The sequence below is a fragment of the Mercurialis annua genome, linkage group LG7 (assembly GCF_937616625.2).
Source record: "Mercurialis annua linkage group LG7, ddMerAnnu1.2, whole genome shotgun sequence".
NCBI lineage: Eukaryota > Viridiplantae > Streptophyta > Magnoliopsida > Malpighiales > Euphorbiaceae > Mercurialis > Mercurialis annua.
The window spans coordinates 9045147-9109867 of record NC_065576.1 but is presented as its reverse complement, the minus strand read 5'-3'; the positions used below and the strand labels follow the sequence as shown (position 1 = coordinate 9109867).

Genomic DNA, 64721 nt, shown 5'->3' with positions numbered 1-64721 from the left:
CCATGAATCTGATAAGTTTGATGAACAACTACTTGGGGGACCTATGAGATCAGATTTTCAGTCTGATAACCAGTACTCACAACTACGAACAGGAGAGGTCCATGTTGAATCTTTGCAGGAACAATTGCACTGTGAACAGTACACCGGGGACAAGCAGAATGAGGAGGTTAACAGCTTTGTCGATTTACAGCAGGATATTGACAGCTTGGGGCAACAACAGCATGTCGATTTGCAACGGGGAGAAGTTGGCAGCTTGGGGTCAATACAGAACGCTGACTTGCAGCAGGAGGATGTTGGTGGCAAGAATCACCCGAAAAGCTTGACTCCTTTGTCTTCTCGTACTAAGTTATCATGCAGGACATTGAAGAAACTCAATATCTTAGGAGCAATTGAGAACTGTTCCAACCCACAAGTAGAAGATGAAAGAGAACTTTCGGATACAGATATCGTTAATATGTGTCGCTTGAATAAATTGTCAACAGTTAATGATAATCCAGCAACTCAGGAGGATGAAGCTACAAAGACATGGACAATGGGTCATGATTTGGGGATCTTTGACAGTAAATCAAAAACAGCAACTGTGTCAAAATTGGCACATAATTTGGCTCTCTCAGCTAATAGACAGTAACTTTTTTTCCTTTTCAAGGTTTTTTTCAGTTACTATGTCGTTGCCTTTATCGTTTGTATCTTAAAATTGTCGAGGCGGTCTTACTTTTACTAGAAAACAGAAATTCATTAGAAATCTGGTCTCTAGCAATAACCTTTCGTTTATTGGTTTACTGGAATCGAAGAAAGAGGTGGCGGATGACTTTATTGTGAGAAATCTTTGGCCGAATTTAGACTACAAGTTTGATTTTATCCCTTCAGTGGGTGCTTCAGGGGGCATTTTACTCATTTGGAGTTCCATTTTGTTGAGTGGTGTTTCTATTTCTAAAATTAATAGATGTATATCTATGGATTTTACGTATCATTCCTTACCGTGCAGGCACATCCTGATTTATGTAAGTAACATGGCTGTAGAGAGAATATTTTTTGGAGGGACATTACAGGGTTATTATTCTTTCCGGGTACAGTATTCATTAGTGGAGACTTCAATGAAACGCTATCGCCGGAAGACAGAATGCATAGTTCGGGCTACACCCCTTCAATGGTCGCTTTTTGAGATTTCGTTAATAATGCTGAGTTGCTTGATTTACCATTGCAAGGGAGGTCGTTCACTTGGCAAAACTCACATTCCAGATCACGAATAGATAGATGTTTGATCTCTGCGTCAGCTAGTTCTTTGTGGCCGAGTATGTCGTTAACGGCATTGCCTAGAGGGCAGTCTGATCATGTTCCAATCTGTTTTCGTTATGCAAATAAAATGGATTGGGGACCTAAACCTTTTAGATCCGTTGACGCGTGGTGGGATCATAATGATTTTGAGGATTTCGCGAAAGAAAATTGGATTGATGTCTGCACGAATTCCTTTAACATCATTCAGAGATTAAAAGAGTTTAGGGGCCGTATTAAGAGATGGAATTCTGATGTGTTTGGGGACCAAACTAAGAAAATAAAATCTATTTCGGATGAGATTACAGTAAAAGAGATTGCATGTGACTCGGGTTTGACTACGACAGCTGAAGATCAGGATTTGTGCATGCTCAGAGAGGAGTTGTGGGCTGCCAAAAAAACGTTTAGAATCTCTTTGGGTTCGCAAATCTAGAATAAATTGGAGTGTTGCAGGAGACAAAAACACGAAATTTTTTCATAGTATTGCTTCTATCCATTACAGGAATAATCACATTTCTTCAATTCAAATTGATGATTCTATTTTTTCTGAACCTACAGACATCAGATTTCATGTTCGAGAGTTCTATAGAAAATTATACAGTCAAGGAGAGGGTTGCGAGTTTGATATCTCAGGGCTGAATTTCGGTAGTTTATCCGAGGAGGGAGCTGACTCTCTTATTCGGCCTTTTGATGTAAATGAAATCTTTGCTGCTATATGCTCTTGTGGTGAAAGGAAAGCTCCAGGACCTGACGGGTTTAATTTCTACTTTATAAGAAAGCATGGCTTTTTATGAAAGATGCATTTGTGGGATTTTTTGCGGATTTCTTTCGTTTTAATATCCTTCCTAAGGGTATTAATACTTCATTTATGGTTTTGGCTCCAAAAGTTGCAGGTTCTTCTAACATTAATGATTATCGGCCTATCAGTCTTGTGAATGGGTTCTTCAAATTGCTTCCGAAGACGCTTTCAACAAGATTAGCTCCGCTTTTCTCTAATGTTATTTCGGAAAACCAACACGCTTTCCTTAAAGGTAGAAGTATACAGAAATGCTCTATGATTGCTAATGAATTTGCCCATTTAGCATCTAGAAAGAAGGAGAAGTTACTGGTCCTTAAGCTTGATTTCCACAAGGCGTTTGACAGTATAGAGTAGGATTACTTGCTTGCGGTTATGGGTCGCATGAAATTCCCTAAAAAATGGTTGGATTTGATGTCTTGTTGTTTCTCATCAGCAACTACGTCTATTCTTGTTAATGGCAGCCCAGTTGATCCTATTAACCTTTAGAGAGGAGTGAGGCAAGGAGCCCTATCTCTCCTTACCTTTGTGTTATAACAGCAGAGGGGCTTAAGAGCTTGATTGATCGTTCTGTGCGTTGGGCTTTACTCGGGGTTTCTCTTTCGCTGAAAACCATGATCCCATCTCACTGCTTCAGTTTGCAGACGACACCATTTTATACATTCCCTATGAGATGGTGCAGCTGAAAAACATGATCCGGATTCTAAGATGTTTCGAATTGATATCTGGTCTCAAGATTAATTTCCATAAGAGTGCTATTATAGGCATTAATGTAAATGAGATTGATCTTTTGGCAGCAGCACAAGTGGTGGGGTGCAGAGTTGATTCTTTTCCGATGAAGTATCTTGGTCTTTCGCTTACTAGTAGAAGGCTTGCTGTTGGTGCTTGGGATTTTATGGTAGAGCGTTTCAAATCCAGACTGGCGTTATGGAAAGGATCTCTTCTTTCTCCTGCAGGAAGGTTATTCTTTATTAAGTCCGTCCCGTTCAACATTTCGGTCTATTTTATGTCGATTTTCAGTATGGCGAGATCAGTTCAGTCTCTTCTCGAATCCTATATAAAGCGGTTTCTATGGAAAGGCGATGTTAATTCTCGAGTCCTTAGTAAGGTCTCCTGGAGGGTGATTTTTCAAGAGTTTAAAAGTGGTGGTTTGGGTATTTCTAATCTGCAGATTAGAAATCAGAGTTTGTTATTGAAGTGGGTGTGGGAACTTAGACACTCTAATGATAATTCTTTGTGGTTTAACGTCGTTTCTAGCTGTTCGAAAGTGAATAATTGGGATTCACTCTTATACGGAGACATAGCTAAAATGTCTTTTTTTATGGAAGGGCATTAGAAGGATGTGTTGCCAGGATAACATTGCTCGGAACTCTTTTATTGCTAACTTGAGTTTTAAGGTTGGAATGGGTAACTCGATTTCATTGTGGAACGACAATTGGATGGGTGTAGGTTTGAAGGCGGATTTGTTTCCTAGACTTTATCAGTTATCGAATCAAAAACGGGTTGCTATTAACATCGTTTGGAACGAAGGATGGCGTTGGAGACGTAGGCTCAGAAGTGGAGAATTGTTGTTATTAAAAGATCTTCAGGATGCTTTTAATTTTATCCTTCCTCGCTTGGATAGCCGGGATGTCGTTTCATGGAAAGACAAAACAGGTTGTTATTCAGCTGCTTCCTTTTGTAAACTATTAGGGGCAAACTTGAATCAGCAACATACAATTCTAGAGGAGATGACTAATTCTAGTACGGGTCGGGAGAACAGAAATGTGAGGCAGCAGCGTGGTAACCAAACGGCTATTGATCATCGCCGGGAGCCTGGGCCTTCTAAATATCGGACTGAGACGGCTTGTTGGCAAATAATCGCAAGTGTACGATATCGTGCAAGTAATATAACTTGGAAGACCAAGTATCGATCCCACAGAGACAATGGACTTAATCACTAATTTCAAATATTCTTTAATCGGCTAGCTAAAAAAATCAATAGGGTTTTGTAATTTAATTAAACTAATATAAACTGAAAACAAATAATAAAATAGGGTTTAAAACAATAAGATTAAAAAGTTCAAGGATTGATAATCCCAAATAAATAAGCAAAATTATGGAATAGGATTTCTTAGTGATTTTATCGCGAATCGAGCTATTCTAAAGCACCGAATCCCGCCCTCTCAAGCCTCAAAGATCCGAATAAAATCACAACCTAATTAACTAACCAATTATTAACTCGCTCTCACGATATTAAAACTGAATTAAATAATCAAATTATAATTATGAAGCAAACTCAATGACTACCTAAATTCCAACCCGCTCTCACGGCGTTTTCCTCTAAGTTCTTAATTATCTATGTCTATTTAATTAACAATCTCTCAATTAGTTAACTAAACACAAACTCATGAATTAAGTAGCTAATTTAATCCAAGCAATAAGATTAATAATTAAGACACGAATTAATACTAATCCATCCAATCCAAATAATTACCAATTTATAAGTTCATATCAACCCTCGAACAATGGTTTTAGTTACTCATATTAAAACTGAAACAAAACAAGAAGGATGATGAAGAAGAAAGCATAATTAAACAATAAATACCGGAGTTGTCAATTTCGGAAAGAATCGTCTTGATTAAACTTGAAATCTTCAACAATCGTCTTGCAGAAACTAATTATAAACTACTTATAAACTGCTGGAAAAAAAAACTAAACTAAAAGCTATTTAATGAAAACTAAATTATAACTAATGTAATCTAATGTCTAATTTATTGATTGATTTCTAACTAATGCTATTACAATGCCTTTATATAGTGGAGGTAGTCCTGGAGTCTTCAAATTCGTTTTACAAATCAAATTTGTAATAGGAGTTTCGGTTGGAGTCGAAGTAGGAAAAATATCCAAATTCAACTCGGATACAACTCTTTTTGCATGTCTCGTTCGAGAAAATGCATGTCTTGTTCGAGACATGCCTCAAACTGAAGTTTCGATGTTTTTTTCGTTCGAAAAACAACTCTCTGTGAGTAAATTTCGAAGGTCTCGTTCGAGACCTTAAATTCTCGTTCGAGACCCAATTCCAGCTGCACAACTGCTAACTTCAAAACTTCATAAATTGATGTAGAAAACTCCAAATGAGTCGGTTTTTGAACCGCTGGAAAGATTAGGATGTCTACTTTATTTCTTATGAAGAACATAAAGTCATTTGAAATCTTTAACTGCTCCAAAATTATCAATGAATGCTTCGGGGTCAGATTTTCATGTGTGCAAATGTGCTTTTTTCATTCCCAAGCTTCACGACTTCGGTCTAATCCACGATTTGTACTCTTTATTGCTCAAAACGCTCCATAATCACTAAATAATCCTTGAAACACTAACACACACCATAAAGCATAAAAATACTAAATAATGTATGAATAATACGATAAAAGCGATTAAAGATGCGTAGAAACGACTCGAAATATAGGAGTAATTTTACTCCTATCAAATGCTGAAGCTTCAGATGGGGCTATTGTTGCTCCGGCAACGAATGATTCTCACGTCAGGTGCAGGGAAGCTGGTTCGGTTGCAGGTGTAACAGTTCAGCTGCATGGTACTGTTCACATGGAGTCTTCGGTTGAGAATCTTCACGCTGATGAGAATGTAACGGTGGTTACCTCCAGTCATAGTCTGCCGTCGGTTAATGAAGGGAGAAACAGTAGCAGTTCAACGATTAATGGGTCAGGTGGCAGCAATATTTTTCTCAACGTATGGAAATCATTAGCTCCACCTCGGATCAAGTTTTTCATTTGGGTTGCGGTCCATAATAGAGTGTCATCGTTAGCTTTCCTTGCGCATCGTTCCATTATTTTATCGGAAAATTCTCTTTGTTCGTTGTGTGGTGAGTCAGAAACGCAAGATCATATTTTCATCCATTGTGTTTTTGCTAGGAAGATTTGGTTAAACGTCATTAAGAGAGTTGAGGTTGCGTGGTGTTGCCCCTGTTATTTCCGAGATTTCATGTCTCAATGGTTTCACATTGTCTCGTTGGGTCCTTACTCGAAGTTGTGGAGGCTTCTTTGGTTTATCATTATTTGGGAGATATGGAAGAGTAGAAATGGTAGAGTTTTCCAGAACATCGAGAGGAATGCTGAGTCTGTTATCTTTAGGAGTTTTTCTTATCCGGTCTTTTTATTTAAAATTAGTAATAGGGATTTTGCTTATACGGGATTAGATTTATTCAGAAATCCCGCTTGTATTTTTTTTCGGGATTGTGATGTTTTGCCTTCTCTCAGAGTTGTAGCCTCTAGTGTGCCACTTCTTGTGCGAAAGCTTTGAGTTGAAGGTTTTTGCCACCTTTTGTGGCTTTTAATATAATTATTATTCATTAAAAAAATATTTATTTTGTATAAACTTCATAATGTAGTATTTTTATTCAGACAAAAAAAGTGAACCTTAAAAAAACATTAAAATAAAACCTTTATCACTAATAGTGTTAAATAAACAAAAAAAAAAAACAATTTGATTCATGAATCTATAAAAGTGGATTAAATAGTTTATTTTTATAAACTAATTTAATATATTTATCAAAAAAATTAATAAATAAATATTTTTATTAAAAACATTATCATATTGTTTTGTTAAAATAAAATTATTTTATTTTCATATAATTAAATTTTATAAAATAAAACTATGTTTTTATATACTTTGATTGTACACATAATATTTTAGTTTTATAATTAAATCAAATACACAAGTTTGAGTCATTTGATTCTATGTATATAAAATAAATCAATAAATATACATTTTAATGATTATTATATAACATGAAACAATTTAATTTTAATTACTCTTGAATCTTTATTTTCTTTATAAATTCATATACAATAATTAAAAAAATCTAATATGATATACTATGAAAATATAAAATAGCTAAAAGTAAATAGATTGTGTTTATTATTGAGATTTATTTATATCTTGTTTTTGTAAAAATAGTATAAGAACTTTGTAATCTAAAAGCAATTTTATAAATAAAAAATAATATACGACTGCAGTTATTGAGCACACATTTACAAGGAAATAACAAAATGTTAGAGTATAAAAAATCAGATTCCGACACAACAAGTATATAAAATATAAAATGCAAAAATATATTAATTTTTGTTAAAATTATTTTTTTAATACAACCATTATTTAAAATTAATGTTAATTTGATTTCGCGCAAATGCGCGGTTTACGTCTAGTACTTATATAATTGAGAGGACCAACACTGCGCTCTCATTCATTCTCATCAAATAGAGTATTCTCGTAGTCTCCAATTTTTTAAAACTACTTCAATTTATATTAATAGAATGTTCTCATTATTTTTTAATTTTATAGATATTATTAGATAATTATCATTAATTTTCAATTTAATAAATAGTTAATCTAATAGAATAGAGATTATGTTCATCGTAAACACGTAAGTCTATTTTTATATAAACTCTCTCAAGATATTAATTTTCAATTTAATAAATAGTTAATCTAATAGAATAGAGATTATGTTCATCGTAAACACGTAAGTCTCCAATTTTTAAAACACGTAAGTCTATTCACGGACTTTGTATGAATGTGTTTCAAGTTTAGTAATTCATGGACTTATCATATTTACTAGAGGAAAGGAAGGGGATTAGAGATAAAGTGAAGCTATTGCTACAATGATAGCAAGCAAGCATATACTATTGGGTTCAAGCAGATTCAATAATCTATCAGAAGAAGCAAGATATTAATTCAGAAATAGGCATGAGGTAAACATGTCCTCTTATTAGCATTTAAGATTTATTCAACTTTTTCGTAACATAAATATTGTCGGATTTCTTCTTCCGATACAACGGAACCTGTTGTCAAAGAAAGTTTGAGAAAAAAAATGCATTAAGAATTTCCAAGACATGAAAAATATACAACTGAAGTGCAACAAAAAAACACATGACTAAATAAAAAGGAAATTTCAACAAATTCTATATCATTCAGAAATATAATTAAGATTTGAAATACTGAAGTTTATATTTATTAGATGCAGTATTAATTTATTAAACCATCAAACTATTGTAAACTTTTCTAATAATTCATCTCTTTTAATCAAAAATTGAAAGAACAAAAATTATTGTTATGGTATTAAGATGAATGTGTGCGGATATTCGTAATTGTTAGCATTTTTATGAATTTTAGTAAAGGTGGCAATTTTCACCCATACCCATTTAAGATAAGGGTAATAAAAGGGTTTGATATGAGTACCCACATTCTACCCATAATGATTCAATATGCAAAATTGGTTGAATAACACATGTCAATTTAAGAGTAATTTTTTTTTTCAGAAATTAATTTTTTTTTCCAGAAATTTTTTTTTCCCGGAAAATATTTTTTTTTCAGAAATATTTTTTTTTCCCAGAATATTTTTTTTCAAAAAAAATTTTTTTATCCAAAACTTTTTTTTTTCTCAGAAATTTTTTTTTTCAGAAATTTTTTTTTATTTTTTTCCCATAAATTATTTTTTCAGAAAATATGTTTTTTCAGAAAATATTTTTTTTCCAGAAATTATTTTTTTTCAGAAAATATTGTTTTTTTTCATAAAATATTTTTTTCCAGAAAATATTTATTAATTCTCACAAGATGTACAATTAAAATGTAACATAATTTAAATTTTAAAAAGTCAATTTTTAAAATTATACATATTAAGTGGGTTAATGGGTGGGTCAGGGTCATACCGGATTATAAAGGTATGGACACCCATATAAAATTAAAACGGGTCATAAATGGATAGATCACCCATTTATTACCCTACCCATTTAAACACAACCCATACCCACCCAAACCCATCCATTTGCCACCTCTAATTTTTAGTTTGTGTAGATTATTTATTTAAATTTGTTTATTTGTTTATTGTAATTAAGCTATAATTAATGAAACATTCTCACATGTTAATAATTTACGTAAGTTCTCAATTAATATGAGTTTGTAGGGTTATTGACATAAATGGTACCAAACCTTTGGACCTTGTATCAAAATGGTACCAAACCTTTAATTTGTATCTTTTTGATACCCAACTTTTCATTATTTGTTTCAAATTAGTTTTTTTAACAAATTGCGGCCATTTTTAATGATTGGGAGAGGCGAAAGAGAAAGGCGATCCACCAAATTATGGCATGTGTCATGTGATATGGCATCTGATGTGGTAAAAATAAATAAAAAATTATTTTTCTGATCGCCACGTCATTAAAAATGACGTGAATTTGTAAAGAAAAACCAATCTGAAACAAATGATAGAAAGTTGGGTACCAAAAAGATACAAATTAAAGATTTGGTACCATTTTGATACAAGGTCCAAAGGTTTGGTACCATTTATGTCAATAACCCTGAGTTTGTATGAGTTCCATCGCCCACATAAATTTTCAATTCTTATAAACTAATTTTCACAGATTAATAATTTCCAATTCATTTAAACTATTTATATAGTTTTAATTGTTTATTTAGTATTAAAAATTATTATTATTATTATTATTATTATTATTATTATTATTATTATATGATTTGTTTTCATTGCAAAAGTTATTTGTTCTAAAATGTAATTTCATTAAAGTTTAAATATATTTTAAATTAATGAGTTTAAAATTTTATAAACTTTGAATTTAAGTTTTATTTTTTCTAATATTATTATTAATTATTAATCAAATTAAATAAATGTATAAAAACATAAAAAATAAAACGTTTTAATAACTCCACGCAATTTCGTTGGTACAGGACTAGTAAGTAAAACTTTTTAATATTTTACCAAGCTAGCTAATGAGTCAACCTAATGAATACAACTATTAAAAACCGCGTGCTAACTTGCACCTTCTCAATGAAGGAGCTGCTCACCTCCTTCCTCCAATCTTGAGAAGGAACTCCGGCCTCTGGCAGTTCGCGGTGGAATCGGTTTTCATAAAATTTTAGTTTTTAATTTGTTTAATATTTAATAAAATTTAAAAAAATTATTAACTATTTATTTATGACTTATTTAAAAAATTTATTAGATTAAAGATTTATTTGTACTTTTTAAAATAAAAAAGAATGTGATAATATCCTTCTATTTAGTTGTTTTAAATTTTTCATCCTTAAACTAATTAAATTGACAGAATTTTTAAGTTCTGAGTACAATTGAAACAGAAAATAGCAAGACAGGGTACAACAAGTGGCCTAATGGCAGTTTTGTAATTATGCCGAAGTTGAAAAGTGCGCGATTTGGGCGGTACCGGAGTCTAATTTTATTGAAAATGGGCCAACGATCGACACCCGTCAGCTTTGCTCATGGCTTTTAGGGCCGATTTCAATCATCTGCGCCCTCAAAATGGTGTGTTTGTGATTATGGCAGTTTTTTAGGCTTTCTAGTTTATTTTGTTTTACACCTAGTTTAGGGTTTTTATTTTGTCTTAGTATTTAAACAACCTTATGAGTTGTTGAACGATAATTTTTGATGTTTTGAGGCAGTTTGATTATTTCCAAATATCGGTATTCAATTGAATTGACGATTTCTGATGCCTATTGTCTAGTATTCTCTTTATTGAATCAATAGGATTTTTGATGCCTATTGACGATTTTTAATGCTTATTGGCTATTTTAGATTAGCAGGCAAGGGAAAAGAAACTGGCTTAGCACCAGTGAGCCCTGAATCAGCAAGAATGTCTAAGATGTATCTCTTCTGATTTAATGAAATATCTCTGGGTGTGCGATGAATCTCAAGACCAAGGAAATAAGTCAATGGCCCTAAATCCTTTATAGTGAATTTATAATCAAGAATTTGTTTGACCAGATTCAACTCTTGCATATTATCTCCTGCAAGTAAGACATCATCCACATATACAACCAAGGCTATGAAATGATTATTTTTATGACGAGTAAACAGGCAATGATCATGAACAGATTGGACAAATCCAATATCAAGTAAGGAAGCTGTAAAGGTAATGTTCCATTGCCTAGAAGCCTGTTTTAAACCATAGAGAGACTTGACTAACTTACAAACTTCATGAGACTTAGCTTTAGTATATCCTTGTGGAGGCAGCATATAAACTTCTTCTTCTAATGTGCCATGCAGGAATGCATTATTCACATCAAGTTGTTCCAAGAACCAGCCTTTAGAGGCAGCTAAAGCAATCAAAAGTCTTACAGTAACTAGTTTAGCAACAGGAGAAAACCTTTCTTTATAATCTAAACCTTCAATTTGATTATACCCCTTTGCAACTAATCTTGCTTTGAGTCTCTCCACAGTCCTATCTGGTTTATGCTTAATTTTATACACTCACTTAGATCCTATTGCAAGTTTATTAGCAGGTAAGGATGTTAACACCCAATTTTCATTTTTCTCTAGAGCATCCAATTCAATATTCATAGCATCAACCCATCTAGAATCTTTGTGGGCCTGATTATAAGAAAAAGGTTTTTTAATAATAAGCAAAGAGCATTTAGGATTACTGGAAATGGTTTTTGTTAGAAAAGAAAATTCATTTAAGGGATAAGGTTTACCACTTTCAAATAAGCTATTGCATTAGAAACAGGTTTAACAGACTTATTTGTATGATAGTCTGCTAACCATTTTGGTTGATTGCTTTGCCTAGCTGATCTTCTAGGACAAGCAGGAATAGGTAAAGTATCAGAAGGAGATTCTTGATTGTCATCATGATGATCAAAAGTAGAAAGTGGCAGAGATATAGATGGAATGGCAGTAGAGGAAGGTGAAAGAATAGGTTCTGAAGTATGTATGGGTTTAGTGGATAAAGGAGTGAAATCTGAAACAGACACAGAAAGAAGAACTGTATTATCCAGTGGATCAATAGAGACATTTGTAAATGGGAAAGTGGTTTCAAAAAATTTAGAATCTCTACTGACAAAATATTTATGAGTAGATAATTTCATGACTTTGTAAGCTTTTTGGGTTGAACATTATCCAAGAAAAATGGATTTGATACTTCTTATTTCAAATTTATCTTTTGAAGGAGATAGATTAACTGCATAACACAAGAGATGGTTGTAATCTGGAGGTTTTGAATAGAATTTTTCATAAGGAGTTTTCCAGTCAAGAATTTTCATGGGCATTCTATTTATGAGATATGTTGCTGCCAGAATGCAGTCACCCCAAAAATGTTTAGGTAAATGAGCTTCAAATCTTAAAGCCCGTGCTACTTCAAGCAAGTGTTTGTGTTTTCTTTCCACTACACCATTTTGTTGTGGTGTATATGGACAAGTTTGTTGGTGGATAATTCCTTGATCTTGAAGATAAGAAGAAATAGAAGCATTGATAAATTCAAGACCATTATCAGTTCGAATGATCTTAACTTGAATTTGGTGTTAGTTGTGGATCATTTTAAGAAAGGATATCAAGGTTTGTGTTGCATGAAGTTTATGTTTCAGTAGAAAGGTCCAAGTTACTCTAGAATGGTCATCAACTATTGTTAGGAAATAGTGATGACCTTGGACAGAAGGTATTTTGTAAGGACCCCACAGGTCTATATGCAGAAGATCAAGAATTTGTTTAGTTTTGATTTCTGAGGTAGGAAAAGATGACCTATGTTGTTTAGCTTCTGAACATATCTCACAATTAGAAGATTGGGGCAGTTTATGGATTAAAGAAGGAAGATGTGTAAGAGTTATACTGGCATGGCCAAGTCTTGAATGCTAAATAGAATAAATAGAATCAATAATTGCATTCATAAGAAAAATGTTCTCTTTATTCATATGTGAAGGACCAACAACAGAAGACAAATTATTATCAGAAAAACAAATGTCATAAGGAATTGGTTTCTGCAAAAAACTGGCAGAGTCAAGCTTGTATAACCCTGCAGTTTCTTGAGCCTGAGCCAGTATAGCATCAGTCTTCAGGTCCTGTATGAGGCAACATTTGGAGAAGAATGTTACCTTGAGAGGATTTGTTTGAACAAGTTTGCTAACAGATAACAAGTTATATTTGAATTCTGGTACAAACAAAGTATTTTTAAGATTTATATCTTCACTAAGAATAATATCTCCTATGTTATGAACTGAATTGATAGAACCATTAGGTAGACAAACTTGTATAGGTTTTGAAAGAGCATTTTAGGTTTTAAGTAAGGAAGGATTGAAATTCATGTGATCAGATGCTCCAGTGTCTATTATCCAAGAACATTTATCATATAATCTAAGACCACTAAAAGCATAAGATGGAGTAATACCTGAAAATGTCAAAGGATCTCCATAGATTCGTTCCACTGTTCCAGCAAACTTCCCAGAAGATGCATCTGCTAGTGATTTTCCTTTAATAAATCTCAGCATCCCTACAAGAGTATTTCCCAATTGTTCATAATTGGTGAAGTTTTCTGGTAAATCCCAGCTTTCCCTTTTGTGCTCAGTATGTTCATCATTACAACTAGAGTTGTTATTTCCATAAGCATTATGAGCTTGTCCCATCATTCTTGTGTTCCGCTGCTGTCCTTTAGGTTTATTCCCTTTAAACCACTCAGGATATCCAATTAGTTTGAAACAGCCTGCTTTGACATGACCATCTCTATTACAATAATCACAATGCCCTTTATCCTTGTTGTCCTTCTTGTAATTCTGTCCATAATTTTTCTGGTTTTCCCAAGTAGATCTCCCATATCCTTGAGGGTTTGCCAAAAGAGCTCTACTGTCCACTGTTGGTGAGTTGTTTCTACTGATCTGTCCCTGTTTTTCCACTGTTAAAAGCATGGAGTATACTCTGTTTTCATTTGGTAAAGGGTCCATAAGAAGGATTTGGTTCTTAGTGTAATCATATTCTTCATTTAGTCCCATTAGAAATTGAACTAAACGATCTTGGGAATTGTAATCTGCCACAGCTTTTCCTAATCCACAGGTGCAGTTTCTAAGAGCTCCACAAGTACAAGATGGTAAAACAAGCATACAGCTAAGCTCATTCCACAACCTTTTCAGTTTAGTAAAATACACTGATATTTCGTCATTTCCTTGAGAGATTAGGGCTATTTCTCTTTTCAATTGATAAAGCATAGGTCCATTACTCTGACCAAATCGTTGCTTCAAATCATCCCATAATTCCTTAGCAGAAGATGCACACGAAAATGCTCCAGAAAAATCTCTTGAAATTGAATTAAGCAACCAAGAAATAACCATGCAATCTACTTTAATCCATTTCTCATAAGCATCTGATTCTTCACAAGGCATTGTGCATTTCCCATTAATAAACCCTAATTTTGTCTTAGCACCTAAAGCAATCTTAACAGCTTTACTCCAACTGAAGTAATTATTCACAGTTAAAAGTGTACTCACCAAAGTAATATTAGGATTATCCGATGATTGCAGCAAAAGAGGATCTCTATTGTAGATATTAGCGTTTCTCGTAACATTTGAGGTCGATTCTTGACCTAAATCTCCACTTTGAACAGTTCTTTCCATGTCGATTGGATTTGTAGATGATGAAGTTGTTTAAGATCAATTTTCTTCTTTGATTGAAGGAGTTTTGAAACCCTAGGATCAGATTCCTAGTGCTCCGATACCATGTTAAATCAGAATTTTTATTAATTGATCTTAAAGAAATGAAGAACAATACAAGCTACTGTATATACAGTGTTAACAGAATAACAGCTACTCACACACATAAAGTGTGTTAACTAACTACCACTAACAAGCTGCCACATCAGCTATCCACACTAACTAATAAGCTACCATTAACAATGAGCCACATCAGCTGAAACTAAATATATCAGTTACCAATACACATTTGGAACTTAGTGAAAAATCGATGGACAAAGTTCAATACATAATCTTTTATTTGGTTGCCCATCCGGTTTTCAAGGCTTCGCCAGACTATTCCGGATCCGACCTGCGTCGCGCATTTGGTATGGTGGGTGAGTCTACCAGTGGGGATTTTCTGCATTCATAAGACTCGAACCTGAGACCTTACTTAAGCGATATCAAGCCACTTACCACTTGAAACAACCCCCATTGGTTAATACACAATTTTAACATATATATAATACAAGAAAAATTCTTCGAAATTGCGAGTTCACTTATTCCACTATGAATTCGTCCAGAGAAGAATTTTGTCTAACTCCAAATGAATTAAAAGTAAAACAAACATAAATGGATATTGTTTCGCAAATGAATTATATATAAGTTTATAAAACTCATTAAAATAAGGCACATTATCAGGAGAGCAAAAATAGGAATAGAATATATAAATTTGTCCACATATTTGAAGCCACAGCTTACGAATTATAAGAACTGATATAGGATGACATCAATAAAATTAAACTAAAAAACTGAAGCCAAAACACATTAATTCTTAGTTGAATTTAGTTTGACAATTCTGTGATATAACATTATATTTACCTGTAGAACCCAAAGATTTCACCTTGAAATTACAAACAACGTCAACTACCTTGCTCCACAACTTCATTTTCACTGGAACATTCATTTTTAGAGACAAAGCGACATGTCGTTTTCCGGATTTATCTCCAATACTTTTCTCAATGTCATGAGGCAATGGACTATTTGAGCTAGTTAGATCCAATGAAATTTTCTTTGAACTATCAGCAGCTTGATAAAATTCTGGAAATTTACCTGTTCCAATCTTGACACCTTTATATAATAATGTTGAATGGCCATTGCGGTCATAAATATTTTCCAATCTTTTATTTTTATTATTTGTCTGCAGCTTCAGCTCGTAGAGAATATTTGATTTCTTCTTACTATGATGGGGGGAGTTTGCTTCTTTGTTCTTGGCATGAACATTAACAATGGAGAAAGACGGAACTTCGGGATTAAAAAGAATGCGAAAAGCTCCTATACCTATCCCAATTATGCCAGCGAACACAATCAAAGCTATGATAGCACACAGCAACCGCTTGCTACGATGGTTGTCTTTCGTTTCTGGGTTCCGATAACGTTCCGCGATGATGGCATTTTCGGGCGGAGGAACGCTAAATATTTGTTCTTTAGGTATTTGTATAACATAAGTCTCGGATTCAATGGAAGCAGTTCTTGATCTATCTTGAATTGAGCTTTTACGAGAAGGAAATGGTCGTGGCTGGAAAACCGGCTCGTAGTTGGCCGAAGAGGGTCTTTGGTGAAGAGGTGGTTCGTCGCCGGTGGACTCAACACTGAAAGTTGAGTGCCGCTCCTCCATGAGGAGATGGGGAGAAGTTTGGGAAAGGTAAATAGTAATAAAAGATAAAAAAGAGGGAAATTAGGGTTTGCATGGTAAGAAGTGGTTGCATGCAGATCGACGGATGGAGAGGGTAATTGGAAATTTGACAACCTATGTATGTTTTTTGGTTAGTTAGTAAGGAATTAGTGTTGCTTTGACATGACAACTCATTATTTTTATGATTGTGTAGTTAGTAGGTTAAAAAGTATAGTTAATTTTCAATCTATTTTAGGTTATTTACTTGGTCAATGCACAAGCAAATGGTTTTGCTCACTTATGCTTGTTAAATGCATTCATACTGTTACTACTTTGTTATAATAACTAGAACGTTTTAAACAACCCAGCTAACTAACACAATGCTCATTGCTAACTATAATTAAAATAAAAAAACAAAATCAAGCATTTCTCTTTGCATTTTAGAACATATTTTTATATTATTACACTCATACAAAGATATAAGACTCTAAGGTCACCAAACTTTTTCAAATTACAGAAAGATCTCTCAACAAACTGTTCTTACAAAATGATAACTGAATTATACATTTTATTACAAAAGGGTACACGCAAAAATGCAACATTTTGCTTACGTTGCAAGCTGAAATTATAAAAAGGAACATGATTTAGTGATCTTTTTGTAATAAAACGTATAAATTAATGACCTTTTTGTAATTTATAAAAAGTTTAGTGAACTTTTCGTAACAACAGAAACATTTTTATAATAAAAAGTATATTTCAGTGACTATTTTGTAGGGAAAATCGGTTTAGTGACCTTTCTGTTATTTAAGAAAAGATCAGTGATCTACAGATAGAGTTTAATATCCCTCATACAACGAAATGTGTAGGTATAATTCACAATTTAATCCTTCCTGTTTGAAAATTAAACGATATGGCCTCTTATTTTTGTTTCTGTAAACAGCTTAGTCCCTCCATCCATTTTTGGTGTTAGTCAACGAAGTCAAAGGACTTACGAGTAAATTAATTTTCAAATATGAGGAGCAAAATCGATGATAAAAACAAAAGTGGGACCAAATCGTTAAAAAAAAGTGCAGAACCATGTAGTTTCGTTGACTTCGTTGACTAACACCGAAAATGGATGGAATAAATAAATCGTTGTGAAAAATAAAATGGAATCATATTGTTTGATTTTCAAATAAGCTGTGAATTATGTCAAATGGGAGGGGTGCCACATTTTTTTATATTATCATACTTATGCAACGTATGTCTAGGTAATAAAATTTAGATCAAATTATTCCAACACTTCTGACATATAGCATAATTTACACTTGCCAATTATTCTAATAATCCCCATGTTTTTTTTTGGGGTTAATGTCAAAAAAATCACGAAATTTACACGTTTTTTATTTTAATCACGCAGTTTAAAATTTTTCATTTTCATGCACGAACTAGCACTTTTTCTCAAATTCATGAACGGTGCTAAGATGGCATTTTATTCATTGGTGTAAAATGACCTCCACCTCAGCGATACCTCAGCACCGTGCATGAATTTGAGAACAGAATGTGCGTGGACTACAAAGACCCGGAGGAGACATTCAAAATACTAAACAAATTCGGGATGAAATTGAACCCTGACAAATGCACATTCGGAGTACAAGGAGAAAAGTTCCTGGGATTCATGATATCCCAAAGAGGAATAGAAGCGAACCCAGAAAAGATCAAAGAGATTATGGACATGAAGGCACCCCGGAGCATAAATGAAGTTCAGAAACTCAATGAGCGAATCACAGCACTCGGAAGATTTTTGTCCTGCTCAGCAAAAAGATGTTTGCCGTTCTTCAAAGCCCTTAAAGGAGCACGACAATTCGAATGGAACAAAGACTGCGAGAAAGCATTTGAAGAACTGAAGAAGGTCCTGGTCACTTGTTGAGAATAAACCCAACTCGTAGTAAATCCGGAAGTCGGATGTCGATCCCACGAGGACTAAAGGTTTAAAGTGAATGAAATCGATTATGAAATTCAATTCGGAAAGCACAAATAAAGATTGGTTTTAGGTGACAAATCTAACAACTAAGAATCAACTAAACGCTAAAATGCAATAACTCAAATAGCACTAATTATCAACGATTTAAAATCAATAAAGGAAAACGTCAAGGGATTGGCAATCACACCTAGGTCATGCATTCATGGTTGGTCAAATCGGAAGTGTTTCAAGGGCCGAGTGAAGTCTAATGCGTTATTCCCGCTCTCTCGAGCCTCAAGGAACAACAAAACCGCTACCTAATCACCTAATCAATACCAAGCTCACTCTCGTGTTACAAGGCATAGCTAAACGATTAACTAGCGAGCGATTAATCAATCAACTCTAGGGCCACCTAAGTTCAAACCCACTCTCATGGCGCTCTAAAACCTAGGTTTTCAATCCTATTAGTCAATCTAATCAACCACCTCTCGGTGCATTAATCAAACTCTAAACATGATTAGGGTAGCTAATCCTAAACAAGCAATAAGCAATAGGAGTAAAACATGAGTAAACAACATTAAGAAACAACCAATCATACAACCCTAGGCTATCATACCAACCCCCTAACAAGGGGCTTAGCCACTCATGGCTAAATTCTCAATACAAGCACTAATCAAACAACTAAACATTAAAAAGTAGAGAAAGGTTACCTTAAGTAAAATGGAAGAACAATAACTCATACAAGATAATGAAGATTCCACGATAAATAAACTTGCATTAATTAATAAGAGATCTTGTTCAATCAAACATTAAAAGCTTCAACTTCACCAACAATGGTGGAAAAGATGGAGCACACAACTCTAAAGAGATTCTAAGCTATTTTTAGGAGGCAACACAAAAGGAATAAAAGTAATGAATGTTGCATGCTATCCTAATTTGAAACATAAAGTAGTACTTATAGTGTTCACAAAAAGGGAAATAAAAATATCCTACAAAAGAGTGTTGGGCCAAAAGAGAAAGTGTGCATAAGCCTTGTCCTTTTCTTCAGATTTTCGATTCTAACTTTAAGCCTTTGCACGAATCGTGCAAACCAACTTAACATGGATGCACGGATCGTGCAATATCTCTGGGAACAATCTGCTTCTGCTCTACTTATGCACGATTCGTGCAAGGTGTTGCACGATTCGTGCAACCCTCAGACTCCACAACCTTGAACTTCAAAACTTCATAACTCGGTGTAGAAATGTCCAAATGAGTTGGTTCTTGAACCATTGGAAAGCTTAGGATGTCTACTTTAACTCTTATGAAGAACACAAATTCATTAGAGACCTCTAACCGATCCAAATTGGTCAAATAGTGCAGAGGGGTCAGCTTTTCAGAATTGCAAATGAGCTTTCGCCTCTCTTTCGTCGACTTTTCCATCTTTTGCACCAAAATGCTTCCGCAATGCTCCCAAGTATCTGAAATACTAAAACATGCAATAAGGCATTCGGAATACCATAAAAACATGACAAAACATAATAAAAGCATGCGGAAACGACACTCTAAATAGGAGTAAAATACTCCTATCAAACCTCCTCACACTAAATCTTTGCTTGTCCCCAAGCAAGAACAAAACTCACTTATAACTAGGATTCAAGAACTTAGCAAAACCGACTACTCGTCAACAAAAGTACTCCCAATCGATGAAGGTGCAAATGTAATTGTCTAGTGTCAATAACTCATGATTCATGCAAACAAATGAGGAATGCAATAGATAAGACATATGAAGATGGCACTCAAGACAAGTCATAAAGTTTAACAAATTTTCAACCGACAATCACAAGTGCACTATCACTTAAGGGACATGCGATCATTTGGTGAATCTTAGAATATGAACACAATGGCAATCACTCATAAGCATTAAACACAAGCAGATATTTCTCACAAGATTTCGCTCTCACACACAAGTGTTTAAGACTAAGAAATGAAGCACACAAAATAAGGAATTCCCATAAGTTTGCTCATAGTCCTAAACTCCACTACTTAGCTCGATGATCGACAATTATCATATGGTCTTTTCCGGGTTGTAACGTGGCCAAGGGTCGGGGTAGGTCAAAGTTGATATTTAGGCTAAAACTTGACTTGCAACTAGATAAAACATTAATCATCAAACACTTGGGCTAGCTTGGAATTTAGCACACTTGAACTCCTTTTGACTCTTTTTTCATTGTAATGCCTTTATTTTTCTTTTCTCTTTTTTTTTCTTTTTCTTTTTTTTTCTATTTTTATATTTTTCTTCTTTTCTCTCTATTTTTTTTCTTTTGTATTTTTCTTTCTCTTCTAACTTTCTAGGCATAGAATTTCTCTTTTATATTCAAGTTCAAACTCTCTTTTTCATCAAGCTACTACCTCATCCTCTTCACACTAGTTCTCAAGTCAAGTTCAGGTGTTTAAAGTGGAAATGGAAGAACGGAATTAGTGTGTGAATACGGTTATATCAACAAAGGTCTAGGCCCAAACTTGGCTATCTAGAGGTAAAAGGTAAGCATTTAAAGTGGTCTCTAGAATTGGTTACACCTAATGCCATACTCATCTCATCATCAATCATTCAACAATGCAATCTCGAATGGACACCGAGCAAATTCTAGGAATTCCGACAAAACGACACTCACAATAAATTATTAGGCTCAAAATGCTCAAATAAAAGGGCGGTGTCATGCTCATATGCTTAAGTCTTATGAATTCATGCCAAAATATGTTCATACTCAAAGTGACACAAGATTTTCCATTAAAGCACATATCATGCATCCGAATCAAGTACCTCGGTTATGTCCAAAAATCACACAATTAATGGACTCGTCCTAATGCCAACTAAACATGTCCAATTCCATTGCATTTCATTAAGCAAGCATCCACCATGAATTGCTTAAACTAGATGAAAACATTTACATGTTTCATAGCCCGGGAGATATCAATTGTTGACAAATTTTCAAAAATTGCATAAATACTCATTTCCATAAATATGATTTCAAGACAAGAGATTAGTGCTAGGCAACACTACAACCTACACACTATCACAATAACAAAGCTTACAAGAAAATAAACTAAACAATCATAACACAAGAAAACAATAAAACAATAAAAATAACACAAACAATCCTACGCAACTACATTCAATTTTCCAACCCTCCTCACACATTTCGATGCAATGTCCTCAATGCTAAGAAATTAGACATATAAAAATTGAATAGGAGTTGAGTTTAGAAAATCAAATCTCAAGTGTTCAATCGAACACCGGCGGTTCGGGGGATGGTGTCGGCGATGGATAGCGAGGACCCCTTGGACATTGAAGTCATCCCTTAGTTTTTCCTCTTATCACCTTTGGCGTGCCCGGATATACTTCCACATTTCTCTTCACTCTTTCATGAATTATTGTTGCTCCGCCTCAAAACCACTTCCACCCGCAAAAACATTTGGAGCCGGTTGCTCCTACTGCACTTTTACGATTTCCTTTTTAATTTTGTGACTCGAGACATTATAGAGTAGGGAAAAGAGTAGTTGGAAATGAAATCAGAATTTTGCTTGGGTGGCTTTTGGTGGTGGCTAAGTGTGGTGGAAGTTTTAATGAGATAGAAGCTTTTTGGCTATGGAAGATTGCTAGATAAGGAAAAGAAAGATGGAGAAGATGAAGTGTTGGGTGTCTATTTATGGTTAAGAAACAAATTTGAATTTGAATGCTCTAAGATGATGCAAACTCGTCAATTTTTGTGTTTTGTATTTCTTATGAAAGGTTAAGCCACCTCAACAATCCAAGTGCCTAAATGATGGACCAATAGGAAAATTTCAATTCCCCCTCCCTAAGTTGAGTTGCACGAATCGTGCAAAGCCTCATATTTGTGTTGCACGATCCGTGCAACAATCTGAGAAACATTCTGCCCCCTTTCTTAATTTTTGCACGATCCGTGCAACTGAACTTAAGAGGCTTGCACGGATCATGCAATGCACAGGATGGGAATTTCTGAATTTCTCTTTTCCGCAATTCTCCTACACACCACAACCAAAACACCCCGGCGTTATCTTGAACAAAACAAAAAAAACGGAAAATAAATAAACAAACATAAACTCTAAACAACTATAAACACTAAAAATAAATGAAAGCACTAAGACGAACCTCTTGGGATTGCCTCCCAAGTGCACTTGTTTAGAGTCGAAAGCTCGACTAGCGATCCTCAAATTCATGGAGGATCAAAAAGAGAGACTTGCTTACGACTTTCAATGATCAACACTCTAGGATATGGTTTGCACCATTCTCCAAGCACCTTAAAAACATCTCCATTGGCTCCCTCCAACTCAATCAAACCATCATTCAATTTCCGCCGTATCTTAAATGGTCCGCTCCATTTAGAAATCAACTTCCTCGCATGTGAATGTGCTTGAGAGGTTCGAACTTGGACGTACTCACCAAGAGTAGCAACTTCCATGCATATTTGTCTCTTGCTTGCGGTTGCTATCCCGTTGAGCTTCAACTTCCATGATGCCCAACATCTTGGTTTTCCCTTGCGTGGCTTGATATGAGGTGTTGTTTTGATTTTTGCACACACAACTTCGGGTTCTTTCTTAGGAACCTCCTTTATTGGCACATGCAATGTGGGCTCAATAGTATCAATCTTCATGCATTTCTCCTCCCCACACTTGCTTTTGCCATGCTTGATGTCAAACACCATGCTCTCATCATTCATTCTCAATGTTATCTTCCCCGCATTAACATCAACCAATGCTCTCCCGGTATTCAAAAAAGGACGCCCAAGAATCATGGGGCAATCTTTGTCGACCGCATAATCAAGCACAACAAAGTCCACCGGAAAGATGAACTTGCCCACTTTTACTAGCACGTCTTCCGCAACCCCGTGCGGTCTCTTGAGCGAATGGTCGGCCAATTGGAGCATCATGGAAGTTTGTTTTATCGGTTGGTTTCCACATATTTTCCTGAAAAGACACAACGGCATTAGATTTATACTTGCACCTAAATTGCAAAGACAATTAAGAGAAGAAGAAGTGCCAATTAAGCAAGGAATCGTGAAACTCCCTGTATCTTGTAGCTTGGTCGGTAGATTGCTTTGGATAATAGAACTACAACTTTCCGTTAGAGGAATTGTTCCGCCTTGTTCCCAACTTCGCTTGTTCATAATTATGTCTTTCAAGAACTTAGCATACTGGGGCATCTCTCGCAAGGCATCCCCTAGGCTCATGCTTATTTGAAGTTTCTTGAATATTTCAAGAAACTTATGAAACTTTTCATTATCCGGAGCCTTTCTCAACCGGCTTGGGAATGGTACTTTAGGCACAAAAGGTGGTGGTGATGGTGGTCTCACATATGGTTCTTCAACATCAATATCAATGGCCACCTCCTCACACGACTTTGGTAGCTCTTGACTAGAACTTGCAACATCTATTAACACTTGAGGCTCAACCTCCACAATCATTGGCCTCTTGCCATTAGCTTTTTCCAGATCCTTATCATGATCAACATCAAGGACTCTACCGCTTCGAAGTTCCACAACTTTGATGGCTTTCACATGCTCTCTAGGATTGTTTTCCATAGTAGAGGGCAATCCCCCTTGAGGTCTACCTTGAAGCGAAAGTGCCATTTGCGAGATTTGGGTCTCTAAGTGATGGATGGTGGAAGCTTGGTTCTTCTCCCTTTGCCTATTTTCATTGTGAAGTTGCCTATTTTCAGCCTCCATCTTTTCAAATTTCTCCATCAATTTGACAAGCATGTTTCCCTCATCCGTGTTCCTTGGTTGTTGGAAACCGGGAGGGTGTTGTGGTCTACCACCATAATTATTCCCTTGGTGTTGGTTGGTGTGGTATTGCCCTTGTGGTTGTTGTTGATATTGAGGTCTATTTCCTCCTTGAAAACTAGGACCCGCTTGGTTGGAGGCTTGAGCATTGCCTTGACCTTCTTGGTTTCTCCAACCGAAATTTGGATGATTCCTCCATCCGGGGTTATAAGTGTTGGAATAAGGATCATTGGCTTGCCTTTGACCCCCAATATAGTTCACTTGCTCACTCATATTTTGCCCCGTGACTAAGCATTCGCCCCCCCGAGTGGTTGAAATCCCCACAAAACTCGCATCCTACTTGGACATAGGCCACCGGAGCATTTCTTGGCGCAACTTGTTTCTTCAAAGCATCCAATTGTGCTTGGAGTGAAGCATTTTTTTCCTTGATAGCCTCCATCTCCCTCACTTGGTCAAGCGTCATTACCGACTTTTGACTAGCCGGTGCCCTTCTATCCATAGGCCCCCCATGTGCTACTCACCATGGCCAACTTTTCTACCAACTCAAGGGCCTCTTCATACGTCTTTTGCATCAAAGACCCACCCGAAGCCGCATCAATAGTAGCTCTAGTAGTGATGTTTGTTGCATCATAAAAAATTTGAATCACATGCTCTTTGTTAAGCCTATGATGTGGAACACTCCATTGTAGATCCTTGAAACGCTCCCATGCCTCATAAAGTGACTCTCCTTCAAATTGCACAAACTCAAGAATATCTTTTGTCAACTTCGTTGTCTTGCCATGAGGGAAATACTTGTTAAGAAATGCTTGAGCTAACTCCCTCCAAGTGTGGATCGACTCGTTGGGTAGAGATTGGAGCCACAAACTAGCCTTGTCTCTCAAAGAGAATGGAAACATTCGGAGCTTGATTTGATCCGCGGTTATCCCATGAAGCTTGAACGTATTGAGTACACCCAAAAAACTAGCAATGTGCGCATTAGGATCCTCATGACTTAGCCCATAAAAGGCACAACGGTTCTCCAAGAGTTGGATGGTACTCGGCTTGATCTCGAAGGTCGTCGCTTGAACCGGCATTGCAAAACACCCAAATGTAGCATTGTCCACATTCAGCAAGAAGAACTCGCCCAAGGTCCGTCTTGGTTGATTTTTCACTTGCGGGTGCACTCGAGGGCGAACATCCCTTGGGCGTTCTTGATGCCCTTGTTGGTTCACATTCTCAAGTGGAGGATGGGGTGGATATTGTTGTTCCCCTTCGTCCACTAGAGGATTAAACCTTTCTTCTTCCTCATAATCATGCCCATCACCTTCCATAACTACAGGAACTCGGGCTCTTCTTTTCACGCCTCTTTTGAAGCTACCGAGGTTATCTTGAAACGGTTCGAGTGGAAGATTGGCTCGTCGTGTATTGTGCATACACAAAGAAAAATTCTCTACACAAGCAACAACAAGAAAACCGAGCGTAAACCACGAAAAAGCAAAAACGAACAATAAAAGTAAAAACAGAAAATTAAGCTAACTCGACCGAAGTTCAAAATACTTTCAATCAATTAAACGCAACCTAGTCCCCGGCAACGGCGCCAAAAACTTGTTGAGAATAAACCCAACTCGTAGTAAATCCGGAAGTCGGATGTCGATCCCACGAGGACTAAAGGTTTAAAGTGAATGAAATCGATTATGAAATTCAATTCGGAAAGCACAAATAAAGATTGGTTTTAGGTGACAAATCTAACAACTAAGAATCAACTAAACGCTAAAATGCAATAACTCAAATAGCACTAATTATCAACGATTTAAAATCAATAAAGGAAAACGTCAAGGGATTGGCAATCACACCTAGGTCATGCATTCATGGTTGGTCAAATCGGAAGTGTTTCAAGGGCCGAGTGAAGTCTAATGCGTTATTCCCGCTCTCTCGAGCCTCAAGGAACAACAAAACCGCTACCTAATCACCTAATCAATACCAAGCTCACTCTCGTGTTACAAAGCATAGCTAAACGATTAACTAGCGATTAATCAATCAACTCTAGGGCCACCTAAGTTCAAACCCACTCTCGTGGCGCTCTAAAACCTAGGTTTTCAATCCTATTAGTCAATCTAATCAACCACCTCTCGGTGCATTAATCAAACTCTAAACATGATTAGGGTAGCTAATCCTAAACAAGCAATAAGCAATAGGAGTAAAACATGAGTAAACAACATTAAGAAACAACCAATCATACAACCCTAGGCTATCATACCAACCCCCTAACAAGGGGCTTAGCCACTCATGGCTAAGTTCTCAATACAAGCACTAATCAAACAACTAAACATTAAAAAGTAGAGAAAGGTTACCTTAAGTAAAATGGAAGAACAATAACTCATACAAGATAATGAAGATTCCACAATAAATAAACTTGCATTAATTAATAAGAGATCTTGTTCAATCAAACATTAAAAGCTTCAACTTCACCAACAATGGTGGAAAAGATGGAGCACACAACTCTAAAGAGATTCTAAGCTATTTTTAAGAGGCAACACAAAAGGAATAAAAGTAATGAATGTTGCATGCTATCCTAATTTGAAACATAAAGTAGTACTTATAGTGTTCACAAAAAGGGAAATAAAAATATCCTACAAAAGAGTGTTGGGCCAAAAGAGAAAGTGTGCATAAGCCTTGTCCTTTTCTTCAGATTTTCGATTCTAACTTTAAGCCTTTGCACGAATCGTGCAAACCAACTTAACATGGATGCACGGATCGTGCAATATCTCTGGGAACAATCTGCTTCTGCTCTACTTATGCACGATTCGTGCAAGGTGTTGCACGATTCGTGCAACCCTCAGACTCCACAACCTTGAACTTCAAAACTTCATAACTCGGTGTAGAAATGTCCAAATGAGTTGGTTCTTGAACCATTGGAAAGCTTAGGATGTCTACTTTAACTCTTATGAAGAACACAAATTCATTAGAGACCTCTAACCGATCCAAATTGGTCAAATAGTGCAGAGGGGTCAGCTTTTCAGAATTGCAAATGAGCTTTCGCCTCTCTTTCGTCGACTTTTCCATCTTTTGCACCAAAATGCTTCCGCAATGCTCCCAAGTATCTGAAATACTAAAACATGCAATAAGGCATTCGGAATACCATAAAAACATGACAAAACATAATAAAAACATGCGGAAACGACACTCTAAATAGGAGTAAAATACTCCTATCATCACTCCCCCACTACTCAGTAGACCGCTGAGGGGAGAAACGCTCTACTTATACGTCTGCACTAGGAAAGAAACCATTGAAACGGTACTGGTAAGAGAGGAAGATGGCGAACTAAAGCCAATTTACTATATCAGCCGAGTCCTAAAGGGCGCGGAAACAAGATACCCCGAGATCGAGAAAATGGCACTTGCGGTAGTAACCACAGCTAAAAAGCTAAAATACTATTTCCAAATCCATAATGTAGTAGTTAGAACTAATCAGCCATTACAAAAGGCGATCCAAAGACCGGAAACCTCCGTGAGGCTCGTCCATTGGTCCATCCAACTCAGCGAACATGATATAAGATACAAACCCCGCCCAACTCTTAAAGCACAAGCCTTAGCGGACTTCGTAGCTGAAATAACTCCCGGCGAAGCAGAACAGCCTAGACCAGAGCTCATATGGGAGCTTCACGTAGATGGAGCTTCAAACGAGAAAGGAGCAGGAGTGGGAGCCATCCTCAAAGGACCCGGAAAAGTCAAAATCGAGTACGGAGTGAACATCCGATTCACTGCCAGCAACAACGTTACCGAATATGAAGCCTTAATTGCTGGCCTCGGCCTAGCACTAGAGATAAGAACGGAGATCCTGAAAATCTATAGCGACTCTCAGCTAGTAGTAAATCAAGTTAAAGGATAATATCAAGCCAAGGAGGCTGGAATGATCGAATATCTAGAAAAAGTCATGAAGCTACTTTGACAACTTGAAGCACAAGGCGGACAGTGGGAGATCATTCAAATCCCAAGAGAAAAGAATACCGACGCCATCGCCAAATCAGCATCCGAATTGGGAGACCTGTTCACAAGGCTGCAGTTAAAGGAAACCCTCGAGTTACCAAGCACCAAAGAAGAAGAAGTCATGGCGATTGACGAAACTGATTCCTGGATGATCACGCTGATCAAATACTTAGATCATGGAGAATTACCAACTGACAATGTCGAAGCCATCCAAGTCATCCGTAAATCCGCCAATTACTCATATCACAACGGAGTTCTCTACCGAACCTCCTTAACTCATCCTTGGTCGAGATGTGTCTCGCCTGAAACAGGAGGCTCCGTCCTGAAAGAAATCCACGAAGGAATATGCGGGGCGCATAAAGGAGCGGTCACCATAACAAGAAAAACAATGCTCCAAGGCTATTACTGGCCGACCATCAAAGAAGATGCAAAGGCGCTAGTAAAGAAATGGGACAAGTGCCAGAGACACGACAATGTCAGCCGTAGGCCAGCAGTACCCCAAGGATCGCTGGAGAGCCCCTGGCCGTTCGTCACATGGGGAATTGACATAGTAGGACCATTCGAAACAGAAAAAATCAAATGAAATTCCTGATCGTCGCGATCGAACACTTCACAAAATGAGTTGAGGTGGCGCCGGTCGCAACCATAACTGCAGTTAGAGTAGAAGAATTCTTCAAGAACGAAGTGATATGTCGATTCGGCATACCTCACACAGTAGTAGCAGACAATGGAAAACAATTCGACTGCAAGCGATTCAAGGAATTCTGCAAAGGGCTAATGATAAACTTAAAATTCACATCGGTGCCGCATCCCCAAACGAATGGGATGACTGAAGTTCCCAATCGAACTATAGCACAAGGAATAAAAAAGAGGCTAGCTCAGTATAAAGAGAACTGTGTCGAAGAACCTTACAGTGTTTTGTGGGCATACAGAACGACTCCAAGGAAAGGAATAGGCGAGACACCCTTCAGGATCGCCTATGGCACCGAAGCAGTGATCCCCGTGGAAATTGGCGTACCCAGCATTAGAGTGAATTACCTAGAAGAAGAGACCAACGAATCGAAAATAAGGCTGTGTCTATACCTACTAGAGGAAAGAAGAAATGAAGCAATAATCCGAGCTGCGGCTTATAAGAGACAAGCTGTAGGATACCACAACAAGAGAATAAATTCAAGAGAATTCCAAATAGGCGATCTAGTCCTACAAAACGCTGAAATTGGCAGAGGGAACGCCAGAGTGAAGAAAATGCAAGCAAACTGGGAAGGCCCTTACATAATGGAAGAATCTACTGGCAAAGGCGCCTACAAATTGAAAACAATGACCGGATCCATGATACCGAGATATTGGAATGTAGAGCATCTAAGAAAATATTATCAATAGACTAGTTCGTGGCATGTACCCATTTCCGTTATGAAATAAAAGCAGATTCGGCGTTAAGATATAAAACTTTAAAGACTCGTTTGAGTCCCAAATCGATATACACAATTTAACAAGAGTCGTTTGAATCTTAGTTAAAACAATCTAGAATTGTCTGAGTCAGAATAAAATTAAAAGGATCCAATTGGACCTACAAACAAATCACACATAGCCGAACCTAACTCGTTTAGCGATTATACATCAAAGAAGTTAAAATTAACTTCTAAAAATAAACACAAGCATGAGTTTAGATTAACTCTGGAAATAAATAAAGAAAGAAGATCAATGGTCAAAAAAGATCATTTATACATTAATCATAAAAGGTTACAAAGGATCAGCCTCGATCCAATACAAAAATCAAAACAAAAAGATTAAAGCTAAACTTTTTAAAAAGCATCTTGCTTCTGCTTATCTAGCTTCGCCTTCACCTCTTTCGCCAAGGAGGTAGGATCCAGTTGATTAACCCCAGAAAAATCGATGCCAGGATTCTGCTCGAGCAGCTTAGCCCCAATTGCCAATTGGTACTGAGTCATGACTTGGGAATAAAAGCTCCCAGAGTCGCCTAGACGCCGGTGGAGACGCTCCTCCTCTTTTTTCAGATCATCCCTCTCCTTCACAAGAATATCTGAGAAGACTTTAGAGACTGGATCTCATCAGACAAATTCTGAACCGGAGCCTCTAAAGCAGAGATCTCTCGACCCTTGGCAGCAGCGGATGAGCGCAGCTGCTGGATCAGACCCGTCGCTTCACCAGCTTCCTCCTCCATCTTCCGTTTCTCGGACAGCCATGATTCGGAATCCTTCTGAAGTTTCTTCAGTTGATCCACCGCATCCCTACGACGACGCTCTAGAACAACGATGGATTGAACCACCTACAAAATAAAATAAAATCAATAAGTATAAGGTAGCAAATGGCGATAAAAAGAAAGAAGAAAAACTCACCGAAAAACCGCCAAGACAGGCGAACTCAGCAAGACCATCGCCATGGTCACGATCCATGGACTCTTTGTCCTCCTTAATCATAATATTCTCCATGCAAGCATGAAGAATAGCAGCATTAAAAAGACGAGGCACCGCCCAGGCGGCGAACCGAGGCGCCTCATCAATAAGAGTCTCCTTAGATGATTTCTTCTTCTTGGAACGCTTGGAAGAAGCACCGGCTTGCTCCTCGGCATGACGTTTCTTACCGGCAGTAGGCAACTCCTTCAGAGAAGCATCTGAACCCTTCGCAGGAAGTGAAGAAGACTCGGGACTAACAGAGGGCACCTGATCAATAGTAGCAGGCGCGAGATCCACCAAACTAGGGTTCGGATTTGGGACGGCAGTAGGAGTGGGAACGCCACTAGTAACCTCGCCCATATCTACACTCATATCGACATGAAAATTGTCAAGCAAATGGTCAAGAGAAGTTGACATCCTACAAAAGAAACAACATAACAAAAAGTTAGAAAAATACCTTCTAAAGGAAGACCCGCCAAAAGTATTTCACCGCGACTTAAATACTGCCCTAAAAGGATGCTATGCTTGGGCTTATTGAAGCAACAATCCAATAACAACGATAAGACGAAATCTTTCTCCTCATCGGTCAAATCATGTATAGTAGTTGTCACGACCCAAATTGTTGAGCCGAGACCGGCGCTAGGGAATGGGAGTGGTAGCTCCGAAACCCGTAGCAAGCCTAAAACCATTAATAATTTTTCGCATTTAAAAGTATAATAGTATATATAAAACAGTTTCAAAAAAACTCCTTTAAATAATATACTTATAGATATTAAAATATCATATCCATGTTTACATTAAAAGTTAACGGTTTGAAATCATTTCATAAATCTTCTATTGACGTCTACTGACTACTGCAGCTCTAGGATTTCGTACTTGTGCAAGTCCAACGACTTCTGGCACAATGGAGATTGTTTGTCAGATACGACTCCGGCTACCTGAAAACATCAGAGTGAGGGGTCAGTATTTGGGAAAATACTGAGTGAGTATGCAACTTATTATCGTTATTATCAAAATACACATCGCATACTCAAGTATATATATATATATATATATATATATAATATGAAAATAACATAATATTCACAAATAATAGATCCGACCGAAACCCTAATCTTAAACTCTTAATTTATCTTATTCCGAATATTCGAATCAAACTGATCCAAATGGTCCGACTCGGGAGTGTTCACACTCAACCACATCAGCCGCGACCAATCTCTTAATCTCAAAGTGTGAGTCCAACTCACTGGTGGGTCCAACCCACTAGATACGGGGCTCAGGTTACACCGTAACCGAGTTCTCACTCGTATCGTATTCATATCGTATGCGCATTTCGTAATCTCATAGACAATCTAGACACACTAGACTGACTCAAATACTGGTGATCACACAGCCTATTGACACCGTTGGTTTCTTCGGATCGCACACTAGATATTCATATTCAAAACAATGAATATAACAACATTCATATAGTCAAATTCATCGAACATAATATCTCATACGAGCAAATCATATAAATGCGATGTATTAATAATAATATTCATAATATATGAAAATAACTGTTATAATAATGATACGCGAAAGTAAATTGCCACTCACAGTGACCGCTATCCAAAACTGGATTATCGTCATCCGATCACGCGGGTTCCGTGTATCGTTTGATCTCATAGCTATTCCAGCTCATCGGCCCGATAGCTCGTCGATACGTCAGTTACTTAATCGAGTTACCTGTACGTGTAATCCATAAACGTAGGCTTAATATCAAAATCCTAAGTTAATAACTTAGGTTAATATAATCGTAGTTCAAATATGATTCTTAACTTTAGTCGTATTCTAATACTTAATTGAGATATTCGTTATATCTCTTATTCATTGATTCTTAAACTTAGGTCCTTTATATCTCAAAACCCTAATCATGTTCGATATCCAAATTTCTCGTTTTCGGGGTCCATATTTCACTTTTAATGTCCGACGTACTTGAAGTCGGATTTAGGTCAAAACGGGGCGAAAATACTCTATAGGTGCTTCGAAAAAGTTGTGCGCTCGCATAGTCTCGATGCGCGCCCGCGTAATATAGTGCACGTCCGCTTAAGATACATATGCGCCCGCGTAACATTCTTACGCGCCCGCGTAAGACAGTTACGCGCCCGCGTAACATACTTACGCGCCCGCGTAACTATGTTACGCCGCGCCCGCGTAACTTTGTTATAATCGTTTTCAAGTCATTCTAACGTGCTTCCTTAGTATTTTCCGTATCCCGACTTTCAAACAACGCGTAAACATGCCAAAAACACCAATTCTAAACTCAAAACGCTATAATCGAATCCAATAATCAATAAATTGATATAATCGTTTCGTGGCATAAAACTTTAACTCGATATATAACCAAATTCGTCCATTAAAAAGGCGAAACGTCAAGCTTACCGTGATTTGCCACTGAAATACAATTGATTCGAGTTATAGAACGTCAGAAACGGACGAGAAACGGCGAAACCGCGACGGATCGGAATCGTTCGTCACTTTCTCTCGCCTTCACCTTTCTCTTCTGCTCCTCTCTTCATGCTTCTGGACACTTCATTCCTCATATATATATATATATATATATATATATATATATATATATATATATATATATATATATATATATATATATATATATATATATATATATATATATATATATATATATATTGGCAATTATATCACTTTAATCCTTCATTTCTTTAACTTAAACCAATTCTCTTTTAAACTTTAATAATTAACCAAATGGTTAATTATTTTCTTTAACTCAAATATATACGTATTATTTATATTCAAATAAATAATACTAACACAAAATTATTATTTTCCGTTAATAATCTTCTAATTACTATTCTCGAAGCTTAATTGGATAATTAACACTTTAGCCCTTAAACTTCTCAAAAGTTGCAATTTGGCCCAAAACGCATCCTCGTCTAAATTTTAAAAGGTCTCTGATTGACCCAAAACTTTTACCACAAATACTATAAAACATTTCGCGGACCTTGGCGAAATAATTTTCATTTCGAGATTTATAGGGTTAAATTACCACTTTAGTCCCTGAACTCTAGTTTGGGACTTTTCTTCACATTTTTCCTTTTAATTCCAATTCCTACCTTAGAATTGAAATATAATATTAAATTACGTATAATTACTTTCCCCGAGACCGACCTACTTGGATTTATTTATTAAATTTCTCGAAATTTCTTCCCATATCGCCACCCGGCCACTAAAAACTGGACACGTGGTCCAATTAGATTATTAAATCTTTTGGGGTACTATAGTAGTGAGCGAAACTTTACTTGCAGTAAAGCTCCGCGAAAAAAGAAGAAAAGAAAGGATTTTGAACCAAGAAAAATTTAGGGGTCCAACCCTTTAAAGAAGACGAAAGACTAAAAAGAGATCGGTTCGGTCGACCGCCAGCAAAAATAAATTCCTCGCACTTTTGGCGAGAAAAAATATAAAAATAATTAAAAATACCAAGCGTAGGCTCTTGCCCCCGACCCTACAAGACTCCATAAAAGAACAGAGGAGGCGAATCACATTGGGATGAAGTTGACCTAAAGGAATGCCTAAATTATGACAAACCTCTCTGATCAAAGATTCAAGAGGAAACCTATGAACCGCTAACAATTGTTCGTGAAAAACCACTATCTTAGAAGAAGAATTTGTACTATGATTCGCCCGATATGATTTTCCAAGTCTCAAAATAATATATGACCCTGGAAAATTAAATTCTTCAGCATAACCAATTATTTGTTGAATAGAAAGGGAACTTCGGGTATACTCCAATTCATCACGAGCACCCCGAACCCCCTCAGTTACTTCTGACATTTTAAAAATTTAAATGGGGGGGAAACAAGGAATGACAATAAAATTAAGATTTTAAAAGATCAAAAGAAGGAGAAGATGAAGAACATGAAGAACTGGAACAACAAAGAAAAAGAAATCCAGAAACTCAAAACAGGAAATTAAACAAAGAGAAAGGCAAATATCTCGCAATCAAATACGCCGGATCAAAGGAGAGATAAGGAGCAACTAGAAAACGAAGAATCTTGAAGGTAAAAGAAAGAAAATTAACTGAATTTGCTGAGAATTTGCTGAGAAATGATAGAGCAACTGCAGAGAAAAACGAAAGTAAAAGTGAAGAAAAAAGAGGGAAATGAACATTTATATAAAGAAGAAGACGAAGAAATTGAAAGGACGAAACCCTAAAAGTCGAGACGAATGAATGACAAATGGCGCACAAATAAGCCACTTGTTCTTCATCCAGAAGCTGCCATTCGCTGATAAACAACACGTGGCAAGAAAGAGAATCTTACTAGAGAAGAAAAGTGACTCGCCAACATATGAAACGACTCGCCCAGAATACAAAAAGACTCAGCTCCAAAAGAGCCAAAATCTACTAAGGCATGAATATCAATTACTTCATCTCACTTGCGGGGGGGCTAATGATGGATACCGGATCTTACACCAGTTACAATGGAGCCGAGTCACAGGAGATCCACTATCAGGTGATACCGGACTCCCTATGGAAGACCTGAATGTATAAGGAAGGCGGCCGAATCCCTTGAGATCCGCCGATATACCGTTCAATAAGACGAAGACCGAATCCTTTAGGATCCGCCCAAAGCGCGTTAATCCAGGATTCGCATAGATCGCCATGATCTACTATAATATCTCGAAGTATCTCCCCATTTGGACACAATCTCCAACATGGAAAGATAAGCTCTATCTTAGGAAGACGAGGCTATTTAAGAAGACGTTTCTAAATAGGACTCATGTCTGAATAAGGTAGATCACACCAAATCATGGTAAATTCCTACAAAGTAGCTCGATCCCGATTCACTTACCTACTATAACTTTACAAGGTATGCATTCAACTACTATAAAAGTAGCATGAGGTATGCCTAAAATCACGATTACATTATAAACTCAAAATGCTGCTCAAAGCTCTAAATTAACTTTAGCATCGGAGAGTTAATCGGACAACCACTATCCGGTTAGCTTCTACTCTATTTTACAGGTCTCATTCACCGGTTCAGAAGGCAGATTCCATCACTAACTATTCAAGAATTTGGTTTTAACCTTTATATCCTTTATTAATATTTTTTTGCTATCTTACTCATATATAATATATATATAATATTTTGATACAAATACTATCATAATCACTACATTGACGGATGTAGTACGGGGTAAGGGGTCACTGGGACCCTCTGAAACTAAGAAAAAAATTCTTAATATTAAATCAATAATTGATTCATTTGTGGTGCACTACTAAAAGAAAAGATGTCTGTCATACTAGATTTTGTATTTACTCTTTTATCAATTAAATGCAATATAAATTATATTAAATTACTTTTAAAATTTTATATTCTAACCGAAAATATTATTCAACATCCATAATTCGCTCAAATATTTATCTATTTGGAAATTTTGGTTTAACTAGATTTTAAATTGATTTTTCAAATTCTAAAAATATGTTTTACTCTTCAAAAAAATAATATTGAAATTTTTTCTATATTGATGGTTCAAAAATATTATTGAATAAGTATATATTTGCTTCTACTGTTGGATATTAGCTTGTTGAAAAATGGTCGCAAAAGATATATATTTTATTTTTCATTATCTATTTATTAATAAAATTATATTTAATTTTACCGGTTTCATCAAACACGAGGTTAGTCTTCTAATACAGTGACTGAATGTGATAGTGGCAAATGTCTAATTAAGAGAAAATGTCTTACCTTGGAGTCGAGATAGATAGATATATAAAGATGAGTTAGATAAGTATTTTTTTTCATACAACCGCTAAAGAGAAGTTACATAGAAACAGTATATATAATTTTTATTAAGCGGAATATGAAAACAACACCAAAGAAGAAAATAGAACTCTTGCTAAAAAACTACATAATACAAATTAAAGAGAAAAATAATAATTCATCAAAAAATATTTATTCATAAGAAAAAAACAGACACATAATTACAGCAATTGGGATTTTTTTATTATATATAAAAATATATTTAATTTTTATTGGCAAAATAAAGTAACAAGAAGGAAGTTATTTAATTTTGATTTATTTTAATTATAAATAACACATACAAAAAATAGGCCTAATGACAAAAAAATCACCCACCTTCTAGCCTCTTTACAATTTCACACTAACGTTTCAATTTCGTCAATTGCATTCAAATTTACACATTTGGGCTTCAGTTGCACCTTTAAAATTAAATTGGACTCTTTTCTATTCGGAAAAATTCATAAAATTCCTTATGAAGTATTTATTTGAACTCTATTACATTCAAAAAATTAAAAATTCCTAAATATTTGTCGTTTTAGAAACTTTGAAAAATTCCTAAATAAATGACGGTGTACATATTAAGGCTTCTCTCTGGCCTTTATCATGTTTTCCGAGAAGAAGTAAAGAAGCAACAATCCACAATCTTGGCCATTTTAACTGTTGAAGGTTTTGAAATTAGAGTTCGGACTAACCATTTTGGCCACTTTCTCCGTTGAAAGTTTTGAAATTAGTATTGAAACTATCCATCTTGGCCATTTTCACATATGATTTTCATGTTTGATGACAATCAAAGACTCATTCTTTCAAAAAAAAATAAAGGAGTTAACTAATCCAATATCAAATTATACCCTTCAAGAAAAAATAACAGATTTGGATGAATAATTAGAAAATTCGTTAAACTCATCATATCTCAGTTGATTATTATCGGGAAATCAGCTTTATTCTTTACGGCAACGATGAGAGTGGAGACTGTGTTGCTTTTAAAATGAAGATGTAGGAAACGGTTTTCAATTTCAATTAACTTAAGGTTCTGTGTGTTTACTGTTTGGAGAGAAATTTTCTCTTTTTTCTTTGAGGAATTGACGCCCTACACATAGCTTTTTCATTTCTTTGTAAAAGTACTCCCTTATGTTTAACATTGGCAAGCGTGCGCCTTTTTAATGTTCAATTTGCACAAATACGCCATTTTCATGACAACACTAACATAATACTCATTTCACAAGTAATTGTCATTATTATCATATCATATTAGTTTTTGATGATACATGTTAATGTTTATAAATTTAAATTATTAAAAATTTGATTAATTTTTTTAAATTTGAATGCAAATTTATTTATATTAAAATATTTACTATTTATCGCTATATATTTATCTCTAATGAAAAATGTTATCATTTTAATTTATTTTTTTATATTAATCTATTTTTTAAAAATATATAGACATCTGTCATTTATTTTAAACACTTTTCTAATACTATTGAATTTGTTATTTGCCTTTAAACACTTATCTTTTATAATGAATATTTTTCCTTTAATGCTCTTTTTTGTAAATATTTTTTTTATTTTATCTTTTATTATTATTTTATTTATAAAAATCTCCATATTTTATTATTTATCTTTAATATATAAACAAGCGACATCTAAAGTTAGACACTTGTGTTCTATATGTATTTTTATTTGTTAATAATTATTTTTAATCTTTTTTATTTTGATCTCTATTTCTTATTTTTATTTTATAAAGTTATTTTTTTATTATTATTTTATTAACATGATAATTATATAAAAAAATCACTCTTGATAAGGTCAAATTAACTAAATTGTTAAATGATCAATATTAATAAATTAAAAAAAATTATTGTTAATGTTTTGACATTTTATTCACACAATTATTTCATCACTTGAAGTTTTAACACTTTTAGTATTTTTTTGGTTATTTTTCATTTGCTCTTTACTAGCTTTTCAATTACTCATACTTTATATTTATTTTTGGTTACTATTTAAAATGTAGAATATTTTATGTAATTTGGATATTATTTTTGGTTATATATGGATAATAACATTGCATTATCTTTATTTTTTAAAAACATATATTTATTTCTCATTTAATGTTTAATTTTCATACTCTTTGATTATTTTTAGTTTTAAGTTGTTGTGTTTGATAATTTTTTCAATGACACTTGAGTTGCTCTTTAGTTGCTTTTTGGTGACTTTTCAGTTGATCTTTGATTACTTTTAAATTGCTCACATAATATTTTACTAAACAATTTAAAATTTAGTGTATGTTATATATAAAAAGTATTTTGTGCATTTTGGATATATTTTCTAGTTTTCCATAGATAATGAAGTTATATTTATTTAGTATTAAAAAGTGCATAATTAATTTCTATTTAATAACTTTTTAAGCAAACTAAAGGAAAAATATATAATATATTACTAAAATAATAATTCATATTGCTTTTTAATTGCTTCTTGGTTGCTTGTCGGTTATTTTTTAGTTGTTCGTCGGTTGTTCATTAATTGCTCATTACTCCTTCTGTTCTTTTTTAACTGTCCATTTATCCAATATTGCACATACCAATATAGTGCTCTTTTATCTTAATTTATAAAGAGAAATACTGATATAGGCCTATTAGTTAATAAATATTTTTTAAATGAAAACATGGAGTCATTTATTAGGGATGGATAAATTTTTAAGATAATAGCTAAAATTACATCGAAATTCTAAATAGACAACTAATTAAAGATAAATATATTTTGCTAAATGGACAACTAAAAAAGAACGGAGGGCGTACATTAAAATTAATATATTCTATCTCATGATGTCACTCACTGAAATTATTATAATTTACACATACTATTATATTTTTTATATTTGAATTACAAAAAAAAATAAAGATAAAATATAATATTATAATTAAATTAGATAAAAATCATTTCAATATTAAATGTTTAATTATTATTTTTCATTTTATAACTTATTTATTGATAAAAAAACAACTGAGCCAACATAACTTATTAAACAATTGAATGATGGAGCACTATATACAAGGGTAGCTGTCAAGTTTTCAAATTATTTAGCAACAAAAATAGATAAAACAATTAGAGCCACTGCTATAGAAAATTATTATCTATAAACAAAATTCAACTTAATAACTGGCGTTAATGAGAAGAACATGAAGAATAGGATTGTGGCTATATACTTCATAGAGTAAACTATAATAGTAATTGATTAAAAAAAACGAGATAAAAAGGGAGATTATTATAATAATAATATTTTGTTAGAATTAGAGGATAAGTAATATCAAATCTAATAAATTAAGATCCACTAGCTGTAGCCAGTCAGCCTAATATGTGGAAGAGAATTTTTCGTGCATCTGTGATTTTGTTATTAAATAGAAGGTACATTTGCTATCTTTCAATTAAAAAAGGAGTAATTGTGCTAACTTTTTAATAGGAGAGTGTTTTTGAAAAGAACAAGTCCAAATCAAGCATTTATGTACAAAGCCCTTTTTCTTTTGCACAAAGGATGCGTGGTTATTAAAGGGCGGTTTTGGAAATTTTCCATATATTAATTAAGGTCTTAATAACTGTGTCATCCTCCAAAACGTCAAACATTAAGGAATGGAGGGAGTAACTTATTTGAACTTATCCGAATATAAAAGAGATTAATTTAGCATTTCAGGGTGCAACTGAAGTCCAAAGGTACTGATTTGGGTGCAATTAACGAAATTGTAACGTCATGGTGAAATTGAAAAGGAGTTAAAAATTTAGTGGTTTTTAGTTAATAGGTTTTAAAAAAATAACACATATAAGAAAAAAACTATAATTAACATTTAAGAACTACTCCAATTGGGGAAGAAGTTATTTAAGCTCAAATTCTATACACTGTATAATTGGCATATCACATATATGCCTCTAGAATATGCTGTAAAGGTTGATCATTATTATCACAAAAATTGCATTGAATGAAATTCATACAAGTGTATCCTCTACCTATTATTTATCTTTGTCTTGGTCCACATTTCATTGTCAACTTTACTGTTTCTGGACTTTTCGTTTTTCCGTCAAACAAGTGGCAATCAAGAAATTACATTATTAAAATATGTCTCTCCATATGTTTCTGATTGTAAATGAATAACAATATAAGAGTGAAGGCTATAAGATACATTTTCTATTAAAAATTAGCGTCGAAAAATTACGACAACACCTGCCCATCACAATTAGATTAGCTTTTTTTTTTTGAAATTTTTTTTAGGTAAACTCGGCTACCAGCAAATTCTCTATTTTTTTTTTCCGTATAAATTTTCACTTTTGGGCGCTGGGTTTTCGAAAGCAAGTTAGGGAACCAACAGCTTGATAAAAAAGTTACAACACGTCATTAAAATAATAGTATTATCGTAATTTTGTTTGTTATTTATTTACACATTTAATAATAATATTATAATAGTGCCAACTTATTTATACATTTGAATAGTAATATTATAATAATGCCACTATTTTAATAATGTGTTATAATGTGATAGGTTCAGTACACGGATAATTAGGTAGACTAAGTCTACCTAAGAATTTCTTCTTAGCGTATATATCGCTTTTTTCGTTGCCATATATATCAAAGAAGAATTAAACAATAACATTCTAGTAAACATCTGTAAGATTAAGAACGGTTAGAAGATCTAAGTTTTCGGAAACCCATGGGTCCCTCGGGTTGGCAATGCTCAAAATCTATCCGAAAATGCCGAAGTTGGTAGCTCTTTTTAGGTGGGTGCTCTATCGGTGGGGTGGTATGAGAGATCATGGATAATTGCTACTGCCTCAGTGATGCCCAACTCAGTTAAATCCATCTGCATTCGGCATACTAACACCGCAGACCGATTGATATAGCATTACTCCTACTATGGCTTCTTTTCAATAAAATGTGCCTTCCTCAGTGCTGCCTCAAATTCAATAGCCAACTCTTTAATTGGAAACATTGCAGGCAGAGCTAGCTTAGGGTAAGGATTCGAAACTTAACATTCTTCCAAAAATTAAACACTTCATTTAGAGGATTTTTCGAAATACGAAAACGGCATAAAGACACTTGCTTTGACTATTCGATCCACGAGGGAAACAAGATTGCTGCTGAGTTAAATGTGATGATTTTAGATATATTCTTCTTTCTTGTCTTACGTGAGAAACTTGCTGTTAGGTATGGGAATAACCCCCAACTAGCTTGCCAACGATAGCAAATTTGTTACAGCGTGGTAGGATATGCGATGGTGCTTGTCATAAGGGTAGAATATTGGAGAATTCAGATCATATGTTTAAAGTTTGTCAATGCGTTCGATGAGTTTGGTTTGTGGGTAACCTAGGGCTGGATACGCGGAGAGGGGGTGAGCTTGATTCTTTTAGTTGGGTAAATCTCCATCTTAGGTACTTGCATTAAGCTAATCATGAGGTGCTCTAGAATCAGTGTTGGTGAATTTGGTATGCTATACATAATCTCTTCTTTGAGAGAAATGAGATTTAATGGGACACTCTCCTTCGAACCTGCGACAGCCTTATGTGGGAGTTTCAAGAGGCAAATAAGAGCGCTATATCTCAGAAGTGTAGAAGCAAAAGGAGTTGGAAATTTTGAGCGAGTGGTTTCGTCGAAGTTAATATTGATGATGGCAAGAACAGAACCAGAGAATAGGGGGTGGGCTTTATTATTCAAGACGAGAACGGAAGGTGCTGGTCCTTAGTAGCAATTGATGCCGAAGAAGACGTGGATGAAGACGAAAGGGAGGCTGTTCTTTTTGGTCTGCATATGGCTAAGGATTTCGGTTTCACTCACAGTATCATTAGGAGTGACTACCATGTTATAATCTCAGCTCTGAAATCAAATTCTAAATTATTTCTGAGTTAGGGGACCTCTGTTCAGAGATAAATTCCTTAGCTGTTGAGGTTTGTGAGATTCGCTGGAATCGTATTCTCGGGGTGGAAAATGGTACAGCTCATGTGATAGCAGCCACAACTTCCATCTTATAAGGTTACATTTGGATGGCAAAATTGCCAGCATAAGCAAGAGATTTCTAGGTGTAGGACAAGACGATAGCTATGGAGAATAGTGAGTTGTAGTGGTTGCTCTTAGATTGTAAGTTGTTCATAATAAAAATGATGATATCAAGACCTATGGACTCTTCTTGAAAACTTTTAAAGGTGAAATGTCCTTCTTTACACAAACCAAAAGATGGAGAGAAAGGCCTTATGTCGATCCAACATCACATTAGAAGTCAAACCAATTGAATAAATAATCAAGTTTACGAGCTAGAGAGCTAAACTGGATATGCATGTCAAATAGAAGCACATCCACTCGAGAACCCTATTTGCTCGACAATAAATCAGCTTTTGATAGAGCTGTATACTCATAAAAACCTAGTTAACCTGACAAGATAATATGCTCGGTAGTTGCTGGAGCTTTCTTTGAATATGGGACAACAACAAATAAAGGGGAAAAAGCATGAACTTAGTTAAACCTGAAAGATGTGTGCTTATTTAAATCATTAAAAATTCCAAGTTTTAACAATCCTGAGCCGAATACCGCCAACATTCCACTGAAGAACTAGCACCATGCTTAGTGATGATATATGTTACTACGTTACCCTCACGATAAATATGTGAGACTACAAATTGCATTTTAAGATAAGAAGAATACACTAATACAACTACTCAATAAGACATTAAGGGACTTCTTGTGATTTATCACTCAGCACATTAACCACATACATACAGTATGATTCCAGCCAAAGATTATGCCCCCTTTGGACCAAGAAATCTTTATCGCAAAAATAACAGCTCTTAATTCTTCTATGAAGACGTAATTTTGACCAATTTTGAAAGCAAAAGCCCCCATAGGAAAACCTTTAGAATTTCTAAAAATACCACTTCCACTTGCCAAACCATGAGTAACTGCAGCTAAAACATCTATGCTAACTTTAATCCAATTAGAAATAAGAGGTTGTCTGGTGACCATAATTCTATTTGGAGATTTTTACAAAAAAGGTCGAGAGTACGAACCTCGTCAGTAGTATTCCTCATGTACCCATGTTTGAAAAAACATTCTCTCGTATAGCCCTCTAAATGCCCCTCACGTAACATGAATGTTAGAATTTTGATTATAAATAAATCATAGCATTTCTTGTTTTCCAAATAACCCAGACAACTGAAACTACAAAAGCACACCAAAGGGACTCAATTTACATTCTAAATCCAGTCGTCATTGCATCCATCACCAAGTCAAGAGGACTACCACACGACAAAAATCTTGCGACATGAATCATTGCGATTATGGTGTAATGTTAAGTTCAGTGAAATGCTTATATTTTAATAATTATTATGAGGCAAAATCCATACGGAAATCCCTGTACTATATCGTTTTTTGTTTAGGAGGCCCCTACCCCAAATTTGTTCACGTTCGGGTCCCTCTACTTGGTAAATTTTATTTTTATACCCTTACGTGGACAGAATTCGGCGAATGTGTCACACTCTCCCTTCTGTTAACTAACAGGGAATGATTCTATTTTCATAATCCACGTCATCCAAATAGTTTATTTTAATTTTTGACACGTTTAAGCAAAATATATATAAAACAAAGCTGGGCCCACCATTTAGATTTTATTTCAATCCACCACCGAAGTGAAAAACATGAAGAATCAATTAATTAATTTCCACCTTCTCTTTGATTCCTCCGCCGCCATCTTCACTTTTATGATCTTTTAAATTCTTATATAACACAGTAATATATCAATTCTAATTTTCCGAAATCCAGTGTGATCAACATTAATGGAAGCAAACAAGCAACCATTAAAATTGGTACTTTAAAAACTATTGGGATTTAGAGACACCAACACCTTCGACGTCAAATAGACCTCTAGCCATATGAAAAGCCCCTCTTCCATCGTCACTCCAATCAAGGAGAATCCTCCTTTCACCGTCATTCCAATAAAGTAGAAGACAAAAAAAACTTAACCTGTATGTGCTGCTAGTTCAAGACGAAGTGGGTTAAAAGATTCTACCGGAATATATTTGGAATAAAGAGAGTATTACTTGTTTAAAGATCGAGACAAGTATGAATAAAAACTGGTCCAAGACGAAGTGAGTTTGAATTTTATACATTATTTTGTTTAATGTTAGAGAAGTTGAACTATATAGAGTGTTGATAATTGTATCTGGGTATATGCACAACACTAAGGTTGTAGTTGATGCCCTTTCCATTTGCTTGGTTAATTTTTTTTCATTTCTTTTAACTGCAATTGATTATTTATATTTTTTATTTCTAGTGGTGCTCTTCTAGTTCATGTGTTAGCGACTTGGGTTTTTGTTTACAAGTTGAGAATTGGGATTATTGATACTGCAATTATTCTTGATTTCGATATGTGAATTTTTATTTCTAGACCCTGTTGTTATGGTGGTGGATCAGAGGATGCGGCGTGGTTGGACTAGGATTGGTAATTATCGAGAAAGAAAGAAATGGAAAAAGAAGATGTCTAGTCAGCATTTGTTTTCCTTTGAAATTGTCACTTCACCACTAATAAAAACAATTACCATGTTATCATTAATGAAAAATAAATAAATATCTTGTAATTTTTGTTGTTGTCCACTCTCACTAATGGAGAGTGTGACACACTTACTGATTTCCGTCCGTGTAAGGATATTCATATATTTCCAAGTAGAGGGACTCGAATATGAACAAGCTTAGAATAGCGACCTCCTGAACAAAAACGGTATGGTACAGGGGCATCCTTATGGCTTTTGCCTTATTATGAAACTTGACATGTCAATTATGATTGAGCAAATGTGTTAACTTTCTTGAAAGTTTGAGCAATTAATGGCAGTGCTTCGTGTAGTTAACTATATAGTGAACACACAAGGGAGAACTTGAGCCTAATGAAGCACATATGTTTTGTGCATAATTTTTATCGTGTGTTAATTAAGACATGTTTATTTTCTCTACATCTTTTTTGATGTCCTTTGTAAAATTGCATTATTATGTCAGAAAGCATGAACATAATAAAAAGGCATTTAGGATTTACCAATTCTTTAGACCATTGAACTACCCTTTCCTTTTATCCCTTAGATGAACCTATTTTGAGCCTTAGCCTATTTTTGTATAATCCAAATAACACTACATTTATCCTTTTTGCATTATCATCTTTCTACCCTATTGGCTTAATGTATTTATTATATTTTTTAGAAGGGTTAACGTCAAAAAGAATCACGAATTTTACATGTTTTTTCATTTTAATCACGAAGTTTAAATTTTGTCATTTTCATGCACGAACTACCACTTTTTTCCAAATTCATACACGACGCTGAGGTGTCACTCATTCATTGGTGTAAAATGACCTCCACCTCAGCGAATTACACCAATGGAACCGTGACACCTCAGCACCATGTATGAATTTGGGAAAAAGTGTTAGTTCGTGTATGAAAATAACAAAATTTAAACAGCGTGATTAAAATGAAAAAACATGTAAAGTTCGTGATTTTTTTTGACATTATCCCATTTTAGAATTAGTGTAAGAATATTTATGTCATTTTATCTTGTATTTATGTGTATATTTCTTGAACTGAAAATTAAACATTGTCTTGTTTAAGTCAAAGAAAAGGAAAAAAAGAAAAAAAAAGAAAAAGCAATTAGAAAAAGGAAAAAATAAGCATGAAAAAGATAAATTTAAAAAATTAAGGCAATTAATTAAAGAAAGGAGATAATTATTTATGTAATTTGTGACATGCATTTGTTTCCATTTTATTTGTTTCATTAAGTCATCTGTGCCATATTTATAATTTTTATCCTCCTCTTTTACCTTATATTCTCATCACAACTCAAATAAAAGTCCATTTTTATTTATGTTGTTCTATTTGACTTTGTACTGGAATGCCGGATTAAGGACAAGCTTATAGTAGAGTTAGAATGTTTCAATTTGAGAGCATTGAATTGAAAATCTTTATGCACTTAGTGTTAGAGTGTACCTTGCGTGATATTTTTGCCACGTGAATTTCTTACTTAAGCATCGTTGTCTTTTGCTCATTGGACTAAAACAATTTTTATTTTCCTCTTGATTAATTTGCATGTCTTAATGAACAATGCGTATTTGAATTAAGTATGAGTGAACTTATTTAAGTATTCTTTGTGATATTGGTTTATGCCTTAATTTTCAGTATAGTCACTTAATTTTCATTCTTATTGTATTGTTAGTTTTGAAATCGGGATTTAATTTATTCATTACTTATGGGATTTACAAATTTTTTATTTTTCTAGAATTTTGGTATTGTCATTGATTCATGCTATTGCATGAGATTATTCTTTCTTGACGACAAGTAAAGGTTAAATGTGAAGATGTATGATATGAGTGCAAATACTCTTATATTCTATGTGATTTTTAAGTCATTTACGTGCGTTTAATGATTATATTTGAGCATTTTGAGACTTATTTATTGTTTGAGCATTTGAGGTATATAGTCGTACGTATTTCATGGAATTTTAGACTAAATTGATGTGAAGCAGAGAAGCTTAGAAGTATGTGGCAGTTGATCAGAGTTCAAATCATATTCTCAGCCAGTTTCGACAACATTGTGTGTTGGACTGTGGAACAACCCACCGCACAAGTCCAACCAGTGCTAACACCATCTTTGGAAGAAGAGGTGCGATGGGAAGTTCTGAAGAACATCCTTTCACATAAGGTTGAGTAGCAAAAACAGCATCACGATTGGATCAAGTGTGATGATAAGCGCGGTAGAACCTCCTATAGCTCCAATGCAAATAGAGCAGCCTATTCATGATTTTCATAAAGTGCGATGGGATGTGCCACCGCATGTCCCATTGCACAATGCAGTCAGACATGCAATTGAATGAGTTTTTCCCATTTAGTCTTTAATGAATGCACGATAAAAGAAGGTAATTTTGAGATTTTACCTAAATTTAATTGAGAATCCTAATTTCAGAGACAAAGACATAAAAAGAGGTGCTCTGCATTAAAGCAAGGGTGGCGATTTTTCCAATTACACTACTTTTTTTAGATTAGACATAGTTTTAGCTATTTCGTTGAATTTTGACACACCGATAATAAGATCATTAACTGACTCAAGGAACGAAGACAACAACATTCATTCGAGAGATTATTATTTTTCTTTTCTCAATGAACTCCAAATTGATTATTGTTGTTAAGTTTGTGATTATGAGGCACTAAACCCTAATTAGCGATTAACTCTTCTATTATATTTATTTGATTTTATTCGTTTATTAACTTTTGAATTGATTGCGTGTTGTTTATTTTGCCTAAAGCTTGATTTAACTTGATCTATTAAATTAAGGGTTAATTTCATATAAAATCACCACCTTTACACGTTTTTTCATTTCAATCACGTCATTTAAAAAATGTCATATAAATTTACCGCCTTTAATTTTTTTGCAAATCTATTACCGGTGATATTTTCATTTAAGTAGTATTTTTATAAATATTTTTTATTTTTCCCGTATTTGTGTAAAAACCCTAAAATATAAAAAAAATGATTCTTTCTGTTTCTTTTTTTGTGAATGCAATAAAAAATTCTAACTTTTATTATTTTATCTTAATTTTAAATATGAATAACATTTATTTTAAAAATTATTTTATCGACATGTGAAATAATATATTAAAACTTTTTTTTAAAATGTGTAATAATATGAGACTAAGTAAAATTTTAGAAAAACATTTACAGAGTTTTCTTCATTTATTATTGATATTAAAATAAAACAATGTGAATGTTAATTTTCAAAATTGATTTAAAAAGTAATAAAATCAAATTTTTTTATTAGAATCGGCATGAAGGGAAAAAATATATGTATATCTCAAATCATACTACCTATACTTAACTTAAAAAAAATATAAAATTGATAAAATTAAAGATTTGAAATGAAGAGAAAATTTGGATATTTTTGAACCATTCCTACAACAAACTAGAAAGTTAAAATGTACATTAAAACCTTGTGGCTGGCTTGTGATATTTATAATATTAATTGACTTTCCTACCCTCATTTAATCAAACCTAACACATCAATAACTTACAAAACGACACCAGAAACAAGTTCCTTCCTTTTTAATATAAATTAAAATCTAACATATTAACACAGCTCAGCTTCTTCTTCTTCAATCATTTCTTAAACTGAAAACAAAAATGGCGGTCAACACTCCCCTTCTCTCTTTCCTCTTCATCATCGCCGTCTCCACCATCTCCGTCGTGTCGGTAAGTTCTCCATCGCTCAACTAATCAATTATTTCTCCGTCAGGATTTTGTTTTATTTTTTTATTTTTGCAGGCGCAAGATTGTGTATACACAGTATACATTAGAACCGGATCAATATTCAAAGCCGGAACCGACTCGATCATGAGCGTCAGACTCTACGATCAATTCGGCTACTACATCGAGATCCCGAATCTTGAGACATGGGGGGGCCTGATGGGGCCGGATTACAATTACTTCGAGAGGGGCAATCTCGACATTTTCAGCGGCAGAGCACCCTGTTTGACCGCCCCAGTTTGCGCTCTGAACTTGACCTCCGACGGAAGTGGGCCCCACCATGGGTGGTACTGTAACTACGTTGAGGTCTCTGTAACTGGTGTGCACGCGCCTTGCTCGCAGCAGCTGTTTACGATTGAGCAGTGGCTGGCTACTGATGCGTCGCCGTATGAGTTGACTGCTCTCAGAAATAATTGCGATGGTGAGGAAAGTGTTGATAAGGTCAAGTCTGCTTCTAATGCAGCCATGTAATTGTGAGGTTTATTTTCTTTTCATGTATTTTTGGTGTGTGAACTCATTTGATGCAATTAATAATAATAATAATTATAATAATAAATTCATAAACTATACATATTTTTTTCAATTTAATCATAAACTTTAAAACGTATCAATTGTCTACATGAACTTTCTTTCTTTTTTCTTCAATTTAATGCATATGATAATTTGACAATCATTTGTTGGTGTAAATTTATTAAGGTGGGCATTACTTTGGACAGACACATCATCTTATTATGACCCGGTATATCGAATTGAGAAAAAAATGAAACTTTATGCAAATAATTGAGACGTTTTAAAGTTTGTGATTAAATTAAGAAAACATGCATATTTTATACATTTTTATAACATTACCTCTAAATCCTCGGGTTACCAGTTCAGATCTGGTTCTTGGCACATGATTAATTTGTGTATGAGTATCTATTCTACAACTTATATAAATTATTAGATTATAGATGAGTAAAGCGTTTATGTTTCAAATAAAGTATTTAAAAAAATTAGATTATGTTCTTTTTTATTTGATTTGTTCATAATTATAATATGTTTCCTGTTGATCGAAAAAAATATTAAAATTTTATATAGACTCGAAAGATTAAAGTAAAAACTCGAAAGGTTTAACTAACTTTAGTTACTTAAAAGACCTAAAAGTGTAGTTTATTGAAATTGAGGATTGAAATATACAAGATTCGCCTCAATAGTAATAGCAATAGTAATAATGGGAGATAGTATAACTAGCTTTGTTTTAAAAATTGAATCGCATGAATTATAAGTTTATAATTAAAGAAAATATGTTGCGAGAAATTATATTCTTTTCCATAAATTTAATTAATTTGTCAAATATATATAATATTTCAGTTAATTATCATATTTGCTGTCATTACTTTTCCGATATTTATCAAATATATATTTTTGATTTGTTTAGTTGTTGTAGTGCAGAGTGAATGCATCAAGTAAAATTAATTGTATAGGCATAGATATATAGAATCATGCCATATAAATTTTGAATAAATTATGAATCTACGTGATAAAATTTAAGGATTATTATATATTAAGCAAAATGGTCAAATTTATAAATAAATATATGTTATCTAAATATGATTATATATTTTTTCTATTTTAATTAATTTTTTTTAATTTTTTTTATTATTACACAGTTTAAATAAACAAAATTCATATTATGATTTTTAACCAAGTTTTAAATTATATTTTTTTTAAAAAAAGGGTCAAACAATTTTTTAAGAGAAAGGGTCAAACAAACCCCTAACATTTACCCTATGGATCAAGTAGGCCCTCAACATTTAAAAAAGTATAACGAGAACCCTAACACTTTTAAATTGTATCATCTAACCCCTCCTTAGGGGTCCGCGTTAATCCAATTTAACAAATGTTAGGGTTTTCGGTGGCCCCTAAAGAGGGCTTAGATGATACAATTTAAAAATGTTAAGAGTTTAAATTAGTCCTTCAATTTTTAACCTATATTCTAATTATTTAATGTTATTAATAGTATAAAAATACCTTTTTCTTTTAAAAAAATTAAACTTATAATACAATTATTTAATCTATACTAAATATCAATATTTTTTAAATAAAAAAACTGCAAAATTATGCAATATTTTTTTTAAAAAAATTCCGATCTACGAAGGACGAGCCGAGCTGCTCCTTCGTGCAGATCTGTTTCTCCCTCGGAAGGAGCCGCAACAGGTCGCCGCTCCTCCCTCTGAAGGAGGAGCAAATCTGTTGCTCCTTTTTCTGAAGGAGGAGCGGCGACCTGCTCCTCCTTCTGAAGGAGGAGCAACAGGTCGCCGCTCCTTTTTCTGAAGGAGGAGCGGATCTGCTGCTCCTCCTTCAGAAGGAGGAGCGGCAGGTCGTCGCTCTAGGAGCGTATCTGGTGTTCCTCCTTCAGCGATTTTTGCTCTTCCTTCATGAAGGAGGAGCACGGGTTCCTCCTTTCGAGGAGGACGGAAAAGAACTATTTTTTAAAAAATACATTTTCTAGCGGTTCCTAAATCGGAAGAACACAGTGATGGGTCGGAAGTATTTTTAATTTATGTAGTTTTTAATAAATATTTTAAATATAATTAACTTTTAGGATTTATTTAAATGTTTTTAAAGTTGAAGAACTTATTTATATTTTTTCGAACAGAAAAAAAAGATGATATAACCCTTATATATTTTTAACGTTCTCATCCTTATACTAATCAAATTTCAATTTTTTTTAAATAAAGGGTAGAGACGAAAATGAAAAATCAAAAAAGGGTAAAAATGAACTTTTTTCTAAGTCAGAGTATAAACGAAAAAAGTGATAAAATATGATTTTTTTAAATAATTAGGCCTTATTTTTATTATTAGGCTCATCTTTTCTAGGGCTGTGTAGTGCTTTATGTGTGCAGGATCTAATCACTTTGTGGCTATGGTTAAGGAATGATTAGTCGATACTTGGTGCGTTAGCCATGTAATCATTCGTGTAACAAACCAAATGGTGGGGTAGTTATATAAAAAAATTAATAATAAAAAACTTAAATAATAGTTAAAAGATTTTTTTATCGCAAATGATCATTAATTTGTTGTAAATATAAAATGGCACACTAATACATGAGATAAACACTTTGATACTTGATATTAAATCAGAGATAATTAATTAATTGGAACTAGTTGTTGTTAGCAGGGGTATACGAAAATGGAACCGATCGAAAAGTCGAATCGAACTAAATCGAAATTTTAATATTAATTTGATTTTTTTTGGTTAAAACAATTTTATTCGGCTTCTATTAGCATGAAGTTTTGATATTCGGTTTTCAATTTGGTTTTAATTTTTTAAAAACCGAACATATTGAAAACCGAATAACAACCGCGGCATAAAAACTATTATTAAATCACACACCGAGATCAAACCTGTTATAAACATAAATATTTACCATTTATAATATACACACTTCAAACATTTACAAGTGTGTACTTGTAAACATTATCAGGGCCCGCCAAACTTATAGACCGGATATATAACACATAACAAAATAAAGTTTTAATACTAGAACTGCTGCAGTGTTGGAATAAAAACATTATATGCTATTTTTTTTTCTTTTAATTTAAATGACTAAAGCCAAAACATTTCCTCAGATTTTAACTATTAAATGATTAATCATCAATAATTATAAATCCAAGAATACACCTAAATTAATTACTTTCTCCGTCCATAAAAATAGACCATCTTTCTATTTTTGGCGTACTAAATTATAGGTCACCTTCTATATTTGACAAACAACTTAAAAACTTAAAGTTTTATATACCCTTAATAAACATGTCTAATTATTCTCAAATGAATTAATAACTTCATGTTGCAATACAAAACTTACCAATAAACAAATTAATCGTAATATACTATTTATATATCTAAAGATTATAAAAAGATAAAATTGAAAAATTGAATAAAAAAAATTAATTTTAACAAACTTAATTATATTTTTCTTAAATCTTGTGTTTGTCCAAATGGCCTATATTTGCGGGAAGGAGGGAGTATTTGCTAACTAAAATAAAATATCTTTAATTTAGATATTAAGTTTTAAAATTAATTTTCAAAATCATTATTTCGAGATATTAAAATTCGAAATTATTATTCTATGACTTTTAATTACTATATCCAAATTCCTTAAATTATTCATTTTTAATAACATACTTAGTCCTAATAAATTATTTTTAATTCAATTTCACGATATTTTATATTTTTGAAAAATTTCCAAATCTCCTAATATTATCCAACGTATGTCCTTTTTAATTTAATATTGCCATTTCAATGAATTTTTCTAAGTCCAATTTAATATTTACTTTCACTTTTCCGATTAAAATATAACATACATGGCGTAACCGACATTTTAAAATTTACCGAATATTACACATAAATATTTTTTTTCTTTTACGACTAACTGATTTGAGACCAGTTTGAAGGAATTACCCTTGATGGTTGTAGTACTAGCGAGCTTGCGGAAGCTGTTAGGAAATTTAATATAATATGTTTAATTTTGACAAAATAACTAATTATTGTAATTAGAGTAAGAGAATTAATATACAACTATATAATTTTAAATTATCTATAAATTTTCTTTTTAAATTGGATACATCTAATTTTCTTTATCCTAGCAGGAAATTTATATTCTTCATCATGAGAAAAACCTAGACAAAAAGTAGCCATAAGTAAAAATATAATTTTCTTCATAAGGAAAAACAAATTAGGTTTACACAACTATCCAAATAAAACTTTCCAAGTTGCACTCTAATAAGTCAAAAAATCTATTTTTTTACCGAAAGAAATAAAACAATTCACATAGATACATATTTGATACCTTAAAGATACATTGATGATCCATGTTCGATACATTTCCGATATATCTCTGATTCAGAACACACAAAGAGAAAAAATTCAGGTGCTGAGCGAAAACCTTTTAGATACAAAATAAATATTTTTTAGGATGAATGTACTAATTTATGAAACTTTAAGGCTGTTTTTTTTATTTTTTTTATATTTTATTTAAAAATTTAAAGACAAATATTTGCAAAATCAAATTTAAACATTTGATAAAACTTTAATAGTCTATTACTGAAAGTTAAATAATCATACAAATTAATAGATGCTCAATAAATATTAAAAGGAAAAAAATTAAAGATTATACTTTTTGGTGGGCAATTCAACAAATACATAATAAGCATTTTTTTTCATTCTAATTTCTCTAACCTAATTTATTAAATTTATAAATTAAATTAATCAAGAAATTAAGTACTTAAAATTACAGTTGAATAACTCAATAAGTAATGCTTGAATTAGGTTTTTATGTATAAGCGTTGAACAGTAAACTGCAAGGTCGTGAGTTCAATTACTATCACAAACTCCACTCTACACCAATTAGGGGTGTCAAAATGAGTTGGCGGGTCGTATTCGTGTCGTGTCGACCCACTCTGTTGACACGATTAAGGTCAACACGAACACGACCCATTTAACTAATCGTGTCAAAATTTCCAACCCTAACACGACACGAATTTTAAACGAGTGACACGACACGACACGATTAACACGTTAAGATAAATGGGTAACACGATCAACACAATTACACGGCTAACACGACACGACTAACACGACCCACTTAACATTTAAGAATTTTTTAAATCATATAAATATAATTTCAACCTCATATTTATCAATTAATTTTCAAATTGTAAAATTTTAATATAATTAATTTATTTTTTTATTAATATAATTAATTCAGTAATTTTATTATATTTTTTTAATAATTATAACTATTTTATTTTTATATTATTATAAATAATAGAATTTATAAACGGGTTAGGTGAGTTAGATGGGTTCGCGAGTCAACCCGTAACACGACCCATTTATTTCGTGTGATAAAAGGGTTGACACGTTTTCGACACGAACCCGCTAAGCCTCAACCCGGATTCGCCAAACTTACGGGTTAGACGAATCGTGTTATCGTGTCATTACCCATTTTGACACCCCTAACACCAATTATATAAATAAAATAGACTTTCATGTCAAATAGAGATGAAAATAACAACATGCTTAAAGTAAGAAGGCTAAACCTATTTTGAGATCCTTAAACTATACATTTTTGGTTCATTAGGTCTCTTAATTTTTATTTAACTTCTTCAGGTCCTTAAACTTTCATTTTTTGGTTCATCAGGTCCTTCAACTTTTATTTGTCTTTTTCAAGTCCCTGAATGTTTATTTTTTGGTTCATTGGGTCCTTAAATAGATCTTCGTTTAAGGACCTAATGAACCAAAAAATAAAAGTTTAAGGACCTCAGAAAGTCAAATATAAGTTGAGTGACCTGATGAACCAAAAAAATGAAAGTTTAAGGATTTGAGAAAGCCGAATAAAAGTTGAAGGACTTGATAAATCAAAAATAAAAGTTTAACGACCTTAAAATGAGTTTATCCAAATAAGAATGACATGTGATATGAAAATTGGGTCGATCTACCGCTAGCTAGATTAGCAGAATAACGAGGTCCTCACATTTTCTATTTCAACTTTTCTTTGAATGAAAATTGGGTTGATCTCAAGAAGTAGAAATAATGCTTTTGTAATTAGGTAAACGATGAAATTTAGAATTGGTCACTTTCTTATCTAAGTTTTAGAGTTTTATTGATTTAGATGTTGAAAGGTTAATATTGTAGAAAACAGGGGTAATGTTAAATAAATTTGACATATTATCACGAATATAAGACATCTTAATAGTATGCAGGAAGTTTTATTTTTTTTCAATTGGATATATATGCGGACGTAATTTTCATTTATGAGTGTAATTTTGTTAAGATGGACATCGTTTTGGACAGTCATATCTCTATATTATGACCACGCATATCGAATCGAATAAAAAAATGAAATTTTTTACATACAATTGAGACGTTTTAAATTTTTAATAAAATTGAAAATATATGTATAATTTATGAATTTTTAGAACGTTATCTAAAAAAGTAAAACATAAAGAAAAGCAGGAGGTTGAAAGAGAGAAATCATAAACAAGGGAACGTGCAAATGAATGTACTTTCTATAAAACGATATTTTTGCAAGATTTTTATTTTGAACGTAAAAAAACATAATGACCTTACAAGTAAAGATATGTAAATATAATATATATGAATAATCGTATTGACCTAGTAAAATAATTAGTAATCAAAGTCAAAATCTATTATTGGCAAAAGGAAGAAAAATACATGGAGTATATATATTCACAGTTCATGCCATTTTCTTCCGTTATTAATAATTTTGATTTTATCATTATAAAAATACTCTAAAAGCTCAACTCTAAAATTAGTCAATATCTAAACTTAACACATTATAAATAGAAAACAAACCAAACAATTATAGAAATAATCCAAATGACCGTATATGATGCTTCATATGAACATAAACTACTAATATTAGAATCATAATCTGAACTATAAATTGAGAGATCAATCCATAAAATTTCTCATTCATTCATTCAATTTGAGTAGACAAAAATGACATCAAATATGAGTTATATGATAATGTTGTGTGTTGCAGTAATTCTGACATTAGTTCCAGCAGGGTATGGAAATGCTGAATCAGATGCATTGCTGGTCCTGAAGGGTAGCCTCACAGATCCTAATGGTCTCCTAAATAATTGGGATCCATCCTCATTGGATCCATGCCTTTGGTTTCATGTCACCTGCAATGCCCAGAAGCAAGTTACTCAATTGTATGTATTATAACCTCTTGTTTTATTTAATTAATTTTTTTAGCAACTATAATATTTTGTAAAATATTAGGCAAAATAAATTTATCTCTCCATAACTTTAATGTTTTTGACAAAGACACTGCTGTTTTTACATCTTTCCAGTTTGATCCATCATCTTTTAAATCTTAGCCAAATATACCCAAGACTTTATTTGGAGCTGATGTGGCGCAAGATAGTATACACCATGTGGGATAAATTTTGTATATGTAGATGAAAAATATTGCGCCACATCAGATAAAAATGAGCTATTGATATATTTGGCAAAGAACGGAAAAAATGATGGACGAAACTGGCATGATTTAAAGGTATGGTATATTTGACAAAATCATGATCGTTGTGGATATGTGGGTAGATAAGTTTATTTTGCCAAAAAATTGTGATATTTTAAATTTTTTAGCATTCTAACTGCGCTGCTGTCTAGTAACTAAGTAAAGTAACATACATATATGCATAAATAACTAGAATCATTTTTTTGTTTTTGATGCTTTGATTAACAGACTCTTGCCGGGAGCAAATCTGGGCGGTCGTCTCGTACCCAATCTTCAAGCGCTACAAAACTTGGATACATTGTATGTCATTATTACTTCAATAGTTTTGTAATTTTGATTTAATTTTTTTTTCGTGTTGAGATCAAACATGTTCGTGTTATAAACAAATGGACATATTTGTGATACAACTTGAAAATTTAGCGTATCACAGATTGGTACGCGAACTCTTTCAATCCGTTTATGACACAAGTTAAAATGTGTTGCATCAAAATATAATATGGTATGATGTTATAGACAAACAACCAATTTAAATATAACGTGATATGTGCATAACTTTTTTTTTTATTCATAAAAAAAAATTAAGTGACCCATTCTAGTATTCAAAGTCGATTCGCTAAATTATACGGGATGAATTTTCGTATTGTGTTTGTGTTGATGCGAGTAATAAATTATTTGTCTTTATAGTGACAATAATTGTGTTAATAGATGGATTGGGATTCCCTCAAGTTTATTTTGAACTTGAGGGGGTCAAGTTGATAATCTACACCGTTCATTGTAAAATGAACGGTATAGATCAAAAAGGTATAATTTTAATCAAATTAATCTACACCGTTTATTTTACAATGAACGGTGTAGATTAATAACATGACCCCTCAAGTTTATTTGAACTTGAGGGAATCTCAATCCGTTAATAGATTGGATTTACACTACACAAACACGATCCGCCAACACGTTTTAACCTCTTTATAATTCATATGGAAATGCACATAGCTTTCTTCTAACTAATGTTTCTATTTGTACAGGGTAATCTTTAACAACCGATTGACTGGACCCATACCCGCTGAAATTGCTACAATTCCAACCCTCCGTGCTGTGTATGTATTTTTCTGATTCCATTAATTAATATATCTTCTATTTTATCAAACAGTGGAAAAAAGATATTTTTCCGATTAAATCGGAAGATAAAATTTGGAACAAAGTAGGACTAATAATTTTCTACACAACCTGTTGAAATGAATGGTTTGGTTTCTAGCAACGATGTGAAGTTAAACATGTCTTGCATGAGTTTCGGCGAAGTAATTTGTATTATTAATGGGTCTATCAGCTAGAAATACAAAAAATAAAAATAAAAATTAAATCGATGAAATTTAATGTACATCAAGTGTAAAAATATATTTAAAATCATTTAATTAACGGGTAAGTTATTATATATGACTTGAACATACCCGCAAAACATATAATAAATATTTAAAAATTTATGATATATGTTGATTCGATAAAGAGTTAATCAATTGGTGTTTAATAATCAATTGGTGTTTATGAGATTGATTTTTTCAAAATCACAGGAATTTAATTAAAGGCGCTAAATAACAGTAATTAATTTTTTTTTTAAAATTACAGGGATTTCTCAAACAATGATTTTTGTGGAAGTATATCTCCAGGATTTGACCGCCTTCTTATTAAAAGGTAGGCTTCTGCTTTATTATAACACATTTTTTATCTTCAATATTTTTTTTTATAATTTTTTTTTTAAATTCGTTAAGTACTTATCAATTTGGATTCATAGAATTTTAAGCTCTGTTATATGTATAGGTTTGATAATAATCCTCGACTTGGACGCCCATGCTAAGCTTGGCCATGGAGATCGAATAAAGAAATATAAAAGATACGACCTTCCGGTTCGTTAGAACAAGTTGAAGATAATCTTATTCACTATAATAATACTATTTTTACCTTAGCTCATAATAAGATCAATATAAATTTTGTATTTAATTAAATATTACGTGTTGCCAATTTTTATGTTAAATTTTCTATGTAAGCTTTATTGGAATATATTTATATACTTTTTTGATGCATATAACCTAATTAAGAAGACTCCTAAGTTCTAAGTATGCTAGTGTTACGTAATAATGTAATGCACATAATTATTAATTTGATTTATGAATGTATACTTTTATACAATAATAAATGTAAAATGAAAAAATAAATAATTTAGTAAATATGGTAATGTCCTATATATCCATTTATATATTTTTTTATGAATATAATATGTATTAAAAGCCACAAAAATGGCGGAACCAAAGACTCTAAACTTTCGCACAAGAAGTGGCGCACTCAAGGTGGCACACTAGAGGCTATAGAATAGAGCAATGGTTAAAAAACAGTCAAAGATCCGAGTACAGATAGATGTTGAATTTCTAAAAAAATCCAAACTAGAGTAGCTAAAATTCCTATTATAAATTTTAGGATTAATTCCTAAAAAAATCACGAACTTTACACGAAGTTTCATTTTAATCATGAACTTTAAAAGTTGTCATTTAAAGGCACGAACTTTTATTTTGTTTCAAATCTATCGTCAAAGTAAAATCCGGTGTATTTTATCTTACCAAAAATTCTTAATCCTATATACTCTAACTAGAAGATAATAAGATTTGATGTCGATTTATAATTTGGGTCTTTCATTAATGGTTTATTGAAGAATTTAGTCAACAAAAATACACTGAAATGATAGATTTGAAACAAAATGAAAGTTCGTGCCTTTAAATGACAACTTTTAAAGGTCATGATTAAAATGAAACTTCGTGTAAAGTTCGTGATTTTTTTAGGAATTAACCCTAAATTTTATACTGAAAACAATCCATTTATATTTTTAAATACAATTAGTGTTGTTTTACGTGTTTCACACATGACTCATAACGTGACTCATTAATTTATTAAATAATTATTTTATATTACCATAAGAATTTTTTAACATAACTCACGGTAAAAAAGGTATTAATGTAGATTACAAAATATGAATGTTAAAAATATCAAAATAAAATAAAAATATAGATTGGAGTAATTATGATTACTTTAAATTAATAATTATTTTTATAATAATAAATAATATTTAAATATAAAATGTAGGATAAAAATTAAAATAGTAACTAATTAGGAATAGTTTATCTTATTTAGTATTAATTGTAGATGATTGTTTTAGTAGTTTAATTTTTTTAGTTAATACTTAAATTTGATAAACATATATAATATGAATAAAAATATTAAATAATAACTAAAATAATATTTTTTTAATGTAATTTATCTTAGTTAAATTTTTTGATTATTCAATTCACATCTTATTGTTATGAAGTTAGAGTTGCAATTGTAATTGTAATTGCAATATAATATCGTATGAATTGTTTTTTATAATAAGTAAACAACATAATATTTTAAATAATAAAACTATTTTCAAAATATCTCATTTTCCAATATTTTTACGTATTTTTTTACCCATCTTTCTATAATTTCTCTCTTTGTTTTTATTTAAAACATAATATCAAAAATACCCGACTATATATTGCTTTCATCACAGACCGGAAAATGTCACCAACCTCAAAGCCGATAAAATCTCAAGACGCGACAACAACAAAGCAATTATTTTTCAAAGAAGCCATTTATCTCATTTTAGATTATTTAATTCTTATAGCCACCATATTTTTTCTTTCTCCTCATACAAATTCTATTTTTCTCTCTAGTTCCCTATCAAATTTATCTTTTCCTTTCTACTTCTCTCCCGATTAAATTGTTTTTTCCTCTCTTCTTCTTTTCCGATCGCCGCTTTCTTCCATCTCGCCGTCGCACGTCTTCCGGTGGATTTTCTGTCGTATTTTTTTAGAGTCGCGTTTTTTATACTATATTAAACCATAGTTGCACTAAAAAACACGATAAAAAAACACCAGAAAAAAACTATAAAAAAGAGAAAAAATCATTAAAAAGTGAAAAAAAGATATTTGTAAAATTTTAAAAGAAGAAGATATTTTTTGTATAAAAAAGGTTAAAAAAATAAGGACAAAAATAATAATATAAAATTGTAAATAAAATAAAAAATAATGTAGTGTAGAAAATTTCCTCTTAAATAATGATACTGATATTATTAAATAATTATTAAGGAGATCATCCCGTGCTTAGAACACGATATCATTCGTTTACTAATAAAATCCACATTGTCAAAGTAGATGATACGAAAAGTCCTATATTGCTAATTAATGTTTTGTACAATCAAACAAAATAATTACTAAAATTAAAATTTTAATTGGATTGAAAAATATATATAATTATGGTATTGAGATAGCTAAGTCACAAAACTCAATTCCGTTACTCCAACAGTTGAGTAAAAGGCTACGGACTTTGTTCACTCAACAATGGTTTAGGAAAAATTTGTAGGATTCTATTGTTTGTAATTTCCCTCAACAATTAGCGGGATAGAAAGGGAAACTCTTATCTCGACTAGGAAAATTAGTTTTGGTAAAGTTTGTTCTTAGCAGTCCGTCTGTCTACTACCTATGCTCTTTTCTTATTCCTTAGTTGGTGGTCTTATCTCTAGAGCGCCTTATGCGCCGGTTCATTTGGAATGGTTCTATTCTCAAGTCGGGCTTTAACAAAATTGCATGGTCAGATGTTTGTCTTCCTTTGGATCATGGGGGATTGAATATTGTGCCTTTTAGACTTAAAAATAAAAGTTTAGTAAGTTGATTTAAAAATTGAAAACAGCAAATATAAATTCTCTTTGGTTTAAGGTTATTTCTTATAGTTCGTGTATGGTTTTGTGGTTTAATAGTGAATCTGACAAGTTGAAGAACCTATCTCATTTGTGGCGTGGAATTTTTATAGGTTGTGTTAAAAATGTGTGTGTTTGGGAGATTTTTAAAAATGGTTTACACATGTGTTTAGGTGATGGTAATGAAACCAAATTTTGGAAGGAAAGCTGGAGTGGTTCGTATAATACCCCGTGTTTTCCGTTCGTGTTTCCTAGGGTTGTTTGTTTGATTTTTCGTTCGTATCTCGCGTGTTTGGGCTCGAATAGTTCATTTTTGTAGTTCGGAATCGGATTCCCATCGTCGGCGGGTTCAGGCCCCCTATTTCGGGCCCGTTTTGATATTGTGCCTGCAAGGCGCGGCAGGGCCGGCGCGACGCCTTTTTTAATTTTTGTTAGAGGGCGCGATGGCTCGTCGCGCCTCACGACGTGCCTGCCATTATGCCCCGTTTATATTTCCTGCGTAGGATCTATAAATAGACCACATCTCTCGACCTAATTTTTTTCTGACGCTTTCTTTCAAACTCTAGCCGACTCCCACTCTCAAAAACATTATGAGATCAGACAGATCCCGTCCTCTCACAAGATCAAGTTGTATTCAGTAAGCTTTCACGTCATTTTGTTATTATTCAATTGACATCATAACATTCGTTTCTGAGTTGTTATGTCCATTGTTCTAGCTTTGGTTTGAGGCTTTCTTCTGCATTATTTCAATTCATATCGTCTTCTTGTATCCGTTAGCGTTGTACTCAAATCGGTACGTTCAATCCTTCACTTTATACGTTGTTCGGTTCTTCGTTTTATTTGAATGTGGCTGTCGATTTCTGATTGCTTTTGGACTTGGCTCTTGATGTGTTTAGGCTTGGTTGTCACATCGTATCTGAATCTTTTTATCTCTAGAATCACCGAGCGTAACTACCTTCGAACGGTACGTAGAATCTATCAATTTTTACGCTGAACTTGTGTCATTGTTTTTGGCTGCTGTTTCGTTTCTTTGTTGCTGCCGTAGGTTTCATGATTTAATCTTTTGTTCTTAGACGTTTCGTATTGCTTAGGTTGTGATTGATGTGCGTGGTTCGCTTAGGATTCTCTGTTTCGAATCACTGTGTTGTGGCTGTACTTTATTCTTGTTTAACTGCTGTCATGAAATTATTGTTCGTTCTCTTGAGTTGATTATAGTTAGATGATCTTATTCTTTAGTTTGGATTGTGGTTGTTTACTGTTAGCAGGGGTATTCATGTTGTCACCATTGGCATCCTTTAGCTTAATTTCTATAGTGTATGAGATTAGATAATTGTTGTGTTAGTTGCTCGACTATCGTTTTGATTTCAAAACTACCTATTGTTAACGTTTTTCAAATCTGAAATAATATTGTTTGGACTATAATTGAATTGTTGGAAAGTTATATTTGAAAACTTTAATTGTTATATAATAAACTTTAATCGGATAATTACTTGGGTAATTATTGTTTTTGAAAAGATAAGCTCGATGCGCCAAGTTGGCAAAAGTTACATTTTGACTTTAAAACATTTTCTAAACTTAGTTTAGTAAGTTTTGTCGATAACTAATGGTTACTTTAAACAAAAGATACGCTTTCAATTATAGATTATCATTTTATCAAATCATATCTTGAGATTATAAACTATGGTTTATATTTTTATAAAATGATTTGGTCGGGTTAGACTTGGGTCACCCGACATGTGAGGTTAGCTTGGTAGTTATCAATAACTCGGCTAACCCACTATTTGAAAATTACTTATTTTATTATTTAATAATGGTTTAAATAATATTTTATGAAATGAATTTTAAAGCGGGAATTCAATAGACTGATCTTGTTTATGTTTTGTTAATTATCTTAGTATTGTGCTTACTCTGGATTGCTTTACCTTGACTTGTTGTTTGTGCTTGTCCTATGTGGTGTCTAGTACTCTCTAGAGTTAGAGCCCATTTTAATAAACATTTATATTGTTTAGACTCGTCGACCGTTCTTGTTTCGGAGACGAACCATGATTAGATTGCTTTCCAGGTTATCACGTGGATTAGCAAGCAGTCAGTTTATATTTACTATTTACCGTATTATTAAATAAATTGTTATTTTATTCTATATATACTGTATACGTATATTTTGAACTGTTTTATCATTATGACTCTTAGTTGGAACACGTTACCTAATGGGCATCATTAGGACTGCGTGCGTACCAATGATCTGGGAAAGGTATGTTGTGAATTGTGGTAACTCGGTGTGAGCATAGCTCTTGGGACTCAGTAGAGTAACTCGGTGTAGCTGAGCTCTCAGGACTCTGGTTATGGATTAAGTGTGATCAGTGGTAACTCGGTGTATCTCAACTCTCGGGACCAGGCTTTTGGATTAAAGTATATATTTAAAATATTGTAGTTTAGGGTTCCAACTATTAATCGTAATGCCGATATGAAATGTTTTAACTGTTTTAAAGGTTTTCCACTTAATAAATGCAAATAGTGTATGAACTCATCTCAGTATATCCGACCTTGTTGTTTTCCTAATTTTCCAGATTTATTATTTTGATTGAGTTAGCTGATCTCCGATTCTTTTCTTTCCTCGGTGATTTCATTTTATTTTAATAAAGTTGATAAACCAATTTTATTCTTAAACCGCAGTGGTAAACTAGAAGTCTTTATTATTTCTAGTTTGTTGTTGGATTTGTCCGACTAAATTATATTGTTAACTCTGGTTTATATTTATGCCATGTTGGAGACTCGAAGTTGGGCGAGTATTTACTTTATAATTGTTAAATATTATGAATTGCTAGAATTAGGGTGAAGTCTCGGTTGTCCCTGAGAATTGGTTTTCTTGCAGGTTTACGTGATTGTATTGTTATCCATTAGGCTAGCTATGGGTTTCTTTACAACATTACCCATACCCTAGCTCCGGTTGTGATCCATGAAATTGGGTCGTGACAGTTCGGCACTTCTGCTCATAATTTTTCTCAGGACTATTGTTCTTTCTTTGGAGAAGGATTTCACAGTTCCTGCTATGTTTGATGTTAGGCAGAATTGTTTTCTCTTTTCTTGGCGTCGTCGTTTGCGGTTAGGTTAGTAGCAGCAGATTCTTGAGTTGCAGAATTCTTTGATTTCTCGGCAGCTTTATGGAGATAGGTTTGATGTCTCTAGCTTGCTGGAAAGTCTATGTTCACTCTAACAGATTATGCGTCTTATCGTATTTTAGCAGCCCCTTCTCGACAGGCGCATATTTTTGGTAAGTTGTGGATGTTAAACATTCCACCATGTATTTTGTTTTTTCATGTGTTTAGTGGATAAGGACAAAATCTCTTCGAACGTCTCTTTATTTCGGCGAGGAGTTCTCTATTTTAATCAGATTTATTGCTCGATTTGCTTGGAGGAAGAGCCTAGTAACCACATAATCATCCATTGTCGTTTTTTAGAAAGTTTGGAGCTACATTCTTAGATTATGTAACATTTAGTGGTTGGCACCTTCAATTATTCAC

The 64721-nt window shown here is 33.5% G+C and overlaps 5 protein-coding genes across 5 annotated transcripts; 3 read left to right on the top strand and 2 right to left on the bottom strand.

Annotated features, from left to right (window-relative positions):
- Positions 1 to 14702: 14702 nt before the first annotated feature.
- On the bottom strand, positions 14703 to 16193 carry LOC126656733 (NDR1/HIN1-like protein 13). The gene is made up of 4 exons (XM_050351337.1): positions 15398 to 16193; positions 15210 to 15289; positions 14993 to 15112; positions 14703 to 14759 (listed from the first exon to the last, which is right to left on the bottom strand). Exons 1-4 carry the CDS (start codon positions 16191 to 16193, stop codon positions 14703 to 14705), a joined length of 1053 nt encoding a protein of 350 aa, XP_050207294.1.
- An 11092-nt stretch (positions 16194 to 27285) lies between these two features.
- Positions 27286 to 28464, top strand: LOC126656732 (uncharacterized). Its single transcript, XM_050351336.1, has 2 exons — positions 27286 to 27762; positions 27868 to 28464. The coding sequence occupies exons 1-2, from the start codon at positions 27286 to 27288 to the stop codon at positions 28462 to 28464; spliced, it is 1074 nt and encodes a 357-aa protein (XP_050207293.1).
- A 1079-nt stretch (positions 28465 to 29543) lies between these two features.
- LOC126654566 (uncharacterized) lies at positions 29544 to 30314 on the bottom strand. Its single transcript, XM_050348472.2, has 2 exons — positions 30239 to 30314; positions 29544 to 30168 (listed from the first exon to the last, which is right to left on the bottom strand). The coding sequence occupies exons 1-2, from the start codon at positions 30293 to 30295 to the stop codon at positions 29911 to 29913; spliced, it is 315 nt and encodes a 104-aa protein (XP_050204429.2). The 5' UTR covers positions 30296 to 30314; the 3' UTR covers positions 29544 to 29910.
- A 17885-nt stretch (positions 30315 to 48199) lies between these two features.
- Positions 48200 to 48981, top strand: LOC126654475 (PLAT domain-containing protein 3-like). Its single transcript, XM_050348338.2, has 2 exons — positions 48200 to 48360; positions 48433 to 48981. Exons 1-2 carry the CDS (start codon positions 48292 to 48294, stop codon positions 48883 to 48885), a joined length of 522 nt encoding a protein of 173 aa, XP_050204295.1. The 5' UTR covers positions 48200 to 48291; the 3' UTR covers positions 48886 to 48981.
- A 6905-nt stretch (positions 48982 to 55886) lies between these two features.
- On the top strand, positions 55887 to 58515 carry LOC126654978 (leucine-rich repeat protein 1-like). The gene is made up of 5 exons (XM_050348983.2): positions 55887 to 56136; positions 56673 to 56744; positions 57467 to 57538; positions 58065 to 58130; positions 58257 to 58515. Exons 1-5 carry the CDS (start codon positions 55919 to 55921, stop codon positions 58291 to 58293), a joined length of 465 nt encoding a protein of 154 aa, XP_050204940.1. The 5' UTR covers positions 55887 to 55918; the 3' UTR covers positions 58294 to 58515.
- The last annotated feature ends 6206 nt before the right edge of the window (positions 58516 to 64721 follow it).

Excerpts from the sequence above, each read along its gene's own strand:
- LOC126654566 (XM_050348472.2), bottom strand. The coding sequence starts at position 30,295 with ATGGATCGTGACCATGGCGATGGTCTTGCTGAGTTCGCCTGTCTTGGC. Across the intron at positions 30,169-30,238 it reads CCTGTCTTGGCGGTTTTTCG|GTGGTTCAATCCATCGTTGT; the intron begins GTGAGTTTTTCT and ends TTTATTTTGTAG.
- LOC126656733 (XM_050351337.1), bottom strand. The coding sequence starts at position 16,193 with ATGGAGGAGCGGCACTCAACTTTCAGTGTTGAGTCCACCGGCGACGAA. Across the intron at positions 15,290-15,397 it reads GAAATCTTTGGGTTCTACAG|TTCTTATAATTCGTAAGCTG; the intron begins GTAAATATAATG and ends ATCCTATATCAG. Across the intron at positions 15,113-15,209 it reads ATTTTTGCTCTCCTGATAAT|ACAAAATTCTTCTCTGGACG; the intron begins GTGCCTTATTTT and ends ATTTGGAGTTAG.
- LOC126654475 (XM_050348338.2), top strand. The coding sequence starts at position 48,292 with ATGGCGGTCAACACTCCCCTTCTCTCTTTCCTCTTCATCATCGCCGTC. Across the intron at positions 48,361-48,432 it reads CCACCATCTCCGTCGTGTCG|GCGCAAGATTGTGTATACAC; the intron begins GTAAGTTCTCCA and ends TTATTTTTGCAG.
- LOC126656732 (XM_050351336.1), top strand. The coding sequence starts at position 27,286 with ATGGCACTTGCGGTAGTAACCACAGCTAAAAAGCTAAAATACTATTTC. Across the intron at positions 27,763-27,867 it reads ATAGCGACTCTCAGCTAGTA|TGGGAGATCATTCAAATCCC; the intron begins GTAAATCAAGTT and ends CAAGGCGGACAG.
- LOC126654978 (XM_050348983.2), top strand. The coding sequence starts at position 55,919 with ATGACATCAAATATGAGTTATATGATAATGTTGTGTGTTGCAGTAATT. Across the intron at positions 56,137-56,672 it reads CAGAAGCAAGTTACTCAATT|ACTCTTGCCGGGAGCAAATC; the intron begins GTATGTATTATA and ends TTTGATTAACAG. Across the intron at positions 58,131-58,256 it reads GACCGCCTTCTTATTAAAAG|GTTTGATAATAATCCTCGAC; the intron begins GTAGGCTTCTGC and ends TTATATGTATAG.